At 35.6% G+C, this 72,089-nt stretch overlaps 1 long non-coding RNA gene across 1 annotated transcript; it reads left to right on the top strand.

The window, feature by feature from the left end:
* The first annotated feature begins 23,469 nt into the window (after positions 1–23,469).
* LOC146996672 (uncharacterized) lies at positions 23,470–53,972 on the top strand. The gene is made up of 2 exons (XR_015041448.1): positions 23,470–23,668; positions 53,693–53,972. It is a non-coding gene; the product is annotated as an uncharacterized LOC146996672 (long non-coding RNA).
* Positions 53,973–72,089: the final 18,117 nt, after the last annotated feature.

The raw sequence follows: 72,089 nt of genomic DNA, 5'->3' as shown, positions 1-72,089 counted from the left end.
CGAACTAAAAGGGTGGTGGATGATAATTCTCCACACCCAGAATTTGGCGACTAGGTCCCCTAAAAAACCCAGTCGCTCTTCAAAAGAGGGAATATATAAGGTATATATATCTCCTGCCTTCGTAGTGTAGTTGCGCGTATTCAGAGGTCCGTGGTTCGATTCCCGGTGAAGGCGTTGCTCATTTTTCTTCTCTCCTGCTGCCAATTAACCTAATGACTCTACAGTGGATCCCGAACCAAAAAGGGTGGTGGATGATAATTCTCCACACCCAGAATTTGGCGACTAGGTCCCCTAAAAAACCCAGTCGCTCTTCAAAAGAGGGAATATATAAGGTATATATATCTCCTGCCTTCGTAGTGTAGTTGCGCGTATTCAGAGGTCCGTGGTTCGATTCCCGGTGAAGGCGTTTCTCATTTTTTCTTCTCTCCTGCTGCCAATTAACCTAATGACTCTACAGTGGATCCCGAACTAAAAGGGTGGTGGATGATAATTCTCCACACCCAGAATTTGGCGACTAGGTCCCCTAAAAAACCCAGTCGCTCTTCAAAAGAGGGAATATATAAGGTATATATATCTCCTGCCTTCGTAGTGTAGTTGCGCGTATTCAGAGGTGCGTGGTTCGATTCCCGGTGAAGGCGTTGCTCCTTTTTCTTCTCTCCTGCTGCCAATTAACCTAATGACTCTACAGTGGATCCCGAACCAAAAGGGTGGTTGATGATAATTCTCCACACCCAGAATTTGGCGACTAGGTCCCCTAAAAAACCCAGTCGCTCTTCAAAAGAGGGAATATATAAGGTATATATATCTCCTGCCTTCGTAGTGTAGTTGCGCGTATTCAGAGGTCCGTGGTTCGATTCCCGGTGAAGGCGTTGCTCATTTTTCTTCTCTCCTGCTGCCAATTAACCTAATGACTCTACAGTGGATCCCGAACTAAAAGGGTGGTGGATGATAATTCTCCACACCCAGAATTTGGCGACTAGGTCCCCTAAAAACCCAGTCGCTCTTCAAAAGAGGGAATATATAAGGTATATATATCTCCTGCCTTCGTAGTGTAGTTGCGCGTATTCAGAGGTCCGTGGTTCGATTCCCGGTGAAGGCGTTGCTCATTTTTCTTCTCTCCTGCTGCCAATTAACCTAATGACTCTACAGTGGATCCCGAACTAAAAGGGTGGTGGATGATAATTCTCCACACCCAGAATTTGGCGACTAGGTCCCCTAAAAAACCCAGTCGCTCTTCAAAAGAGGGAATATATAAGGTATATATATCTCCTGCCTTCGTAGTGTAGTTGCGCGTATTCAGAGGTCCGTGGTTCGATTCCCGGTGAAGGCGTTGCTCATTTTTCTTCTCTCCTGCTGCCAATTAACCTAATGACTCTACAGTGGATCCCGAACTAAAAGGGTGGTGGATGATAATTCTCCACACCCAGAATTTGGCGACTAGGTCCTCTAAAAAACCCAGTCGCTCTTCAAAAGAGGGAATATATAAGGTATATATATCTCCTGCCTTCGTAGTGTAGTTGCGCGTATTCAGAGGTCCGTGGTTCGATTCCCGGTGAAGGCGTTGCTCATTTTTCTTCTCTCCTGCTGCCAATTAACCTAATGACTCTACAGTGGATCCCGAACTAAAAGGGTGGTGGATGATAATTCTCCACACCCAGAATTTGGCGACTAGGTCCCCTAAAAAACCCAGTCGCTCTTCAAAAGAGGGAATATATAAGGTATATATATCTCCTGCCTTCGTAGTGTAGTTGCGCGTATTCAGAGGTCCGTGGTTCGATTCCCGGTGAAGGCGTTGCTCATTTTTCTTCTCTCCTGCTGCCAATTAACCTAATGACTCTACAGTGGATCCCGAACTAAAAGGGTGGTGGATGATAATTCTCCACACCCAGAATTTGGCGACTAGGTCCCCTAAAAAACCCAGTCGCTCTTCAAAAGAGGGAATATATAAGGTATATATATCTCCTGCCTTCGTAGTGTAGTTGCGCGTATTCAGAGGTCCGTGGTTCGATTCCCGGTGAAGGCGTTGCTCATTTTTCTTCTCTCCTGCTGCCAATTAACCTAATGACTCTACAGTGGATCCCGAACTAAAAGGGTGGTGGATGATAATTCTCCACACCCAGAATTTGGCGACTAGGTCCCCTAAAAAACCCAGTCGCTCTTCAAAAGAGGGAATATATAAGGTATATATATCTCCTGCCTTCGTAGTGTAGTTGCGCGTATTCAGAGGTCCGTGGTTCGATTCCCGGTGAAGGCGTTGCTCATTTTTCTTCTCTCCTGCTGCCAATTAACCTAATGACTCTACAGTGGATCCCGAACCAAAAAGGGTGGTGGATGATAATTCTCCACACCCAGAATTTGGCGACTAGGTCCCCTAAAAAACCCAGTCGCTCTTCAAAAGAGGGAATATATAAGGTATATATATCTCCTGCCTTCGTAGTGTAGTTGCGCGTATTCAGAGGTCCGTGGTTCGATTCCCGGTGAAGGCGTTGCTCATTTTTCTTCTCTCCTGCTGCCAATTAACCTAATGACTCTACAGTGGATCCCGAACTAAAAGGGTGGTGGATGATAATTCTCCACACCCAGAATTTGGCGACTAGGTCCCCTAAAAAACCCAGTCGCTCTTCAAAAGAGGGAATATATAAGGTATATATATCTCCTGCCTTCGTAGTGTAGTTGCGCGTATTCAGAGGTCCGTGGTTCGATTCCCGGTGAAGGCGTTGCTCATTTTTCTTCTCTCCTGCTGCCAATTAACCTAATGACTCTACAGTGGATCCCGAACTAAAAGGGTGGTGGATGATAATTCTCCACACCCAGAATTTGGCGACTAGGTCCCCTAAAAAACCCAGTCGCTCTTCAAAAGAGGGAATATATAAGGTATATATATCTCCTGCCTTCGTAGTGTAGTTGCGCGTATTCAGAGGTCCGTGGTTCGATTCCCGGTGAAGGCGTTGCTCATTTTTCTTCTCTCCTGCTGCCAATTAACCTAATGACTCTACAGTGGATCCCGAACTAAAAGGGTGGTGGATGATAATTCTCCACACCCAGAATTTGGCGACTAGGTCCCCTAAAAAACCCAGTCGCTCTTCAAAAGAGGGAATATATAAGGTATATATATCTCCTGCCTTCGTAGTGTAGTTGCGCGTATTCAGAGGTCCGTGGTTCGATTCCCGGTGAAGGCGTTGCTCATTTTTCTTCTCTCCTGCTGCCAATTAACCTAATGACTCTACAGTGGATCCCGAACTAAAAGGGTGGTGGATGATAATTCTCCACACCCAGAATTTGGCGACTAGGTCCCCTAAAAAACCCAGTCGCTCTTCAAAAGAGGGAATATATAAGGTATATATATCTCCTGCCTTCGTAGTGTAGTTGCGCGTATTCAGAGGTCCGTGGTTCGATTCCCGGTGAAGGCGTTGCTCATTTTTCTTCTCTCCTGCTGCCAATTAACCTAATGACTCTACAGTGGATCCCGAACTAAAAGGGTGGTGGATGATAATTCTCCACACCCAGAATTTGGCGACTAGGTCCCCTAAAAAACCCAGTCGCTCTTCAAAAGAGGGAATATATAAGGTATATATATCTCCTGCCTTCGTAGTGTAGTTGCGCGTATTCAGAGGTCCGTGGTTCGATTCCCGGTGAAGGCGTTGCTCATTTTTCTTCTCTCCTGCTGCCAATTAACCTAATGACTCTACAGTGGATCCCGAACTAAAAGGGTGGTGGATGATAATTCTCCACACCCAGAATTTGGCGACTAGGTCCCCTAAAAAACCCAGTCGCTCTTCAAAAGAGGGAATATATAAGGTATATATATCTCCTGCCTTCGTAGTGTAGTTGCGCGTATTCAGAGGTCCGTGGTTCGATTCCCGGTGAAGGCGTTGCTCATTTTTCTTCTCTCCTGCTGCCAATTAACCTAATGACTCTACAGTGGATCCCGAACTAAAAGGGTGGTGGATGATAATTCTCCACACCCAGAATTTGGCGACTAGGTCCCCTAAAAAACCCAGTCGCTCTTCAAAAGAGGGAATATATAAGGTATATATATCTCCTGCCTTCGTAGTGTAGTTGCGCGTATTCAGAGGTCCGTGGTTCGATTCCCGGTGAAGGCGTTGCTCATTTTTCTTCTCTCCTGCTGCCAATTAACCTAATGACTCTACAGTGGATCCCGAACTAAAAGGGTGGTGGATGATAATTCTCCACACCCAGAATTTGGCGACTAGGTCCCCTAAAAAACCCAGTCGCTCTTCAAAAGAGGGAATATATAAGGTATATATATCTCCTGCCTTCGTAGTGTAGTTGCGCGTATTCAGAGGTCCGTGGTTCGATTCCCGGTGAAGGCGTTGCTCATTTTTCTTCTCTCCTGCTGCCAATTAACCTAATGACTCTACAGTGGATCCCGAACCTAAAAGGGTGGTTGATGATAATTCTCCACACCCAGAATTTGGCGACTAGGTCCCCTAAAAAACCCAGTCGCTCTTCAAAAGAGGGAATATATAAGGTATATATATCTCCTGCCTTCGTAGTGTAGTTGCGCGTATTCAGAGGTCCGTGGTTCGATTCCCGGTGAAGGCGTTGCTCATTTTTCTTCTCTCCTGCTGCCAATTAACCTAATGACTCTACAGTGGATCCCGAACTAAAAGGGTGGTGGATGATAATTCTCCACACCCAGAATTTGGCGACTAGGTCCCCTAAAAAACCCAGTCGCTCTTCAAAAGAGGGAATATATAAGGTATATATATCTCCTGCCTTCGTAGTGTAGTTGCGCGTATTCAGAGGTCCGTGGTTCGATTCCCGGTGAAGGCGTTGCTCATTTTTCTTCTCTCCTGCTGCCAATTAACCTAATGACTCTACAGTGGATCCCGAACTAAAAGGGTGGTGGATGATAATTCTCCACACCCAGAATTTGGCGACTAGGTCCCCTAAAAAACCCAGTCGCTCTTCAAAAGAGGGAATATATAAGGTATATATATCTCCTGCCTTCGTAGTGTAGTTGCGCGTATTCAGAGGTCCGTGGTTCGATTCCCGGTGAAGGCGTTGCTCATTTTTCTTCTCTCCTGCTGCCAATTAACCTAATGACTCTACAGTGGATCCCGAACTAAAAGGGTGGTGGATGATAATTCTGCACACCCAGAATTTGGCGACTAGGTCCCCTAAAAAACCCAGTCGCTCTTCAAAAGAGGGAATATATAAGGTATATATATCTCCTGCCTTCGTAGTGTAGTTGCGCGTATTCAGAGGTCCGTGGTTCGATTCCCGGTGAAGGCGTTGCTCATTTTTCTTCTCTCCTGCTGCCAATTAACCTAATGACTCTACAGTGGATCCCGAACTAAAAGGGTGGTGGATGATAATTCTCCACACCCAGAATTTGGCGACTAGGTCCCCTAAAAAACCCAGTCGCTCTTCAAAAGAGGGAATATATAAGGTATATATATCTCCTGCCTTCGTAGTGTAGTTGCGCGTATTCAGAGGTCCGTGGTTCGATTCCCGGTGAAGGCGTTGCTCATTTTTCTTCTCTCCTGCTGCCAATTAACCTAATGACTCTACAGTGGATCCCGAACTAAAAGGGTGGTGGATGATAATTCTCCACACCCAGAATTTGGCGACTAGGTCCCCTAAAAAACCCAGTCGCTCTTCAAAAGAGGGAATATATAAGGTATATATATCTCCTGCCTTCGTAGTGTAGTTGCGCGTATTCAGAGGTCCGTGGTTCGATTCCCGGTGAAGGCGTTGCTCATTTTTCTTTCTCCTGCTGCCAATTAACCTAATGACTCTACAGTGGATCCCGAACTAAAAGGGTGGTGGATGATAATTCTCCACACCCTGAATTTGGCGACTAGGTCCCCTAAAAAACCCAGTCGCTCTTCAAAAGAGGGAATATATAAGGTATATATATCTCCTGCCTTCGTAGTGTAGTTGCGCGTATTCAGAGGTCCGTGGTTCGATTCCCGGTGAAGGCGTTGCTCCTTTTTCTTCTCTCCTGCTGCCAATTAACCTAATGACTCTACAGTGGATCCCGAACCAAAAGGGTGGTTGATGATAATTCTCCACACCCAGAATTTGGCGACTAGGTCCCCTAAAAAACCCAGTCGCTCTTCAAAAGAGGGAATATATAAGGTATATATATCTCCTGCCTTCGTAGTGTAGTTGCGCGTATTCAGAGGTCCGTGGTTCGATTCCCGGTGAAGGCGTTGCTCATTTTTCTTCTCTCCTGCTGCCAATTAACCTAATGACTCTACAGTGGATCCCGAACTAAAAGGTGGTGGATGATAATTCTCCACACCCAGAATTTGGCGACTAGGTCACCTAAAAAACCCAGTCGCTCTTCAAAAGAGGGAATATATAAGGTATATATATCTCCTGCCTTCGTAGTGTAGTTGCGCGTATTCAGAGGTCCGTGGTTCGATTCCCGGTGAAGGCGTTGCTCATTTTTCTTCTCTCCTGCTGCCAATTAACCTAATGACTCTACAGTGGATCCCGAACTAAAAGGGTGGTGGATGATAATTCTCCACACCCAGAATTTGGCGACTAGGTCCCCTAAAAAACCCAGTCGCTCTTCAAAAGAGGGAATATATAAGGTATATATATCTCCTGCCTTCGTAGTGTAGTTGCGCGTATTCAGAGGTCCGGTTCGATTCCCGGTGAAGGCGTTGCTCATTTTTCTTCTCTCCTGCTGCCAATTAACCTAATGACTCTACAGTGGATCCCGAACTAAAAGGGTGGTGGATGATAATTCTCCACACCCAGAATTTGGCGACTAGGTCCCCTAAAAAAACCCAGTCGCTCTTCAAAAGAGGGAATATATAAGGTATATATATCTCCTGCCTTCGTAGTGTAGTTGCGCGTATTCAGAGGTCCGTGGTTCGATTCCCGGTGAAGGCGTTGCTCATTTTTCTTCTCTCCTGCTGCCAATTAACCTAATGACTCTACAGTGGATCCCGAACTAAAACGGTGGTGGATGATAATTCTCCACACCCAGAATTTGGCGACTAGGTCCCCTAAAAAACCCAGTCGCTCTTCAAAAGAGGGAATATATAAGGTATATATATCTCCTGCCTTCGTAGTGTAGTTGCGCGTATTCAGAGGTCCGTGGTTCGATTCCCGGTGAAGGCGTTGCTCATTTTTCTTCTCTCCTGCTGCCAATTAACCTAATGACTCTACAGTGGATCCCGAACTAAAAGGGTGGTGGATGATAATTCTCCACACCCAGAATTTGGCGACTAGGTCCCCTAAAAAACCCAGTCGCTCTTCAAAAGAGGGAATATATAAGGTATATATATCTCCTGCCTTCGTAGTGTAGTTGCGCGTATTCAGAGGTCCGTGGTTCGATTCCCGGTGAAGGCGTTGCTCATTTTTCTTCTCTCCTGCTGCCAATTAACCTAATGACTCTACAGTGGATCCCGAACTAAAAGGGTGGTGGATGATAATTCTCCACACCCAGAATTTGGCGACTAGGTCCCCTAAAAAACCCAGTCGCTCTTCAAAAGAGGGAATATATAAGGTATATATATCTCCTGCCTTCGTAGTGTAGTTGCGCGTATTCAGAGGTCCGTGGTTCGATTCCCGGTGAAGGCGTTGCTCATTTTTCTTCTCTCCTGCTGCCAATTAACCTAATGACTCTACAGTGGATCCCGAACCAAAAGGGTGGTGGATGATAATTCTCCACACCCAGAATTTGGCGACTAGGTCCCCTAAAAAACCCAGTCGCTCTTCAAAAGAGGGAATATATAAGGTATATATATCTCCTGCCTTCGTAGTGTAGTTGCGCGTATTCAGAGGTCCGTGGTTCGATTCCCGGTGAAGGCGTTTCTCATTTTTCTTCTCTCCTGCTGCCAATTAACCTAATGACTCTACAGTGGATCCCGAACTAAAAGGGTGGTGGATGATAATTCTCCACACCCAGAATTTGGCGACTAGGTCCCCTAAAAAACCCAGTCGCTCTTCAAAAGAGGGAATATATAAGGTATATATATCTCCTGCCTTCGTAGTGTAGTTGCGCGTATTCAGAGGTCCGTGGTTCGATTCCCGGTGAAGGCGTTGCTCATTTTTCTTCTCTCCTGCTGCCAATTAACCTAATGACTCTACAGTGGATCCCGAACTAAAAGGGTGGTGGATGATAATTCTCCACACCCAGAATTTGGCGACTAGGTCCCCTAAAAAACCCAGTCGCTCTTCAAAAGAGGGAATATATAAGGTATATATATCTCCTGCCTTCGTAGTGTAGTTGCGCGTATTCAGAGGTCCGTGGTTCGATTCCCGGTGAAGGCGTTGCTCATTTTTCTTCTCTCCTGCTGCCAATTAACCTAATGACTCTACAGTGGATCCCGAACTAAAAGGGTGGTGGATGATAATTCTCCACACCCAGAATTTGGCGACTAGGTCCCCTAAAAAACCCAGTCGCTCTTCAAAAGAGGGAATATATAAGGTATATATATCTCCTGCCTTCGTAGTGTAGTTGCGCGTATTCAGAGGTCCGTGGTTCGATTCCCGGTGAAGGCGTTGCTCATTTTTCTTCTCTCCTGCTGCCAATTAACCTAATGACTCTACAGTGGATCCCGAACTAAAAGGGTGGTGGATGATAATTCTCCACACCCAGAATTTGGCGACTAGGTCCCCTAAAAAAACCCAGTCGCTCTTCAAAAGAGGGAATATATAAGGTATATATATCTCCTCCCTTCGTAGTGTAGTTGCGCGTATTCAGAGGTCCGTGGTTCGATTCCCGGTGAAGGCGTTGCTCATTTTTCTTCTCTCCTGCTGCCAATTAACCTAATGACTCTACAGTGGATCCCGAACTAAAAGGGTGGTGGATGATAATTCTCCACACCTAGAATTTGGCGACTAGGTCCCCTAAAAAACCCAGTCGCTCTTCAAAAGAGGGAATATATAAGGTATATATATCTCCTGCCTTCGTAGTGTAGTTGCGCGTATTCAGAGGTCCATGGTTCGATTCCCGGTGAAGGCGTTGCTCATTTTTCTTCTCTCTTGCTGCCAATTAACCTAATGACTCTACAGTGGATCCCGAACTAAAAGGGTGGTGGATGATAATTCTCCACACCCAGAATTTGGCGACTAGGTCCCCTAAAAAACCCAGTCGCTCTTCAAAAGAGGGAATATATAAGGTATATATATCTCCTGCCTTAGTAGTGTAGTTGCGCGTATTCAGAGGTCCGTGGTTCGATTCCCGGTGAAGGCGTTGCTCATTTTTCTTCTCTCCTGCTGCCAATTAACCTAATGACTCTACAGTGGATCCCGAACTAAAAGGGTGGTGGATGATAATTCTCCACACCCAGAATTTGGCGACTAGGTCCCCTAAAAAACCCAGTCGCTCTTCAAAAGAGGGAATATATAAGGTATATATATATCTCCTGCCTTCGTAGTGTAGTTGCGCGTATTCAGAGGTCCGTGGTTCGATTCCCGGTGAAGGCGTTGCTCATTTTTCTTCTCTCCTGCTGCCAATTAACCTAATGACTCTACAGTGGATCCCGAACTAAAAGGGTGGTGGATGATAATTCTCCACACCCAGAATTTGGCGACTAGGTCCCCTAAAAAACCCAGTCGCTCTTCAAAAGAGGGAATATATAAGGTATATATATCTCCTGCCTTCGTAGTGTAGTTGCGCGTATTCAGAGGTCCGTGGTTCGATTCCCGGTGAAGGCGTTGCTCCTTTTTCTTCTCTCCTGCTGCCAATTAACCTAATGACTCTACAGTGGATCCCGAACCAAAAGGGTGGTTGATTAATTCTCCACACCCAGAATTTGGCGACTAGGTCCCCTAAAAAACCCAGTCGCTCTTCAAAAGAGGGAATATATAAGGTATATATATCTCCTGCCTTCGTACTGTAGTTGCGCGTATTCAGAGGTCCGTGGTTCGATTCCCGGTGAAGGCGTTGCTCATTTTTCTTCTCTCCTGCTGCCAATTAACCTAATGACTCTACAGTGGATCCCGAACTAAAAGGGTGGTGGATGATAATTCTCCACACCCAGAATTTGGCGACTAGGTCCCCTAAAAAACCCAGTCGCTCTTCAAAAGAGGGAATATATAAGGTATATATATCTCCTGCCTTCGTAGTGTAGTTGCGCGTATTCAGAGGTCCGTGGTTCGATTCCCGGTGAAGGCGTTGCTCATTTTTCTTCTCTCCTGCTGCCAATTAACCTAATGACTCTACAGTGGATCCCGAACTAAAAGGGTGGTGGATGATAATTCTCCACACCCAGAATTTGGCGACTAGGTCCCCTAAAAAACCCAGTCGCTCTTCAAAAGAGGGAATATATAAGGTATATATATCTCCTGCCTTCGTAGTGTAGTTGCGCGTATTCAGAGGTCCGTGGTTCGATTCCCGGTGAAGGCGTTGCTCATTTTTCTTCTCTCCTGCTGCCAATTAACCTAATGACTCTACAGTGGATCCCGAACTAAAAGGGTGGTGGATGATAATTCTGCCACACCCAGAATTTGGCGACTAGGTCCCCTAAAAAACCCAGTCGCTCTTCAAAAGAGGGAATATATAAGGTATATATATCTCCTGCCTTCGTAGTGTAGTTGCGCGTATTCAGAGGTCCGTGGTTCGATTCCCGGTGAAGGCGTTGCTCATTTTTCTTCTCTCCTGCTGCCAATTAACCTAATGACTCTACAGTGGATCCCGAACTAAAAGGGTGGTGGATGATAATTCTCCACACCCAGAATTTGGCGACTAGGTCCCCTAAAAAAACCCAGTCGCTCTTCAAAAGAGGGAATATATAAGGTATATATATCTCCTGCCTTCGTAGTGTAGTTGCGCGTATTCAGAGGTCCGTGGTTCGATTCCCGGTGAAGGCGTTGCTCATTTTTCTTCTCTCCTGCTGCCAATTAACCTAATGACTCTACAGTGGATCCCGAACTAAAAGGGTGGTGGATGATAATTCTCCACACCCAGAATTTGGCGACTAGGTCCCCTAAAAAACCCAGTCGCTCTTCAAAAGAGGGAATATATAAGGTATATATATCTCCTGCCTTCGTAGTGTAGTTGCGCGTATTCAGAGGTCCGTGGTTCGATTCCCGGTGAAGGCGTTGCTCATTTTTCTTTCTCCTGCTGCCAATTAACCTAATGACTCTACAGTGGATCCCGAACTAAAAGGGTGGTGGATGATAATTCTCCACACCCTGAATTTGGCGACTAGGTCCCCTAAAAAACCCAGTCGCTCTTCAAAAGAGGGAATATATAAGGTATATATATCTCCTGCCTTCGTAGTGTAGTTGCGCGTATTCAGAGGTCCGTGGTTCGATTCCCGGTGAAGGCGTTGCTCCTTTTTCTTCTCTCCTGCTGCCAATTAACCTAATGACTCTACAGTGGATCCCGAACCAAAAGGGTGGTTGATGATAATTCTCCACACCCAGAATTTGGCGACTAGGTCCCCTAAAAAACCCAGTCGCTCTTCAAAAGAGGGAATATATAAGGTATATATATCTCCTGCCTTCGTAGTGTAGTTGCGCGTATTCAGAGGTCCGTGGTTCGATTCCCGGTGAAGGCGTTGCTCATTTTTCTTCTCTCCTGCTGCCAATTAACCTAATGACTCTACAGTGGATCCCGAACTAAAAAGGTGGTGGATGATAATTCTCCACACCCAGAATTTGGCGACTAGGTCACCTAAAAAACCCAGTCGCTCTTCAAAAGAGGGAATATATAAGGTATATATATCTCCTGCCTTCGTAGTGTAGTTGCGCGTATTCAGAGGTCCGTGGTTCGATTCCCGGTGAAGGCGTTGCTCATTTTTCTTCTCTCCTGCTGCCAATTAACCTAATGACTCTACAGTGGATCCCGAACTAAAAGGGTGGTGGATGATAATTCTCCACACCCAGAATTTGGCGACTAGGTCCCCTAAAAAACCCAGTCGCTCTTCAAAAGAGGGAATATATAAGGTATATATATCTCCTGCCTTCGTAGTGTAGTTGCGCGTATTCAGAGGTCCGTGGTTCGATTCCCGGTGAAGGCGTTGCTCATTTTTCTTCTCTCCTGCTGCCAATTAACCTAATGACTCTACAGTGGATCCCGAACTAAAAGGGTGGTGGATGATAATTCTCCACACCCAGAATTTGGCGACTAGGTCCCCTAAAAAACCCAGTCGCTCTTCAAAAGAGGGAATATATAAGGTATATATATCTCCTGCCTTCGTAGTGTAGTTGCGCGTATTCAGAGGTCCGTGGTTCGATTCCCGGTGAAGGCGTTGCTCATTTTTCTTCTCTCCTGCTGCCAATTAACCTAATGACTCTACAGTGGATCCCGAACTAAAACGGTGGTGGATGATAATTCTCCACACCCAGAATTTGGCGACTAGGTCCCCTAAAAAACCCAGTCGCTCTTCAAAAGAGGGAATATATAAGGTATATATATCTCCTGCCTTCGTAGTGTAGTTGCGCGTATTCAGAGGTCCGTGGTTCGATTCCCGGTGAAGGCGTTGCTCATTTTTCTTCTCTCCTGCTGCCAATTAACCTAATGACTCTACAGTGGATCCCGAACTAAAAGGGTGGTGGATGATAATTCTCCACACCCAGAATTTGGCGACTAGGTCCCCTAAAAAACCCAGTCGCTCTTCAAAAGAGGGAATATATAAGGTATATATATCTCCTGCCTTCGTAGTGTAGTTGCGCGTATTCAGAGGTCCGTGGTTCGATTCCCGGTGAAGGCGTTGCTCATTTTTCTTCTCTCCTGCTGCCAATTAACCTAATGACTCTACAGTGGATCCCGAACTAAAAGGGTGGTGGATGATAATTCTCCACACCCAGAATTTGGCGACTAGGTCCCCTAAAAAACCCAGTCGCTCTTCAAAAGAGGGAATATATAAGGTATATATATCTCCTGCCTTCGTAGTGTAGTTGCGCGTATTCAGAGGTCCGTGGTTCGATTCCCGGTGAAGGCGTTGCTCATTTTTCTTCTCTCCTGCTGCCAATTAACCTAATGACTCTACAGTGGATCCCGAACTAAAAGGGTGGTGGATGATAATTCTCCACACCCAGAATTTGGCGACTAGGTCCCCTAAAAAACCCAGTCGCTCTTCAAAAGAGGGAATATATAAGGTATATATATCTCCTGCCTTCGTAGTGTAGTTGCGCGTATTCAGAGGTCCGTGGTTCGATTCCCGGTGAAGGCGTTGCTCATTTTTCTTCTCTCCTGCTGCCAATTAACCTAATGACTCTACAGTGGATCCCGAACTAAAAGGGTGGTGGATGATAATTCTCCACACCCAGAATTTGGCGACTAGGTCCCCTAAAAAACCCAGTCGCTCTTCAAAAGAGGGAATATATAAGGTATATATATCTCCTGCCTTCGTAGTGTAGTTGCGCGTATTCAGAGGTCCGTGGTTCGATTCCCGGTGAAGGCGTTGCTCATTTTTCTTCTCTCCTGCTGCCAATTAACCTAATGACTCTACAGTGGATCCCGAACTAAAAGGGTGGTGGATGATAATTCTCCACACCCAGAATTTGGCGACTAGGTCCCCTAAAAAACCCAGTCGCTCTTCAAAAGAGGGAATATATAAGGTATATATATCTCCTGCCTTCGTAGTGTAGTTGCGCGTATTCAGAGGTCCGTGGTTCGATTCCCGGTGAAGGCGTTGCTCCTTTTTCTTCTCTCCTGCTGCCAATTAACCTAATGACTCTACAGTGGATCCCGAACCAAAAAGGGTGGTGGATGATAATTCTCCACACCCAGAATTTGGCGACTAGGTCCCCTAAAAAACCCAGTCGCTCTTCAAAAGAGGGAATATATAAGGTATATATATCTCCTGCCTTCGTAGTGTAGTTGCGCGTATTCAGAGGTCCGTGGTTCGATTCCCGGTGAAGGCGTTGCTCATTTTTCTTCTCTCCTGCTGCCAATTAACCTAATGACTCTACAGTGGATCCCGAACTAAAAGGGTGGTGGATGATAATTCTCCACACCCAGAATTTGGCGACTAGGTCCCCTAAAAAACCCAGTCGCTCTTCAAAAGAGGGAATATATAAGGTATATATATCTCCTGCCTTCGTAGTGTAGTTGCGCGTATTCAGAGGTCCGTGGTTCGATTCCCGGTGAAGGCGTTGCTCATTTTTCTTCTCTCCTGCTGCCAATTAACCTAATGACTCTACAGTGGATCCCGAACTAAAAGGGTGGTGGATGATAATTCTCCACACCCAGAATTTGGCGACTAGGTCCCCTAAAAAACCCAGTCGCTCTTCAAAAGAGGGAATATATAAGGTATATATATCTCCTGCCTTCGTAGTGTAGTTGCGCGTATTCAGAGGTCCGTGGTTCGATTCCCGGTGAAGGCGTTGCTCATTTTTCTTCTCTCCTGCTGCCAATTAACCTAATGACTCTACAGTGGATCCCGAACTAAAAGGGTGGTGGATGATAATTCTCCACACCCAGAATTTGGCGACTAGGTCCCCTAAAAAACCCAGTCGCTCTTCAAAAGAGGGAATATATAAGGTATATATATCTCCTGCCTTCGTAGTGTAGTTGCGCGTATTCAGAGGTCCGTGGTTCGATTCCCGGTGAAGGCGTTGCTCCTTTTTCTTCTCTCCTGCTGCCAATTAACCTAATGACTCTACAGTGGATCCCGAACTAAAAGGGTGGTGGATGATAATTCTCCACACCCAGAATTTGGCGACTAGGTCCCCTAAAAAACCCAGTCGCTCTTCAAAAGAGGGAATATATAAGGTATATATATCTCCTGCCTTCGTAGTGTAGTTGCGCGTATTCAGAGGTCCGTGGTTCGATTCCCGGTGAAGGCGTTGCTCATTTTTCTTCTCTCCTGCTGCCAATTAACCTAATGACTCTACAGTGGATCCCGAACTAAAAGGGTGGTGGATGATAATTCTCCACACCCAGAATTTGGCGACTAGGTCCCCTAAAAAACCCAGTCGCTCTTCAAAAGAGGGAATATATAAGGTATATATATCTCCTGCCTTCGTAGTGTAGTTGCGCGTATTCAGAGGTCCGTGGTTCGATTCCCGGTGAAGGCGTTGCTCATTTTTCTTCTCTCCTGCTGCCAATTAACCTAATGACTCTACAGTGGATCCCGAACTAAAAGGGTGGTGGATGATAATTCTCCACACCCAGAATTTGGCGACTAGGTCCCCTAAAAAACCCAGTCGCTCTTCAAAAGAGGGAATATATAAGGTATATATATCTCCTGCCTTCGTAGTGTAGTTGCGCGTATTCAGAGGTCCGTGGTTCGATTCCCGGTGAAGGCGTTGCTCATTTTTCTTCTCTCCTGCTGCCAATTAACCTAATGACTCTACAGTGGATCCCGAACTAAAAGGGTGGTGGATGATAATTCTCCACACCCAGAATTTGGCGACTAGGTCCCCTAAAAAACCCAGTCGCTCTTCAAAAGAGGGAATATATAAGGTATATATATCTCCTGCCTTCGTAGTGTAGTTGCGCGTATTCAGAGGTCCGTGGTTCGATTCCCGGTGAAGGCGTTGCTCATTTTTCTTCTCTCCTGCTGCCAATTAACCTAATGACTCTACAGTGGATCCCGAACTAAAAGGGTGGTGGATGATAATTCTCCACACCCAGAATTTGGCGACTAGGTCCCCTAAAAAACCCAGTCGCTCTTCAAAAGAGGGAATATATAAGGTATATATATCTCCTGCCTTCGTAGTGTAGTTGCGCGTATTCAGAGGTCCGTGGTTCGATTCCCGGTGAAGGCGTTGCTCATTTTTCTTCTCTCCTGCTGCCAATTAACCTAATGACTCTACAGTGGATCCCGAACTAAAAGGGTGGTGGATGATAATTCTCCACACCCAGAATTTGGCGACTAGGTCCCCTAAAAAACCCAGTCGCTCTTCAAAAGAGGGAATATATAAGGTATATATATCTCCTGCCTTCGTAGTGTAGTTGCGCGTATTCAGAGGTCCGTGGTTCGATTCCCGGTGAAGGCGTTGCTCATTTTTCTTCTCTCCTGCTGCCAATTAACCTAATGACTCTACAGTGGATCCCGAACTAAAAGGGTGGTGGATGATAATTCTCCACACCCAGAATTTGGCGACTAGGTCCCCTAAAAAACCCAGTCGCTCTTCAAAAGAGGGAATATATAAGGTATATATATCTCCTGCCTTCGTAGTGTAGTTGCGCGTATTCAGAGGTCCGTGGTTCGATTCCCGGTGAAGGCGTTCCTCCTTTTTCTTCTCTCCTGCTGCCAATTAACCTAATGACTCTACAGTGGATCCCGAACCAAAAGGGTGGTGGATGATAATTCTCCACACCCAGAATTTGGCGACTAGGTCCCCTAAAAAACCCAGTCGCTCTTCAAAAGAGGGAATATATAAGGTATATATATCTCCTGCCTTCGTAGTGTAGTTGCGCGTATTCAGAGGTCCGTGGTTCGATTCCCGGTGAAGGCGTTGCTCATTTTTCTTCTCTCCTGCTGCCAATTAACCTAATGACTCTACAGTGGATCCCGAACTAAAAGGGTGGTGGATGATAATTCTCCACACCCAGAATTTGGCGACTAGGTCCCCTAAAAAACCCAGTCGCTCTTCAAAAGAGGGAATATATAAGGTATATATATCTCCTGCCTTCGTAGTGTAGTTGCGCGTATTCAGAGGTCCGTGGTTCGATTCCCGGTGAAGGCGTTGCTCATTTTTCTTCTCTCCTGCTGCCAATTAACCTAATGACTCTACAGTGGATCCCGAACTAAAAGGGTGGTGGATGATAATTCTCCACACCCAGAATTTGGCGACTAGGTCCCCTAAAAAACCCAGTCGCTCTTCAAAAGAGGGAATATATAAGGTATATATATCTCCTGCCTTCGTAGTGTAGTTGCGCGTATTCAGAGGTCCGTGGTTCGATTCCCGGTGAAGGCGTTGCTCATTTTTCTTCTCTCCTGCTGCCAATTAACCTAATGACTCTACAGTGGATCCCGAACTAAAAGGGTGGTGGATGATAATTCTCCACACCCAGAATTTGGCGACTAGGTCCCCTAAAAAACCCAGTCGCTCTTCAAAAGAGGGAATATATAAGGTATATATATCTCCTGCCTTCGTAGTGTAGTTGCGCGTATTCAGAGGTCCGTGGTTCGATTCCCGGTGAAGGCGTTGCTCCTTTTTCTTCTCTCCTGCTGCCAATTAACCTAATGACTCTACAGTGGATCCCGAACTAAAAGGGTGGTGGATGATAATTCTCCACACCCAGAATTTGGCGACTAGGTCCCTTAAAAAACCCAGTCGCTCTTCAAAAGAGGGAATATATAAGGTATATATATCTCCTGCCTTCGTAGTGTAGTTGCGCGTATTCAGAGGTCCGTGGTTCGATTCCCGGTGAAGGCGTTGCTCATTTTTCTTCTCTCCTGCTGCCAATTAACCTAATGACTCTACAGTGGATCCCGAACTAAAAGGGTGGTGGATGATAATTCTCCACACCCAGAATTTGGCGACTAGGTCCCCTAAAAAACCCAGTCGCTCTTCAAAAGGGGGAATATATAAGGTATATATATCTCCTGCCTTCGTAGTTTAGTTGCGCGTATTCAGAGGTCCGTGGTTCGATTCCCGGTGAAGGCGTTGCTCATTTTTCTTCTCTCCTGCTGCCAATTAACCTAATGACTCTACAGTGGATCCCGAACTAAAAGGGTGGTGGATGATAATTCTCCACACCCAGAATTTGGCGACTAGGTCCCCTAAAAAACCCAGTCGCTCTTCAAAAGGGGGAATATATAAGGTATATATATCTCCTGCCTTCGTAGTGTAGTTGCGCGTATTCAGAGGTCCGTGGTTCGATTCCCGGTGAAGGCATTGCTCATTTTTCTTCTCTCCTGCTGCCAATTAACCTAATGACTCTACAGTGGATCCCGAACTAAAAGGGTGGTGGATGATAATTCTCCACACCCAGAATTTGGCGACTAGGTCCCCTAAAAAACCCAGTCGCTCTTCAAAAGAGGGAATATATAAGGTATTTTTCCCGTCTTCTTAGCATACCTTCGTAGTGTAGTGGTTTGCACGCTAGGCGCGTATTCCAGAGGTCCGTGGCTCCCAGCGAGAGAGTTGCTCATTTATCATCTCTCCTGCTTCAAAAATATCTAATGTCTTTACAAAGTTATTAATTTTAATAACATTTCTTTTACTTTTTTTATTGCATATTTTCTGCTCGTATAATTTACGTTGTTGGTATAAATGAGAAATTTCGAAATCATATGCTGGGAAAGCTTAAGGGGAAATACACTTAAGGGGGAATATGTGAGTAAGTACATTATCAGAATATGAATGAGTTTCTTCAGAGTACCTTTTCCAAAGCATTCGGTTCATGTAAAAGTTTTATTTATAAACATTTAGTGATTATTCTATATAATGCTGATAAATTCTTAATAATAAACTTTTATTTCTTTTTACTATACTTGTATTGCTTTAAAAAATAATAAAGTTATAATTTTGTTTTTATATTCAAATTTCAGTCTAACTCCAAAAACAAATAAAAAAAATTCTTACAAAAACGGTTTTTATCTTTTATAATGGAAAAAAGGCGTTTATTTGTGTGTGAATATCTAAGGCGTTAAACGAAAACAGAAATGAAATACAGTATAGCTATGGAATATTCTATGTAGAATCTACGGGAAGCGTTCGCTATATCTTGAAATGGTTTTAATAAAAATCTAATTCAGTCTGAGTAAAATTCTGAATTACAGAATTTACAAAATTTGTGCACATTTATTAACAACCGACCATAATTATCGAAGAACTTTGCGTCATTAAATGGGACAGAAAATATTTTTCGAGATGGATTTCGTAGTTTTTAATATAATGCATTGATTTTTTGGCGATTTTAACGTAGGATAAATTGTCCTCCATAATTGTATGATGGAAAAGTAAATTTATGACATTATTTGAGGTGTGCTTGAATGCTTATATTTTCGAAACAATGAAAATTACAATCAATCTAAAAACATCATTAGGTAGATTAAAGATCACATTAACAAACACACACACACACACCACAAATTTTTTTTTTTTTTGACATCATATATTAAGTCTAGATTATCATTTAATTGGGCATTTCTTTCGTATTATACTGTACATACACAGATTTTTCATCTTTGAGTAGCACTTTTAAAAGGATTGTTCGGCTTTGAAATGATTTCTTCACCCTAATAGGCAGCGGAGGCCCATTTTGTGTTTTCCGAAAAACGATTTTTTCGCCCATTCCAAAAATTCAGCAAAACTTTTTGGAATCTAAAATTCAGGTTTGAATTTTGGAAGAAGATTAACCTCTAATGAAGTGCATTTTTGCGGAAATTTTAAAGAAAAAATAGTATAAAAATTATTTGCGTATTAAAATAATCTAGGAATAATAATAACTTTTTTTTTTAATTGTAAGATCTGAAAGAATTCAGATTTGATCATCTCACCAGAAGATTTGTTAAGGTTTTTTATGCTCTCGATGAGCATCGCAGATTAACAGTTTGCTGTTGAGCTCATTCCTGCTAACGCAATTTTTCTCTTCAGCTTTATTATTATCCATCGTTTTCTTCGCACTTACGCTAGATAAAATTCAAGAGCAAAATCACGAAACATTTAAAAACAGCATATCTTTAGAATTCAAGAGAGAGTGCTAGGGGCTGATATACATTTTTCACTATACATTATTTCTTTGAAAATTCACCGCCTAAAAGAGTTACCTTAGAAGAAAGTGTACAGTGATTTTAATGAGTCCACATAGAATCGTTTAATAAAATTGTGATGTTGAGAGGCCCCAACTTGTCAGCAATAGTAGTAGTGACTGCTATGAACTGAAAATTACACAGACTCTTAAGAAGGGTTTAACTCCCTTTTTATTTCACTTTAAAAGTCACAGTTGCGTTCACTCGACGCTCACAAACTACGCCGACCCGGCGGTTAAACAAAAATAGAAAAGTACAACTAAAAATGAATGACAGGATGAATAACTAACGAGGTCACTATCTACGAGGCTCTATAATTGTAACTATCTTAACCGCGTTCTAAGATACAGCTGAGATTCAGCCAACTTTCTGATTAAGAAGTTGAAAAATTCAACTAACTGCCGAAGTAGGCACACAGGCCGAAACGCGCGGTTCTTAAATTTCTACCTAGCAACCTTCACGCTCGTGATTCAAGAAGCACACTTACAAATCTCGTTTCCCTTCTATTTAACTCAAATTACTTCTGCTAAAAATTTGAATACTCTGCGCGTTCTACTAAAATTTACGTACTCTGGCATTGGCAATTCCAGGTGAAAGTAAAGGCTTGACAGGAGAGATAAGTGAGCTCCTCCGATAGAGTCACAAAAAGATTAAAATAAATGTTAGTTAAAATAAATATAAACCCTAAAAATATATTTAATATTTCTGATTAGATTTCTCATGATTTAAACGCTTTTTTTATTTAAATCAATCAGATTAAAAAGTACAAAAATTATTTTTAAAAAACAGCGTTTATTGCTTTTCAATCACTAGGTTTGTCACTCTAACATAAAGATTAAATTTGAAAGTTAAATATCTTACGCTTTACAGAATGGTAACACAGTGGTGCCTCGAAATAATAAGTATTCCATCTGAGGCATAGATATAGCAATAATAACGAATCGCGCATTGTGCGATAAATCCTTATTTTCTGTAATAAGTTGGCAACAGCCATGCGAATGAAAAAAAAAAAAAAAAAACATTGGCAATTACATGGAGTTTAGAATATTTATAAGCATGGCGTCACAAAAAGAAAGCCGAGGATATGTCACCAATGTTACGTCAAGACTTATAATGACCACCAGCATACGGATAAAACTACGAAACGTATTCTTTTAAATAAAATTACACTGAATTTAAATATCAAATATCAACGTTCCCAGGTTCAGAAAAGTTTCTTTAGGCATAATTTGCATAAAATACCATTCATAATTTCAGTTATCTTCCAGGTTTTGACCTGTATGCTATTGTGTTACAGTTACTAATTACACATTCTCATATACTTAAATTTTATTATTTGTAATCCTTGGGATTTTTCTATACATTACGTAGAAAATCTTTTATGTTAAGCATTAAAATTAAAAAGGGAGACTTATAAACGTTCAATGACTAATAGCCAGCATGCAGACAACGCCAGTTAGAATGTAGAAAAACTAATCAGAAGTCCCCTTATGGCAGCGGCCATGGTATGTAGTGACGTCATATCTTGATGTTTCATGGCTTCGATTTCATTGCATGGGACATACGGAGAACGTTTACTCCGTCTATTCTAACCTCCGAGGGAAATTATAGTTAATTGTTATACACTTATATTCTTGTTTCAGATCTGAATATCAGTGACACCCCAATTGGTTATTTTGTAGAGTTGCGCGCCTCCAACCTGCACGCAACCAAGAGGTGACTGTTGAAACTGGAAAATAGACAGATTCTTGCTAAGGGTTTAAGTCCCTTTTTATTCAACTTAAGAAGTTACAATTGCGTGCTCTTGACGCTCACAAACTACGCCTACCCGGCGGTAAAATAAAAATAAGACTGTGAAAAAGAAATAATAACAAGACTCTAACTACAAGGCTCTCTAAAAGTAACTAACCTCACCGCGTTTTACAATACCGCTGCTAATTCAGCAAACTTTGAATATCACGTTGAACGATTAACAATTCTCCAAGGCAAGCACACAGGCCGAAACGCGGGGTTCTTCAATTTCTGGCTAACTACCTCCGCGCTCGTGAAGTACGAACAGCACACCTCGAACTCGTTTCCTTTCTATTTAACTCAGAATACTTCCGCTGATAATTTGAATCCTTGCGCGTTCTACTAAAATTTACATACTCTGGCATTGGCAGTTCCAGGGGAAAGTAAGGCTTGACAGGAAAGATAGTTTAAACTTAAAATAAATGTTAGTTAAAATAAATATAAACCCTACAATTTTAAGGCCTACTTTTATGTTGCATAATTAAAATTACCGAAACGTGAAAAAAATATACAATAAAAAAATTAAAATCTGAATATTTTCAGATTTTATACTATGTCCAAAGGGGGCTGTTTTAATGCTTTGCGTGTTAACTTTATTTATTAAATAACATGTTCTTCGCACTTAAAACATGAAATTCAGTTCAACAGCAGTATCGCAAAACAATTTAAAAAGAGCATATCTTTAGAATTTCCGATACACATTCTCACAGAGATAGAAATTTTTTTTTTTTTTTTTTTTTTTTTGTACAGCGCCACAATTACTTGCTTTGAAATCGTTAAGTTTGTTAATCAAAAACTCGTTGAAAGTTTACAAAATATAAAATAGGTATTAAAATTTCCAAATTTGGGCTTCCAGATACCCATATTCGGGTGGGGGATTATGTTATTCAAGCTTTGATAACTCTAGGTAGCGTTTTTTTTATCGCAAGACGAGAAACATACTACATAAATGTATGCAGATTCTTCATTATTTAATTTCTTTAATTATAATACAGGGCGATAATATTTGTAGGCCACAATTCGAAAAGTGAAACGCCACAAAATGCCAAAACGAAATTAATAGCCGTTCTGGGCTAACGCCCTTTGGGCTAAAAATAATTAAATTTATTAAATACTGAATACGAAGCGTATATGTTAAAAAATAAAACAGTTTTAGGCTAAATTCCGGCTTTTAAAAAAAATCAGATAGTTGTTATTTTTTTTACCGGCACTTTCTGATTATTCGTGTTGCCACGAAAAATTTTCAACTCTGGTAACTTTATCAATTCGCGAGAAGCTATCTGTTGTTACGCTATCTTTACGCCGTATAATTTTTATTCTTTTCATAAATAATAATATTAATAATCAAAATCATTTATAAAAAAGAAATTTTATGCGAAAAAATATAAAAATTCTATGCAGGATATTTATATTTTTACAGCGGTAGAAACTGTTCAGTTAAATATAAAGCAAGCAAATGCACAAAACAGGAGAAGGTAGACGTCATCTGCTATCTCGTGTATACCACGGAAGGACAGACAGAAAATAACTCAACTACTCTTTAACTCCAACTTCTTAAACTCTAACTTCATATACTTAGTATACACTCGAAAATACCTCGAAAGCATAGCAGATACCGAATATTGCAACCGGGGGAGCAGATAATTAGAAAGCACCGGTTTATTTTAATTTACTGATTTTACATGTGCACATTGTTTTTATAAATCCAGCATAATATTTCTGACATAGACTGAGGGAAAAAGGTGTAAAATATAATTAATATTTTTTATAAATTACTAAATTACCATTAATGAAACGCTTGCTCATGATAATTTCCAATGAAAAATTAATATGTTTTCTTTTTAAGAATGGTATATAGAGTTCTAAGCAAAGCAAGAGTTCAACACGGTTGAAACTCACCAGAACAGAAAATAAAACCATGTTTCACTGTTTCATGTGCAACAATGGAAAACAGGGATTACTATGAGCAACATAAATTATAGGTTAAACACATTGCCAGAGAATTTCTTGCCAATCTCATGGCTTATCGCACAGACATATACCGTATTTGACGGGAGGTTCTGCGCACGTCGGAGTGGTGGTTGCATGGAGAGTGTGTTGCTTATTATTCAAAGGCTTTTAAAATTGTGCATATTGTTTGTGTGATGTTCAAAGTGTGAAATTCGTCTTTGTTGTGATCTCCACTTTCTGGAAATATCAAGTTTCAAGCAAGAAAGTGATTATTTAGGTATTTATAAGAGTTTTAAATTTTCGACCTTGCTGAAACGCCCACCTAGCATGGTCGGGTAAGTTTTTACTTATTTCTCTTTGAATATTGTATGCAAATTTATTCTGATTGAAGATTCTTATTCTTTATACTCGCATTTTATTATATATTTAAAAGCACAGCTCTATCATGCCTATTTTTAGAGATTTTGAACTTTGAATTTTTTGAGTGTACTAAGCCTAACGTGGAGGACTTTGTTTACGTTTCATGTGTATGTACTTCAAGAACAGGGGAAAAAAAAATCTTTTGGTGCCCCATTGTATGAAGTCTTTCAGCCCAGTGGAAGATAAATTTTGAAAGCCTTTTGGTAAACCAAATTTTTAGTCTTTTCGCCCGTTGGACGATTTGTTCATTTTTAGTGCCAGAACTTTGGTTTTTACTTTAAAAATTATTTTGAATCGTTTTAAATCATTTTTATATTGTAGAATTTATATATTAAAATTTTGAATTTTGGTGTTTTTTGAGATTTTAAAGAAAGTTTTGATTGAGATTAATGTTTATTTAAATGTTTTAGTGTTTTTATTATCTCCCTTACCGCAGTTCATATTGAATTTTATATTATTGCTCTTATTGCTTATTATTGCAAAATGAATAAAAGGGATATAGAAATATGATATAATTAAGGAATTTAATAGAATTATAGATGAACTTAAGACGAAGCGTGTGCCTAAAGATTTAATCATAGAATTGAATAATCAGGTTGAAGCCGTTATGAAATGGGCTCACACGTCTTCTCTTAAAATTTTGGAAATGGATATGATAAAGAGCAATGAGGAGACTCTCTTAGAATTTAAAGAGGAGCTTAAACAAATGATAGATGATAGATTTGATAGTAGGAAAAATAAGGAAATTGATGATCTGAATAGTACAGAAAAGAAAAAGAATAATGAAAAAAGATCTGGAGCTAATGAATTGATAATAAAGCCAGTTGATGGGAATGTAGATGTTTATGATGAACTGAATGCACAAATTCAGCCACAAGAAATTGGTGTTAAAAGTTTTAGTACTTATAGAAGGAAAAATGGAGACATGATTGTTAATTTAAAGGATAAGACTGATGTCTCTATTGTGGAGAAGGCAATTTCGTAAAATCCGAAGTTGAATACACTTATTCGGACTCGTAGAAGTAAGTTTATCAAGCCAAAAGTCATTATGTACAATATTAGCGATACAGTAGAAGAAGATTTAGTCATAAATAGACTTAGAGAATACTGTGTATGTGACAGAAAGTGTTTAAGATCCCTGTTTCGCATTAAGACTAATGAACATGGAGTTTCTCATAGGATATTTGAAGTATCTGCTAAATGTCAACAAGATATCTTAGATGGTAATAGAGTCATGATTGGTTGGAGGGCTTATACGGTGAAATTGTTTATTCAGCCTAAACGTTGTATGAATTGTCTCCGATTTGGACATACTAAGAAAAATTGTAAATTTGAAAAAGTTTGTTCTGGATGTAGTGGAAAACATGAAAGGAAGAAATGTCAAAGTGGTAAGAAGGAAAGTATTAACTGTAAGGAGGCTCTAGACAAATTTGGTCTTGATATTGAGTATGAACATGACTCTTTTTGGAGAGATTGTCCCTCACTTATAAGAGAGAAGAAATTTATTAGGGAACATTTGGATTTAGAAGCATGATTTGCATTTGCTTCTGCGGTGGGGAGATTTATAATTATTTGATTTTATTCATTTTATTCCTGTGGCTTTAGATTTACAATATTTATACTGCGTGAAATAAAGACTTTTTGAACTCTTGTGTGATTTATTTATAAAAAGAAGATTTATAGGAAAATAGATAACTGGAAGTCTCGGAAGGATTTATACCCTTGCCTCCCAGGTAAATTCAGGAAATTAATTGGTTGTTTTAATTGTACATATTGATTTTAAACTGTATATATTTGATTTTATTTTTATACATACTTTTATTTGAATGATTTTATCTTGGATCTTCTTAATTATGAAAATTTTAAATTGTAACCTCAATCATTGCAATGCTGCAGCATGCCGGCTCTCTGCAATAGATAATATTTTTGAGGACATAACTGATATTATTACCATACAAGAACCTTATTATATCGGAAACAAAATGGCATATATTAAAAAAAGTTGGAGGACCATCCATGCAGATACAGGAAGATACGCTATTGTAGTTGTGAATTCCAAGATTGAGTTTATTGTTAGGTGTGCTTCGGACATTATTGTTGTCATAGAAATTCAAGAAGAAGGAAAGAACTTTGGTGTGGTCTTGGTATATTTTTCTCCAGTGGAAAATTTGAACATTTATCTTTTGAGATTAAAAATAAGGGATGTCTGTGTTAAAGGTGAAAGAAAAATTATTTTATCAAATAGTCTTAAAAGAATAGATAGATGTTGTGTAAGAATGAGAAAGCTCATTTTTGAAATTGAAGATCGACTTGCCAATATGAATGATGTTAAGGAATTTAATGACTTGATTATGTATATGGAGAAGCAAATTGAAAGACGAATGAGGAGAGACTTAAGATGTAAAGTTCGACAACATGGAAGTATTACTTGGTGGAATCAAGAATTGGATCTTTTTAGAAGGAGGATTCGTGCTATTCAGTTGTCAGGTGAAAGATTTAGATAAAGAAACAAGAATAAGAAGAAAATTATAGTATATAAAATATGTTTGGCTTCTTATAAAAAGAAAATTAAAAAAGTTAACTGCGATTTTAAAAATAAAGTTTTTGTTCAAGATAAAGAGTATTATGAAGGGATATTTAAAGTTGCAACAAATAAAATTAGGAAACAGATTATTTTACGAGATGATGAGAATAGAGTGGCTATTGATGTTAAAGAAGAATATCGGAAAATTGTTAGAGAGACAATATTGAAACTGATGAATTAGACAATATTGATAATAACGATAATAACTTTAGTAATGACAATTTGAAAAGTGAATTAGATTTTACTTATGAAGAAATCAGGGATGTTATATTGAGTCTCAGAGATAAGGCTGCTCCAGGACTTGATGAAATTCGTGCAAGAGTCGTTAAAAGACTCTTTGTAAATTATCCTTCGTTTTTCATTATACTTTATAATAAATGTCTGTCCCTTCATGTCTTCCCTGATACTTGGAAAGTTGATAAACTAATTTTGTTGCCAAAAAATGAAGAAAAATATCGTCCTCTATGTTTGTTAAAGGTCTTTGCCAAAGTTTTGGACAAATTAATTGTTAATAGACTCTTATATGTTATTAATGGTAAACATCATCTTGCGGATAGCCAATATGGATTTAGAAAACGAAGATCTGCTAATTTGGGACTATTTAAGGTCGTTGATAAAATACGAAAATCGAAAAGTATTGAACATGTTGCTATTGTCTCATTTATGTCAAAGCTGCATTTGATTCTGTACGATGGTCCTCTGTGTTAAATAAACTGATTGTGTTGAAAATTACAACAGACTTATATTTGCTTATTAAGGATTATTTTAATAATAGAAGTGTAGTTTTTAAAGGTTTATCAGAAAATATTGATATAAATTTGCAATTGTATAAAGGATGTCCGCAGGGATCATGTAGTTCTCCCCTGTTCTGGGCCCTAATAGTAAATCCACTCCTTGTTGGTTTTAATGTTTTTAACGCAGAAATCATCTGCTACGCAGATGATATTTTGCTTCTTATCAAGGGCACCTCTTTAGAAAAAATACAAGATACCTTTACTGAAGTTGAAGAGCAGATGCTGAAATGGAGTCAACATGAACATATTCAATTTAATGTGGATAAAACTTTTGGACTCTTTTTCCCTAGAGGAGGTGCTAAGACTAGGGCACCGAAATTGAAATTTGATGGGAAGAATATTAGATTTCAGAAAAATATAAGGTATCTTGGTGTAGTTATTGATGAAAAATTGAATTTTATTGAACATTTTAAACTTATACACAGAGAAATTGATAAAATTTTACATTTTTATCGGAGTACTTTTAATGCGGAGACTTTACATAAAAAAGCACCAATATTGAAGAAAATTTTTAATTGTGTTATTTTACCAAAAATCTTTTATGGAATAGGTGCTTATTATTTATTTTTTATGGAATAGGGCCGTAGGGCAGGGAAGTTGATCCGATTAAGAGATAAATTAAATACCTTGCAGAGAAGCTGGATGCTGGCAGTAACAAGAGTCTTCAGAACTGTTTCTACAGAGGTGGTATGTATTCTCGCTGGAATTCCACCCCTCGCTTCCCAGTATAAATTTTATTATCAGAAGTTTTTACTCTTGAATAATTTGGTCGATGATATAAACATTAATTATTGTACTATTAAAAGTGATGCTTTGATGATGTTCATATTCATCCTAGTAACAGGATTTCGATTTTCTATGATTGTATTTATCTTAAATGTCAAGAGTTGGATGTTTTTACAGATGGTTCAGGGCTCGAGGGTGGTATTGGAGGAGTTTTTGTTGTTTTCTTTTACGGAATTGAAATTTATAATTGGAGATTTAAATTACGTGTTATGAATTCCGTTTACCAGGCCGAAATGTATGCAATCTTTGAAGTTTTTAATTGGATTAAAAGAACACTGAGAATTGGATATTGCATAAATATATATTCTGATGCTTTGTCTGTGCTGCAAACCCTCTCTCGGGCCCTGAAAATAGAAACTGTCTAGTGTTCGCTATAAAAAATTGGTACTTTTCCATTTCGCCGGCGCAAATCTCGACAAGCAGACTTTATTGGCAACAGCATACAGTAAACACATAAAAAATATTTAAAAAAAATGTTAGTTCTAAGAATTTTTTATTTTGAAGGCATAAACATTTTAATATCGTTAAAATTTTATAAAAAGCCAATAAATGAAGACAATAAATTTGTTAAAAAGACATTAAGAATTTACTATGCTTTCATGGTTCAACATCCTGATTCGCCGGTTCATATCACGTGACCCCAAGCGATCTCATCTCACATAAACTACTCTACAAAAATCTAATGCTCTCAGTAATTATCTACATTAATTTCAAGTTAAATCTTAATTTGGAACACAAGTTTAAATGTAAGAAATATTTCAATTCGTACGAATAGCTTACTCAGAAATTATGTAAAACTGCAGTGCTTTACTTCGCTAATGCATTGTCATTAGAATTGATGAATTTAACCTTTGACTTCACCTTTTCTATATTTTCGGCTTCGGGTAAGCGCTGTGATTGCATCCTAATTGACTTAATTACCGAAAATAGCCTTAGACATAAAACTGTACTATCTGATAAAAATCCTAAGTATATATATGCCAGTATTGAAAGAAACAATCAATCTGATAAGAAAAAGCTGCGACTTGTTTCGAAAATGGGGCGTAAAAGGTTACCAGCGAGAATATTGGCATCGGTTGTACCATTATTGGCGACTTTATCGCTTGCGCCGGCATAACGGAAAAGTACCAAAAAATTTATATTTACAACTGAAAAATATTCACAATATTAAAGTACATTGGATGAAAGCATACGCTGGTTTTGAAGGGAATGAGAGGGAATGCGATGAATTGGCAAAATCTGCGGTTACAGATGAGAATGTTATTGTTAAACATATTCCAGATTCTAAAAGAAGGGCCACCTCTGTTTTATTTAATCATATTTTACATGAGTGGAAAACTAGCTGGGAGCTTTCCAATAGAAACCATGGTTTATTAAAAAATATAAATATAGAAAAGAAAATGGAGACGTATAAAGATCTCGATGCAAACCAAATTCTAACGGGACATGGTCGGCTCCCAGCGTATTTGAAACGTTTTGGCTTACAAGATAACGAAAAATGTAATTTATGTAATGTTATTGGAGACTTGAAGCACTTTTTTGAGGATTGTGTTATTACCGGGAGAGCAAGGGATAAGTATCGAAAGCATTATCATAGTGATTTCAAGAAAAATTACAAGAATTTCGAGGAATACTCTAAAGAAATTATGAGGATTTTAAACACTTCCAAAGAAGCCATAGGGATTTTTGTATGAATGATGTATTTGTTATATGTGTATGCTTGTTTATGTGTCGTCTTATTTTTTGTTTTTTAACAGTTATTTATTATTTATTTATGTTCGTTTGTGTGAATGTATTAGGTCCAGTGATAATGTGAATTTCCCTGGTCGTATTTATTATTTCGTTTTGTTTACCTTTTACTAACCTTTTTAGTTACTCGGTTTCTGGGGCTTTTGGTTTTCCGGGGCTAGTAGTTTACGTCTTTTGTTTTTTGTTCTTTCTTTATTAGTTGTTTTGAGCACGGCCGGATCGCTGGCTCCTCGTTTGTTGTTGGATGGGCTGGCTCCCGAGAAAAGTCACATGACCAAGTTGTCTTGGTTAGGTGGGCTGGGGCTGCGCCCGTTATTACACCGTCTTTGACGGCATATAAGACGCGCTTTTTTTCCTAAATTTGGTCTCGAAAAAGTTATCTGCGTCTTATACGTGAAGGACACAGTCTTATAAGTGAAGGTAATTGCATTCAATAATTGTTTATTTGGCTTTTACGAAACGTCAGAACTAAAAGAAACCACGCTATTGAAACTTTTTTTCCTTGTGTGTGGCCGTCTAAAAAAGGGTGCGTCTTATATGCCATCAAATACGGTATTGGAATAAAAAAATTTATGCTTCAAGCGAGTAATGCGGTCCATCCGTTAGTATTACTATATCTATGATCTAAGTCAGTGGCAGTACATTGTTTTTAAATAGCCGAATCTGTGGATTAAAATAGGAAGAAAAGAAAATCTGAAAGCTTTCAGATTTTATATAATGCCATTATGCCCAAAGGGGCTTTTTTTAACGTTTTGTGTGTTACCTTTATTTATTAAATACCATGTTCTTCGCACTTAAACCATAAAATGCAAAGAAACAGCAATATCGCAAAATAATTTAAAAGGAGCATATCTTTAGAATTTTGCGATACACAGTCTCGCACACTGGAGATAATTTTTTCCCCTTTTCTGTACAGTATTGCCATTACTCACTTTCAAATCGTTCAGTTTCTTAATCAAAAATTCGTTAAAGTTTTATAAGATACTAGCCGCTACGCGGCCAGTCTTCATCTGCCTTTTAAATGTACCAGAAAAGTGCCTAAAGGGAACACCAAACATTTATTTTAAAAACTGCACAGGATTTTACTCTGCAGAACAACTTTATTATTAAAAAAAAAGTCAATAAAATATTAACAAAATTAGAATGAAATAAGCAATATCCCTTAGCACAAATATTAATTATCTTAATAAATAAATTAACCAACTTCCCGTTGCAAAATCTTAAGAATTCAAATGGTATAAAGGAAGTTAAGAACTTTGTTTCCTTAAAAAAATCACGCAAAACATTTTATATAATTAAAATTATATATAATTAACAAATAATATAAAAAATTAAAATGAAATAAGCAATAAATCTCATATTTTTAAGAAAAAATAGTCAGCAGTCCAGTATCCAAAGCAGTGAATGAAAAACTGATGTCAAAACTACATTCCTAAAGAAATGAAACTATCATCAAAAAGCAATAATCAATCGAAATTCTGCTTTGTGGATGACATAATTGAAAATATACAAACCTCTTTGCCATTAACTAATAAAGAGAGAGAGAGGGGGGGGGAAGAAAATTCTTTCTGTTTTGCTTCGCGAAAAACATGCGCGTCAGAATAAGAAGACTGCGATGTGCGTGTTGCGTGTCCAAAAATCAAAAGAAAAAATCTTATGTATACACCACATGACTTCCTTGTACGGAATATTAAATTATACGCATTTTTTCTTGCATTTTATTTAAACTTTATTAGATTGAATTAAACCTACTTCGCCGACAGCACATAAACCACAATAGAATAAATGCATTCTTTAAAATTCACTTTGTTTACCATAGCGACAGGTTTACTTAACAGTATTATATTTCATTCATATTATAACTCTGAATGCACAAAATTTATATCATTTAAAGTATTATCTAATCGTTGCCACATGTTCTATTCAAATACTATAATAAAGCTAGAACTATGTATAAAAGAAATTAAGCAAACAAAACAAAACAGAAACAGTTTTTCACAGACGATTGAGTATTTCTCCTTTAATTAATTCAGTTCTCACTCCGCGGGTGTACTCCAACTGCGCTAATGAAAATCCCCCCCCCGCGGGTCGAGCTATAGTCCAACTGCGCCAATCAAAATTTCTTCCCCCTGCTGCCTACAGGGTTGCAATTTAACTTTTCGAAGCCAATTGTAGCCAAGAGGAAAATAAAAATAAATAACTAGAATTACATATCACAAGAACAAGTAAAAAATATCTAACAAGCAGGCTAATTACTTGAATAACACTAATAAATGCGAGAGCTAACAAAGAAAATAAAGGTATTGGTAAACATACATATTAGCATTTCAAACATCTTTCATTTATTATATTAATATCATAAATTAAATAATTATAAAGCATTCCATATCAAAGTGTGTTAAAATGTGCTAAAAATATTTTTTGTTAATTAAAGTAATCATGTAAATGTTCGCAGAAATTAAATTTAGTTAAATTAAAAAAAAAGCTTAGCATGAAATCTATTATAACAACATTACTATGCATTTGGAACACTGACGTATAAATTGTAAATAAATTTAAATTATTATGCTAAGAAGGTTTTTCTAAAATTTATCTAGAAAAAAGGAATTAGATAAACAATACTGCAAATTAATATAATCAGTCAGGCCTCTCAATAAATAAAAGTTTATTTTTTTAACCAAAAATTAAAAATTGGGATGCAAAAGTTTGAGTAAGGTACTTGGAAATATCTGAACATATAATTAATTAGAAAAGTATAATTAAATTAATAACAAGCTAATTAACAGTAACATTAAGCTTAATTTCATTCAATCTAAAACAAGCAATCGATCAGGAGCTCCGCATAATTGAAGTTTTAATACTATTTTACGTGGATTTGAGTATAAAATAAAAGTTGCACTTCTGAAACAAGTAAATAATGTACTGATAGTCAACAGGAATTAAAATACAGTGGTTAAAAACATAACTACTTGTCAGAAGGTATGCAAAGTTGCCATGGCTAGAGAAATTGAATGATTATAGAAAACTCATAAAGTTAAGCGCTACAGTGTGAAAAGAAAATTCTGGAATAAACATGTTAAGAAAATTAGATGGAGAAATAATCCTTAATTTATTGATATCCATATAAATTCTATGCTTTTGGAAAAATGTTACATATAATTTGCACCGAGGTATCAATCACCGAAACCGAGTTAATTTCTTTCCTTACTTTTTCTTATTAGAGGGATTTGTAAAAAGATATGCTAAGGTAAAGATGAAAATTTTTGTAATATTTTTAAAGAATAAATTTAAAAAGTATTTTTACTTCATTAGATTTCAAGTAATTAATTTTTACAAATAATTCAGCCTGAAACTAGGTTAGAAAATAAGCTACATGCTGAAGATTAAGCTTTGCCAACGTGTTAGAAACATCTTCTGTTAACTAGAGTTGCGATGCAAGAATTTGTAAAAATTATCATTTAAATATAATTGGCATAAATGCAATACAAAGTATATAAATTCTACATGCATGAAAACTTGAGTACAGTGCAACAATATGTGAAAAAGGAATGGATTAAAAGGGAACTGAAAATCCCAGGATATGAATATAAGGGAGTTTGATTTTTTTTTGTTAATTATGAAAATTTTGCTGACGCTCATAATTATTAATTTATTAATTAAATGTGTATTAGAAATTAAATGTATGCCAAAGTACATCAGGTGGAAAACAGAATAAATATTTAAACGTTTCTAGTATTAAAATATTGAATTTGTAACAAAGTTAAATAACCTTAAAATAACTGCAATGATTAAAAATGGAAAGCTTAATTACGGGAATATATTGCAGAATTTAGAACGACTTGAGAAGTCCAATTTTTAGATTTAATGAAGAGAATTTTTTTAATTAAATTAGAACTGTTTACCTAAAATGGTAAATTTAAAAGTTAAAACCATTCTGCTATCTAAGAAAATTTGTTAATATTTATCTAGACAAGAAACTTATTTAAGGTGACCTACAAATCCGGTATTTGATACGTTGATTATGTATCAGTTTTGTGTATGTCATTAATCTATTAATTTTACTAATCAAAACTGATATATATATATATATATATATATATATCAAACTGATATATATATATATATATATATATATATATATAAATCAGCGATTAAAATCTACAACTTGGAAAGTTTTTAGTTCTTACAGAGAATAAAAAAGATCTGGATCATCATTCCTTTAAGCATCATAAAACTTTAAAATGAGTGTAAAAGAAATTTATTTTTACTTTAGCACACACCTGACTTTAAATTAATATTTGTTTTGCATGCACAATTTTTACAATATTGATAAACGAAAATAAAGGCTTGCAGTGACAATAGAATGTCCCATTAATGGCGATAAATGACTTTCTGTAGCACCCAATCTTCTTGGGAAAGAAATAGGGGACAGGAAACGTCGCGCAGCTCGTGGATTAGAAAAGTGGGGGACGAGGATTTTCGATCAAATTCGGCGCAGTTCGTACCCTACCCTACCCACTCCGCGAGAAGGCAAAAATACATAAAAACTCAAAATAACTATATTAAAAATTACGAAGTAAATCTCAAACGCTTATTTCCTCGAAAAAATTCCAGAAAGAATTAAGCATAATTTAATTGGCAATAATAAATGAATGCGTTATCTTTGTTGTTGCGAAGCTAAGTTTCTCTAGATTGGCAACAAATCCACTAGTCTCCTGTTTCAAATGTAAACATCAATGGCCGCCATTAAAAACAAGCTTAGCGGCAATTAGACAACTTAAAAATTGCTGATAATTCTAAAAATATTGCACACAGATTTACTAAAGGCATAAAATCCTTAACCGGAAGATAAAAACAACATAATTCAATCATTTTTAAAGCAAAAAATGTACAATTTACAAACATATAAGAGTGAAGAAACTGAGATCACTGAGCCGGGTAACGGAGTGGATATATATATAAATATATTTATATACGTTTGGTGCTGCCGATTGCAACCAAAATACGAGGTGCACATCTACATGTTATAGCAGTCCTATATACAAAATTTCAACGTTCTGAGGCTACTCGTTTTTGAGTTATTCGAGATACGTACGTACGTACGTACGTTCGTACAGACGCCACGAAAAGTTCTCTTCAGAATTAATTTTAAAGCAGTTTTATAATTTTTTTGAAGGAAAAGAGTATTTTATTCTGTCCATACGTACAGATATGACGCAAAAACATCGTTAAATTGCATTCGATAGCGGTCAAAATGGATATTTTCGTTGAAATATGCTTCCTGAAACTTTTTCGCGATTACAATACTTCCTTTTTACTTCGTACAAGGAAGTAAAAATCATTTCATATTTTCAACAGTCAGCAGTGTGAATGAAAAATTGTTGCACAAACCACATTTCTAAAAGAATGAAACTATTCAAAATGATGCGATAAAATCGAAAAGATAAAATAAAAAAAATTGCTTTATTTTCGACGACGATATTTTGTATCACCATGTTTTAGAACTGCGATGTTTTTTCTTTGCTTTATTTTCTCCCACGTACCAGTTTTATAAGATATGAAATAGATAATAAAATAAATTCCAAATTATCATATCCCTATTAATTCGAATTTTGAAAAAAATCTCTTCGGGGTGCACTGATGTCTAAATGCACCTATATACCACATTTCGTAGTCCTGGGTCTATTAGCTTACGCGTAAGCACGAACGAAATATACACAGACTCTTTCTTTTATTGTATGTAGAGATTAGATAATAAAAAATATGAAAGTAAAAATTATCCTTCTTTCCATCTTGCGCTCAGAAATCATTATGCGAATATCCATTTACAGTTATTAAAGGCTGAAAAACGCAGCTCTGCGACGTTATCGTCATGCGATGATTTGTAGGCAATTTATGTTTTACAACAATATTTTCGACGACGATGTTTTTAAACTGCGAAGTTTTTGAACCGCTTTATTTTCGAAGACGATATTTTGTATGACGATGTTTTAGAACTGCGATATTTTCTCTGCTTTATTTCCTCTCACGTACCAGTTTTATAAGATATGAAACAGATAATAAAATAAATTCCAAATGATCATATCCCTATTAATTGGATGATATAGGTATTTAATATATATCACCGACCGATTTTTGCGCTTCTGGACTTTTAGAAAATTGGACTGTCCAGAAGTCGGCCTTCAGCCTTCCTTGGATTTTATAAACCTGTTCAAGAGGAATGGAGATAAAACACGTTTGCCGATACTGCAAAAAGCTTAGAAAGATAGCGAAGAATAAGAGTTATTAGACAGAACATTTCAAACACAAAAACCTTTAGGCAAAATATTTCTGTAAATACCAATAAAATCGTCAAAAAATGTGCGGACAGGCATCTGTACTTTCACTTATCACGAAGTAGGTCTCTGTTTAAGATACTGATTTGATTAGGAAATAAATAAATAAATTCCTATTATGAAATTTTCTCATATCTTATCAAAACTTGAAATCGGATTAATAGAGTCTCGAAACTAAATGGTTTTGCCAAAATATAAAATTATAATAGAAGAATATTTCCTCTCGATTAGGGATGGATTGGATTATTTAATTATGTCAAAGCACACGATTGCTATCTGCCTGAAGGGAGGGATGCCTTCGTGGAGGACTTTCTAAGGGAAACTAGCTCGTATACACGTTACACATGGGGAAAGGCACGAAAACGCCAATGCAGCCAGCCGAACTACCAGTGTTCAGCGTCTTTACCGCTCGGCCGCTGGTGGGCTGATTAGAGACGAAAAAGAGCATAAGAGAAATTATTTGTTTCCAGGTAATGGATCAAGCAGATTTCATTGTATAATTTAAGTGAAAGTATGGAAGATTTTTCGATACTAAAATTAAATTTCTACTGAATATTTTTACGATTATTTTTCGACAATCTATATTATATCCCAGGAAATAATAAATACTATAAATGCAATCACACAAATTTATGAATTTATCTTCGTAATATGACGTAACATAGAGATATCGCTTATATTATTTATGAATAAGAGATTTGGAGATGAGCAAAGTATAAAACAGCAAATTTTCATTAAAGATCAGTAGGAAACGAAAATTTAAGTAAAATAAAGGACTGAACATTTCTATGACTTTTCTTTGACAATCTTTATTTAAATAAAATAAAGGACTTTTTCAATGGCAAGCAAATGAAAAATATTTTTAAATAAATTGACAATCCGAATGTAAATAAAATAAAGGACTGAACATTTCTATGACTTTTTGACAATCTGCATCGAAAAAGGAAATTTTAATGGTAAGTAAAGGAAGGATTTTTGACTTTTTTTGATAATCTGTATTACATTCCAGTAAACAATAACTACTATAAAAGCAGTTACACAAATATCTGAATTTATCTTTGTAGAGATGTCAAAAAATAGACATAGCGGCTCATATTTATGAATGAGAGAAATTTGGAAATGAGAAAAGAATAAAACTGCAAATTTTCATTAAAGATCAGCAGGAAACAAAAATTTAAAACTGATTTTAAATAAAATAAAGGACTTTCTATGACTTTTTTTTTGACAATCTGTATTTAAATAAAATAAAGGACTTTTTACGGATTTTTTAATGGTAAGTAAATAAAGGAATTTTTTCTTTATTTACTTACTATTTAAATAAAGGACTTTCTTAACTTTATTACTTTCTTATTTAAATAAGAAGACTTTTTATTCTTTATTACTTTCTTATTTAAATAAAGGACTTTCTTAACAATCTGAATTTAATAAAAGATTGAATATTTCTATGACTTTTTGATAATCTGTATTACATCCCAGGAAATAATAAATACTATAAATGCAATTACACAAATTTATCTATTTATCGTCGCAGGCATGAAAATACATAGAGGCTTATATTACTTATGAATAAGAGAAATTCGAAAACGAGGAAAAAATAAAACCGTCAATTTTCTTTAAAGATCAGTAGGAAACGAAAGTTTAAGACTGAATTTAAATAAAATAAAGGATTTTAATAGTTATAAAAGACTAATAAATTCTTTTTACGTAAGTTTGCTCTAATATAAAACTGTGTTCATCAAAATAAGAATTATTTGTAAGCAGTTTGAGTTAAAAGTGCGCATACGGATTTATAATTAATGATAAAACTGTAGTATTACACCATTCAATCATTTCTTTTTCAAGGTCAGCCTTTTTAACAGATGCGACACTAATATTTTTTGCTGTCCTAGGATCCAAGTCACATGATCCGAAACTTGTACGTAGTTAATTTAAATAAAAAGATGAACTAATTTTCATTTACATATTTACATATTTCAAGAGTGTTAATGATTTGTTAGCTAATGTAATGTTTGTGTAAATGTCAAAGCAGTTCCAGGAATTTTCCCTAAAGAAAGATTTTCCTTTTGATGTGCCATGGATGTTGCGAAATGCTGCCAATATTGCAACATCAATCCAAGTATGCTCTGCTATAAGCTCACTGTGAGGGAAATTTCTGCAATCAAAATATTTTACAGTTATTTGTGGATAATTTCTTCTCTTTTATGATGCTAGACTCTCACGTTTGTAGTGATTTGGACTATACCTGTATTGGCATTAATTCACAGACCTCTAGCTCTCTCTAACTAAATATCCTATTAGTTGAATCTTTTTAGCTATTATGGCAACTCAGAAAGGAATTGAAGAGGTTATTTTCGCACACATTTTAGGCGAATTGTGTTGTATTTATAAAAATATTTTCCCTAAAAGTTTTCTGCTGTAAATCTTCTATTTGATAACTCTTATTCTTCCCTATCTTTCCACACCGTAATTTTCAAGGCAGTAAAGCCTTTTGTAGTATCGGAAGAGGTATTTTATCCCATTCCTCTTGATCAGCTTTCTAAATCCCAGAAAGGGTTGTAAGTCGATGTTTCCATAATCCACTTTTTTAAAGTTCAAAAGCGTAGATGTCCATGGGGATTTAGTAGATTCATCAGGAGATTTAGTAGGGATATGAGTGAAAGTATACCCTTGATACCCGTTTCTTGTTCCATTTTGTTTTTCCAGGAAATTAACAGTAGATTTCTCATGTGTGTCTGGTTGCTTGTATGTTTTGTTGCAGTTCTACTGTTTGATGTGCTGCTGCAGTCAAAGGACATTTCACGCAAGTGGGTAAAGAGAAGGCATTTCATGGCCACCGTCCTGCTGTCTAGAGCAACCGACACTTTTCATGGGGTCTCATGAAAGATATTTCATATTTGAAAACTGAGTTTCAGATATGTTCTTGATAATATGCGGAGTTAATCGTAAAACTTTCTTCCACTCACTCTATTTTTAATTTGACATTATATGGAAAACCAGCAACAATCATAAATCCCTTTGAAAGACTTTCTTTAGGTTCTTTGAACGATGTTTTAAAAGTTTTATCTACTCTTTGCTGATAACAAATGGATCTCTTTTTATTGCAGCCATTCAATTACACCCAAGAGTCATTTATTTTGACAACATTTCTTCCATTTTAATCTGGATAAGTGTCCTGGGGGATTTTTTTTTAACATTAAAGATCTTACCTTTTCAACATTCATAGCTTTCTGGTTTCTTTTTGGATATGTAATTGGAAAAAATTTTCCACTTGAAGCCAAACTTTGACGTTATTTTTCTTTCTTGTTAACAATATTACCCATCGTAGCTTTAGATATGGAAAAACCATGATTTTCGCAATGGCTTTTAATAACTAGATACATATAGCGCTCCATCCATTGTTCCTTTAAGAGTGCCATCATTTTGCATGGAAACAAAACTGTCAAGTAGCAGGCGATAATTTATACATTCAGAAATATAGCTACAGTTAAAAAATTGTTTCCAAGCATTCCAATTGTTTTCATGGCAAAGCCAAATCGTTGAAAATTGTGCCAACAGCATCTGTATAACTCAGCTGCTATGCCCTTTTGAGCATTTCGTCAACAATCTCATTATCTGCTATGTGCGATTCCTATTACGAACACAGATCCATTGCATTAAACAGGTTCCGTTCTGGTGGTCAATTACATGAAACATGTTATTACATGAATATGTAGTGTTGAGTCTTGAGCAATCTTGTTGTAATGCCTCAAGGGCTACTCTTAAGTCGCAAAAATTTATCACTTCGTTAAAGTATCTTGATATCTATGAACGAAGTGTATACTCTTAACAGCTTTATTTTTTACAGAAAGTTCGCAAAGGTAATTTGGAATAATCTCTCCGTATTGTATTTTGCTGTTGTGTTATTCATGCACTTACCAGCTCCATGCCTAAAATGTGCTTTACTAGAGGATCTATATGTATCACACGCATTTCCAAAATTTTTCTCTGAACCTTTTTCTTTTCGTTAATTCTTCTTGTTTTATACTGAGTCATTTGAAAAGATTTGTATCTTTTTTATGATAAATACAAATGCAGAAGCACAAAAACATAGAAAAAGTCGTTAAATCGTACATGTATTGTTTTGTTTCAGGACATTTTTACCATTTTTTCGGCAGCTGAAAAATTCCTTTCTTGAAAAAGTCATTAGGTACCGAACAAGCGTAATGTCGCTGAACACTGGGTAGTTCGATCTGGGGTTTCGAATAAATGCGAACAGGCTGGCTGCAGGGGCGTTTTCGCAGTTTTCTTATATGTGTAACGTACATACGAGCCAGTTTCTTTTAGAAAGCTTCTCCGCGAAGGCATCTTTTGTCCTAGATCCTAGATAGTCCTAAATCGCTTTGCCATAATCAAATATACCAAACCAATCCTAGTGCTAGTTCACAGTCTCCAAAGAAATGCACTCCAGGCTGTTCGGAGAATTTTGAAGTAGCCAGAAAAGATAAAAATTAGAGGGGGAAGGGTCTGGGGAATTTGCAGTCTGACACTAAACCTTCCTGCCAATATAATCAATAAATCTTCGTCTGACATTCATCGAAATGTGGGGACGAGCATTGTCATGGTGGAAGGTACAACTTCAATAATTGGTTTATTTAGGAAGCCTTATAAGGTATATCTCCCACTTCCCTAGCGTGCCTTCGTGGTGTAACGGTAGCACGCTGTGCCGGTATTCCAGAGGTCCGTGGTTCGATTCCCGGCGAAGGCGGTTGCATATTTTTCATCTTTTCTGCTTCCAATTAAACTAATGACTCTACAAATGGCGCACGACCTAAAAGGGTTGTGGATGATGATTCTCCGCACCCAGGATTTGGCGACTAGGTCCCCTAAAACCCTAGTCGCTCTTTAAAAAAGGGAGTATATAAGGTATTTCTCCCACTTCCCTAGAGTGCCTTCGTGGTGTAACGGTAGCACGCTGGGCCGGTATTCCAGAGGTCTTTGGTTCGATTCCCGGCGAAGGCGGTTGCATATTTTTCATCTTTTCTGCTTCCAATTAAACTAATGACTCTACAAGCTTCGCCTCGATTTATGCTTTTAAAACTGCCATTTGGGATTGTACTTTTCTGAATTAATTATTTAATTTTGGGCCAATAATTAACAATATACAGATCCTTTTCAGTCCCACCGCACACAAAGCATTATGTTTTTGAGATACATCTCCCTCTCTGTGTTATTAAAAGAGATTTATTCGATTTATACCCTTATTTCAAAGGTTTCAGCCTAACAATATTTAGAGAGAAAAACTAAAATCGATAACAATAATGAGAAATAGAAGAGATTAATTAGGAGCTGAAAGCCACGAACATTTGTTGGAGAAATATATAATAATGCAAATTTTTCGAAACACTCCGCATAAAAGCTAAGTATATATATTAAATTTTATAAGTATTCCAAAGAATTCACAAGTATTCATTAATTCCCCTTTTCATTAGTCGTTAACAAGAACTATGTATTGTATATTCCGTCGTATAACGTGTACCTATAATTTCATTAATTAATAATTAGTATTTAATAATTAATTTTTAATAATTTTCAGGTATATTATAGAAAATACTTTATAACATTTTATTTATTTATTTGGAAACCTAGGGAAACCACAAGGGCTGGTTTCGTGGACCATTTGCGATCTGCAGCCACAGATTTAGAAACACTGGATTGAGAATCTAGAAAAACTATGATTCCCATCAGAAATCGTTAATCATAACGTTTTTTGGATGACTCAGTATTCAAAGTGAGAAGAAGGATTGCTATATGACAAATTGCTGGTCGACCCCAATTAAATAGCCTTCATTCTTCCATAACCACCAACGGATTCTGACCCATCTGGTACCATGTCTTATTCTTAACTAGCATTCATTAATCAAAACTAAAGAAATATTTACTTCATACGCTTAAGGCTAAGCAAGGTTAACATTCGCCAGAGCGTTTGTATAAATCATAAATATCTCTGACCAGTTATGTAAATTCAATCCATCAAAATGAAGACAATTTTCCTAAGAACGGCTCAGGTTAAAAAAAAAAAAAAAAAAAAAAAAAAAAAAAAAAAAAAAAACTGAAATTTTTCAGATTTTAAATTACGTCCAAAGGGGCGTTTTTTAACGTTTTGAGTGTTACGTTTATTTATTAAATATCATGTTCTTTGCACTTAAACCATAAAATTCAGTTCAAGAGCAATATCGCAAAATAATGTTAAATTAAGCATATCTTTAGAATTTCCGATATACACAGTCTCGCGAGCTGGAGATAAAAGTATTTTTTTTCTATATAACGTTGCCATTTCTCGCTTTTAAAGCATTGAGTTTGTAAATCAAAAATTCGTTAAAGTTTTACAAAATATAAAATCTATAATAAAACAAATTCCAAATTTGGGATTTCAGATGCCCATATTCGCAGTAGGATTTCGTCATTCAAAATTCGATGGCTCTATGTACCATTGTTTTATCACAATGCGAGAAATAGACAATAATTTATGCAGATTTTTCATTATTTAATTTCTTCAAATATAATGCAGGACTCTAACATTTTGTGGCAACAGTTTGAAAAGTGAACCGACGTTTATAGGAGTCCGACGCAAAATCGCAAAACGAAAACAATAGTCCTTCAGGAACAAAGCCCCTTTGGACTAAAAAAAAACTGAATTTTGAATCTAATTTATATTTCTGGGTTGAATCTGGCTTTGTAATTCTATTGTAACTATTGTTAAAATGTTAATCTTGAAACATTTCTCATTATTTATTCAAATTGCTTAAAATGTCATACATTATCGGGTACAATTTTTACTATTTTAAAGATTCAGTTGCTTCTAATTAGAAGAAAAGCTATTTTTGCTCTTTCAAGTGTAATATTTATTTATTAAAAGCTAAGCGAATAGTCTACATTTAATATTTGTAGACGTAAAGGAATTTACTTTTCAAGAAACAGCTTCTTTTGCTTCTTAGAATGTTTATGAAAATGAAAATAAATATAAGATGGATCACTCATGATGATGAGATCACTCAGTAATCTGAAGATGAATGTAAGAATTAATACTCAACAGCACGTAAACAATTTAGATGTAATATACGTTTAGCAATGAATTGTTAAGCATTGGCAGACAAGAAATATTTTAGATTCTTCCCGCAACTCTATCGCTTTTGTAGAAAAAAGGCTGGACCAGGCATACCTATTTCTTTCCTTGATTTTGACGGTCAAAAAATTAATTTATCGTACCTTTCTTTATGCCTCTACCGTTTTTAAAAGTGTGTATTTCTCCGATTTATTAAAAATCATTTAGTTGCTTCATATCTTCAGTAAATTCAAATATCATTTGGTAGAAACTTTAGGTTATTTTGAAGCAGGAGATGTGAGAAATGTGCAATGCTCTCTCCGGGACTCGAACCTGGACCTCTCGAATGCGCGCCGAGTGTTCTACCGTTACGCAAAGGCATGCTGGAAGGAGAGAGAAAATACCTTTAGATAGAACTTTTGTTTTTGTTTCTGCACTGGATGACTGTAGTAAATTTCTTATTTTGATGATGAGATATAATTCGTTGCTTTTCTTACGATTCATCAACTTGTGCTATGTAGTTCTCAAGGGGTGATGTTATGGAAATAATCATACATATTCATGCTGTGAATGGCTGTATAATTGTTGCATCAGACTATCTGACAGGAAGTATCTTGTATATTGTAAATGCAACTTGTATTCTGTTAGGATCAGCGGAGTAATATAATGACAAAATTCGAATAAGATTTTCCACATTCAGTGATTTTACACACTTCTAATTTTTTATCTTCTTTATTGGCTCGACAACCCAGGGTGCCAGGGTGAACCCTGCCGTTCTGTAGACGTCTCTGCTTTCGGTAACTGCTTTCCAGTTTATCATTTTCAACATAATAGATCCATCTCACAGGGTCTACCTCGAGGTCTGGTTCCCATGGGTTTTGCCAGAAAGATTTTCTCACAACACCGATATTCATGCATTCTGGCCAGATGATCAAGCCATTAAAGTCTCTGTAGTTTGAAGAATTTTACTATATCAGGTTGCCTATAAACCTTTCATAGCTGTAAATTAGATCTGATAATTTTTATAAGAAACCCAGATATTGTAATTTAACTACAATGAATCTAGGAAAATCAGTGCTTAATCTTGTTCTCTTTCTCATTTTCAGGCTGAGGAAGAGTAAAAATAATATGCACATGTGATGAAGAGTAAAAAAATATGCACATTTAATGAAGAGTAAAAACAATATGCACATTTGATGAAGAGTAAAAAAGTATGCGTATTTGATGAAGAGTAAAAAAATATGCACATTTGATGAAGGGTAAAAAAATATGCATCTTTGATGAAGAGTAAAAACAATATGCACATTTGATGAAGAGTAAAAAAATATGCACATTTAATGAAGAGTAAAAACAATATGCACATTTGATGAAGAGTAAAAAAGTATGCGTATTTGATGAAGAGTAAAAAAATATGCACATTTGATGAAGGGTAAAAAAATATGCATCTTTGATGAAGAGTAAAAACAATATGCACATTTGATGAAGAGTAAAACAAAATATGCACATGCGATGAAGAGTAATAAAAATACGCAACCTAAATATATATCCTTTTTTGGGTTTGTTTATTACTATAGTCTAGAAGCAAAAAAGAGTTAGAAATATCTTACGCAAAGATGTTTTCACCCCTCTTAGCGAAGAGAGTTGAAAATATCTTCCACGCTTATGAACGTCAGTTGTGCAACAGGTAAATCCTGAATAGAAAAGAAATGGTAATGTTATATATTTTGTTAAAATTTGGAATTTCCCATTACCTCTCATGCAACATTTCTTTATAGCAATATAAGCAATGGATTATATAGCTTACCTCTTAGGTGTTCTTATCTTATATAACGTCATCATTTTTAAATGTTAAAAAGTAAAACAATTTTGTGTGTATTATCCGAACGCAAAAACCTCTCTCCATAAAAAAATACCATGTTACACCCATGTTAATAAACAAAATATCAGATGCCAATCCTGGAATCCCAGTTGCAGGAGAAGGTTACAATGTATCTATTTTCGTGAGATGAGGGTGCATTGCGTCATCCTTCCACTCCATCACTCCTCCAATCAAGTCCACCTTATATCGGCAAACAAACCCGTCTCTTTGTAAAACGTGACCGTTTTTTAACTTATTCTTGTTGTATCTCCTTGGCTACTGTGCATGTTGAAGAATAGTTTCTCTGCCCTCGTACATTCTGGCACTTCGTTCATTCCAATGAACGTACAGCTGTGACCCAGTTCACACGCGGCGAAAAGGAGCGGCTAATTAAGAAAATACGCCTTTCTTCTTTAATTGGCACCAGCGAAGACTGCGATGATTATGGCTGGGCAGTGATTATTTCATCTCACACATTGCATTGGCGATGGAACGACGTGATAGACCGATTCTTTTCATGTTATTCGTAATTTCCACCTTCTATACACTTTTCCTTTTATTTTGAATTGTAAATAAAACCCATAGCTTCGGAGATGCTATTCAAACATGTTACTAATGTTTAAAAAAATTGGGGTGGTGTTTTTTTTTTAACACAGAACCTTGCTTTCAATTGGTTCTAAGCTACTTTCTTCTCTTTTTCTTAATACTTCATAGTGCAAGTACTCATAATACGCTTGAAAATTTTCGCGTCAGCTATAGCAGAATAGAGAAGAAAAGTAAGAAAAATGACCATTGTATAAAGTGCCGAGAAAGGGAGAAATAGGTAGACATGTTAAATACTGAAATAAAAATTAGTTGTAGAACGCGTGGGTCAAGGTGAAGTTAAATGATTAACGTTCGATTTTATATTAAAAAAAAAAAAAAAATCTGAAATGTTTCAGATTTTAAATTACGTCCAAAGGGGCGTTTTTTAACATTTTGTGTGTTACCTTTCTTTATTAAATATCATGTTCCTCGCACTTAAACCATAAGATCCAGTGCAACAGCAATATCGCAAAATAGTTTTAAAACGAGCATATCTTTAGAATTTCCGATACAGAGACTCACGCGCTGGAGATAAAAATGTTTTTTCTGCACAACGTTGCCATTGCTCGCTTTGAAATCCTTGAGTTTGTTAATCAAAAATTCGTCAAAGTTTTAAAAAATAGGAAATCGATCATAAAACAAATTTCAAATTTGGTCTTCCACATGCTCATATTCGTTGGAGGATTACGTTATTCAAAATTCGATGACTCTATGTACCGTTATTTTATGACAATGTGAGAAATATACATACATTTAGGCAGATTTTCATTATTTAATTTCTTCAAATATAATGCAGGACTCTAACATTTTATGGCAACAGTTTGAAAAGTGAACCGACATTTATCCGTCCGACGAAAAATGCCAAAACGAAACTAATAGTCCTGCGGGATTCAAATCCCTTTGGACTAAAAATCTGAAAGGTTTCGGATTTTAAATTATGTGCAAAGGGCCTTTTTTTAACGTTTTGTGTATTACCTTTATCTATTAAATATCACGTTCCTTGTACTTAAACCATAAAATTCAGTTCAATAGCAATGAACAATAGCAAAAAATCTGAAAGGTTTCAGATTTTAAATTACGTCCAAAGGGGCGTTTTTTTAACGTTTTGTATGTTACCTCTATTTATTAAATATCACGTTCCTTGTACTTAAACCATAAAATTCAGTTCAATAGCAATGTCGCAAAATAATTTTAAAATGAGCATATCTTTAGGATTTCCGATACACAGTTCCGCGCGCTGGAGATAAAAATGTTTTTTCTCCCGTAGAGTGTTGCCATTGCTCGCTTTTAAATCGTTGAGTTTGTTAATAAAAATTTCATATTTTTTTCATCGTTTCATCATTCATTCGTTTTTATTTCATCTTTATTTCATCTTTATTTTATTCAAACTTAGAAATATATTTTTTATTAACAAACTCTAGGATCTAGCAGTGGCAACAGCTTTCGAAATAAAGCAGGTTTTCATCTCCAGCTTGGGAGACTGTTGCCACTCGGAAAAATGAGCGCGAAAATGATAGTTCTTCCAAGTTTTTAATTAATATCTCTGATTTTAGCTACATTTTTTTGGAAAAAAGTGGGCGTCGGTATTTTCTAGGACCCAGAAAAGAATTGTAAAATGTTTGGTGACGAGAGCTACAGTAGTGACTGAATTATTAGCGGACAACCAAACACACAGACTTTATATATATAAATATATACTTTTACTTCTGCTAAATGAATAAAAAACGGTGATGGAAGTAGAGGTGCTGTCTCATATAGAACATTTCAACGTTCTACCGCTAACCGTTTTTTGAGTTATTCGAGATACATATTACGTACGTACGTGCAGACAGACGTTACGAAAACGAACATTTTGAATCCATTTTACAACCCATTTTGGAATAAAGAGTCTTTTATTCTGTCCGTAGGTACAGACGTCACGAAGAAAAATAGTCACTATGAATTCGGGAACGCTGAATTTGGATATTTCCGATGAAGCTGCATTTGTTATCAGAATCATTTGCATGAGAATTTGTTAAGATTTGGCTATGAATTTATTCTGATTTCAAACACTGTTATTTGACACATATTCAATCACGCTGAATATGAAACATTTAATAGTTCTTATTTGAAATGAGAAATTTTGGATTGATGACCGAGATTTGAATTAGAAAATGTAGACAAGTTCATATTAACATTAAAGGAGCAGGTTTTTGTAGTTCGTGGAAAGATACTGAATTTAAATTAGCTTCTTGCTTTACAACTTTATTTCAAGAAGACATTTAGTTCTTAAAGATTCTTTTAAATTTTATTGCTGAAAAGTGCTAAAAGAAGATGACTTAGGCTTTATTTTCTGAAATATTGAATCTAAACCTAGTTTTCCAGTTAGAAATTTCTTAAAATGTCATAGATCATTTTATAAGGTCATAAAATTTTCCCATAAATCCATCACATCCCTTTCAGTCATTATCGTTAATTAAATCCCATAAATTGATTATTTGTTATTAAATCGTACTTATTCGTTAATTAAATTTTGTAAATTGATGATTTTATGCATAAATAATTGTCCATCATATGATCTTTTTTAATTTATTAAATCTCATAAATAGATAATTTTATGTAATATTACTGCAAAAGGGGCAAGATAGGAAATGTCTTTAAAGACATTTCCTATCTTGCCCCTATACCTCTAACATTTATTATTTAAACGAGCACATTTATTCCGAGTAAAACAATGATTTTTATAGGAATAAGGTATAAGAAACAATAAACATGGGAACAAGGTATAGGAAATATTTTTAAAGACATTTCCTATACTTTATTCCTTTAAAGACATTACTCTAAATACAAAAATATTTTTTTCATATAGTTCCTGAAGAATAAAATATTCAATTAGAAAAATGTTCATTAATGCTTTAAAAAGTTAAATGCACTATATTCAATTCCTCATCCTGAAATATTTAAGATAATATTAAAATCATTTGTTTCATAAGGCGAGTATAATGACAAGTATTGCTTTTCCTTATTAAAAAAATTAACCTTTAACAGTCATAATGTTTGTTTTGCAGTAAAAAATTTAAAGATCTAAATTTGTTTGCTTTTTTTTAAACTTTTGCTATGGTATTGGTATATTTGATTATGGCAAGGCTCATGTGGGCTGTCGGCCTAAGGAGAGGGATGCCTTTTGTGGAGAACTGTCTGAGGAAAACTGGCTCGTATTTTACACGTTACACCAGAGAAAAAATTCAAAAACACCCATGCAGCCAGACCGTTTGCCGGGATTCGGACTCCGGACCGAACTACCAGTATTGAGTGATTTTACCGCTCGGCCTCTGGTCGGCCAGTAAACATTCGGAATCTCTAAAAATAATAATTTGACTGGGGCTCAAATCGCGACAAACGGACTGACTGTATGGGCGCTTTCGTGTTTTTGCCCTGAGTAATGTGCCACAAGCCAGTTACCATTAGAATGAATGTCCTCCACAAAGGCATCCCTCTCCTTAAGCAGACAGCCCGCCTGTGCTTTGCCATAATCATATGAACCAACCAAACCAAACCTCCGCCTAGTCAAATATCCCTCGAGGGCCTTGCAATAATAAAATAAGTTAACCAAACCAACTTTCCGCCTAGGCAGATAGCCCTTGAGTGCCCTGCAATAATAAAATAAATCAGAAAAACCAACCTTCCGCCTAGGCAGGTAATCTTCGTTGTACTTTGCCATAATCCCAGAGCAAAATCGAAAAATGACATCCAGTCGCTCGTATTTCTCTTTTCCCATACAGCTTGCAAGGTATTCTTATCTTTTTAATTTTAATTTGTTCTTATAATTATGTAAGAAAAAATGAAACTAATGGTTATTTAATTTTTTTAAAGATGGGAGCTAGATCAAATAAGGAAGTTAAATCGTGCACAAGGTCACACGTGACTGTGTTTCGAATCAGGGTGGAAGCAGCTAGCAAATGATTTGTTTTTTGCTTTTATACCGAAAATCCCCACTTTTTCCTTGAAGCAATAACATATTTTTAGATTTTCTGATTTCACTAAGCAAAAATGAAATAACTGACGTAAACTGAATTATCAGCTCTACTAAAAGTCGAGAATCAAAACTATTTTTATTTAGTTTGACAAAATTTTGTTCTGGATTAAGATATTAAGCAGAAAAGCTTCGTTAAAACTTCATTTAAAATCAATCGATATTATCGATTAATTTTAAATGAACTTAATCGATATTATCGATCGACATATCGATCACCAATCACTATCCCGATTTGGCTTCACTCTAATCTTTAAATTATTAAATTGATTCATTAACTATGAGCTAGATCTTCAAATTCATTTTCGTTTTCACCCAGTGAAATTTATAATTATGCTCATACGACTTGCCACGTTCGGTAAGATATGAGACCCAGCATTAATGTAAACTTTTTGCCGAATAATTTGTCTTCTCTGCTATCTGGATAGCCATTACCGATTCTAATTCGGTTCTTTTGCTTGTTACATCGTTAATAAAATAGTTGTTTAAAGAATTTTTAACTTGTTAAAAATCATTGTTTCACTCGGAATAAATGTGCTTGTTTAAGTAATAAATGTTATATAATATGACGAAAATACAAAATAGCTCTCTCTATATATATAGTTATTAAATTACTGTTTTCCAATAAGAAACAAAAAAATATGCATTAAAATATGTAAAATAAATGTAAAAATAAAAATTTTAATGCACTAAATTTGATAGATTAGGTTTTGCAAATTAGTAAACATTAAATGTATGATTTAACGCACGTCGATTAAAATTTAGAAAACTGAATAATGGAAATACAGAGAATAATAATATTAATTTAAAGAAATAAGGACTGGTTTAGTTCGTAACTAAAGAGACAGCTCAGCCCTTATTAATCTTCCTTCATTTAATAATTAAAACTTTTAAATCAGTCTATATTTCTGATGGAAGCTGAGGTGGTGGAAAAATGCCTATTCTATGTGTAAATTTTTTTTAAATTAATGCAAATTGAGCGGAAATAAAGAAGTTTTTTACCACTTAATTTACATTATTTTTTAATTATTTATAATTTGTAATTTTAATTATTTATAATTATATATAAAAATATTATTTATAATTTTATGATTTTAATTATTTATAATTATATATAAAAATATAATTTATAATTTTATAATTTTAATTATTTATAATTATATATAAAAATATAATTTATACTTTTATAATTTTAATTATTTATAATTATATATAAAAAACATTATTTATAATTTTATAATTTTAATTATTTATAATTATGTATAAAATATTATTTATAATTTTATAATTTTAATTATTTATAATTATATATAAAAATATTATTTATAATTTTATAATTTTAATTATTTATAATTATATATAAAAATATTATTTATAATTTTATACTTTTTAATTATTTATAATTATATATAAAAATATTATTTATAATTTTATAATTTTAATTATTTATAATTGTATATATATATATATATATATATACAAAAAATAGGAAGAGGAATACAATTAAAATCTGTTTTAACGTCTTTAAGAGGAGATAGGTCGGATTCAATTAAATCCCTCCTCCTAGGAAAACTACTACGTTTCTGTTCATCCAAAATTAGCTGATGAACCATCTTAAATTAGTTAATTATAACAGTTCATCCAAAAACTCTGAACGCCTCCCCAACGCCGCAACTCTCCTTTCAAATGAAATAAAAATACACAAAACGAATCCAACTGAAATAAATTCAATGATCAAAAAAGCAAAAGTAAAAGGTACATAATTTACTAACATTAAAATTTAAATTAAAACTTAATTACTAATTCAGAAGTTAAACAACAAAAATCAGCGTTATATTTTCAAATTTTCACAGGACTAGTTTCGATGGTTTTATCGAACCACCATCCTCAGCTACAAAAGCGCAAATGAACGGGAGAGGATATGATGATTAGATAAGATAAAAAAGCCTGGAAAGAAAACGGGCTAGTGGCGCCATCTGTTGATGAAACCAGAACTAAAACATAATTTCTTTAAAGACCGAAGGCAAAGATGGATTGGAATTAGGATCGTTAACTAGAACAGAAAGATTTTTTTGAATGTGAAATGCCTCTAGAAAATCCAGTTCTCCAATGGAAGATGTTTTTTGAATAATTTTGGCAGCAGAAAAATTGAAAGTGTGAATTTCGGACCTACAATGTTGAGCAACAGAAGACCTCTGTGTTTCTTTTTTTCTAACAGATGCCTCATGTTCCTTGATGCGAAATTTTAAGGCTCTCTTAGTTTGGCCAATGTAAATTAAACCACACTGGCAAGGAATCCTATAAATACCCCAGGAATTCATATCCGGAATGGGGTGCTTGAGTATGGAACTCGTAATTTTATTGATGGGAGAATAAACGACCCGAAAGTTAAATTTCTTCAAAATACGTGCCACTTTATAGCTAATTGATTGAAAGAAGGGAATGATAACGGAATTTTTATAATCTCCTGAAACAAGAGTGTGCCTTTTAGTGTGTTGAGATGAGAATTTTTTAAATGCTTGATTAATAATGTTGGGTGGAAAGCCCCTGTCAATAGCTATTGCTTTTAAATAATTTAGTTCTTCATTAAAGGATAGTTTGGAGGAGCAAACTTGAAGAGCACAGAAAACATAGGAATAAAATGAAGCTAACTTTTGTTTAGTCGTATGACATGATTTAAAGTGTGGTGGAAGGCAAACCGATGAAGGTTTACTGTAAACCGTAGTACTGAAGTTGGATGTGTTACGTGTGACCAGAATGTCGAGAAACGGAAGAGAATTGCAAGTCTCAAGTTCAAAAGTGAATTGAACGTAATTATTTACAAAATATATTAAAAATTAACAGAGAACAATAATTTTACCACTGGAAGTACAAAAGAATAAAGGACAGCAATTCAAAAGGAAAAGTAGACGCTAGTGGCTGCTTGTTTGGCGCCAATAGAAATTTTGAAATCTGCTAAAACGTGAATTTATAGAATTTATAGTAACTGACTTTCTATTTTTACAATTGGAAAACATTATAGTAGTGCAAGTAAGAGAAGGAAAAAGAAAAAATTGTTAGAAAGGAATAAAATTTCCATATCAGGGATTTATCATAACGACTTAGAAAAGAGTAAGCCCTCTGTTAATAAAAGTATAGTCAAGAACAATGTACAGTAATACATATATATAAACACAAATGGGAAAATTTGGGATTTAACTGGTTTTAAATTTCATTTCTTTCAAATCTCTGTGACTTAGGTTCTAAATTTCTTACCGTTTTATCTATCATAGATTAACGTGTCAGCAGAATATTACGCGAAAATAATATTGAGATATTTTTGTTTTAAAACATTTTGTGATACTATTATATACTACATATCTTATGCCTTTATAATATATGCCTTTTGTTCCCCTTGGTGATCTTTATGTGATAATTGTTGAAGGATTTTAAATGTCTTTTCTGGCTCGCTTTGAATTGTTGGCTAAAAATACATTAGAATAAATTAATTTTTTCGCCTTTAATATCATTCAGTGATGTTCTTTAGTAATTTTCTATATCTTTGTTGCATATTGTAAGCCGAAAGAAGCTTCACGCAAGTAATTTATAAATTTTAAAGTACTAAAATTGTATTTTCAAAGAGTTTTATTTCTTAAGAATCATAATTTAATAATATAACAGAAGATTTATTAAACTAAAAATACTTTTCATGTTTTATTTTTGCAAATAATGTTATGAATTTTCTGTCAATACAGCAGTTGGACACTACTTTCCAGAATACGAATTCTGTAAGATACTGCAAATATGATTCTACTTTTGTAAAAAATTATATTTTTCAGTACTTTTCAGGATAATTTGCATAGCAATGCTCGTCAGTTAATCTGTTAATATCGGAAAGTTTTTCTAAACTGATATTTCATTTTTAGTTACATATAAATGCAGGGCAAGCACTAATCTTTTTGCCCCCCCCCCGGTGAAAATTCTGCCGCCCGGTTCCTTTCTCAATTTCAAAACATTTGCAGGCCCTAAATTCTGTCAAGCGGTGTTATTGTACCGGCCAATGCAATATTTCGTTTTTAAATTTGTATATGATTTTGGAATATTATCTCAGATATTAAATATCTAAGTTAGTTTTTGTGTTTAGGGTATCAGATGTTTTTGTATTTTATTTTTCAGAAGGAGCCACCCAGACGGTACAGTGGTTAAGGAAGTCGACTGCGACACCAGGGGTCCTTGTCCGAATCCCGGAGAAGGTATGGTTCTAATTGTCTGTCATTTCATAGGAGGCAAAAAGGGCCCACCTATTAGGTGCCTCCATAACAAAGTGACCACCACTTCTGTCCTTAGATGTGGCCAAGCCGAAGTCGACTGAGGGCCCTCCGATGGCGGTGGGGAATTCAGAATATATATAAAACTTTTATTTAATGTAACTATAAGGCTGCATAAAGAATTAGATTTCGTAATTTTTAAAAAATTAGTCATTTAACTCTAAAAAAGCCAAAATCTGAGTATTTGTGTCATTTAAAACATTTTTCTAAAACGTATCTATTTACAACCAACTGTTGCGTAGCTAAAGACTGCATATGCATTTCTGTGGATATAGTATATGAGAATCATTGTCTTTTACTACAAAAATGTAAATAGGATTCAATTATTTTCAGAGATTCCGACACACAACAGACAGTATTTGATTTTTTTCATTGTAATCTATTGCTTGATTACAACTACTGATGATTGCTTACATATTGCATGTAAAAATTGGAATTTAACTAAATTTTAAATTCGCTCACTTTGTTTTCTTGACCCCCCCCCCCAAAAAAAAATAATGAAAGGTTTCAGATTTTAAATTAAGTCCAAAGGGGCGTTTGTTTAGCATTTTTTGTGTTACCTTTATTTATTAAATATCATGTTCTTCGCACTTAAACCATAAAATTCAGTTCAATAGCAATATCGCAGAATAATTTTAAATTGAGCATATCTTTAGAATTTCCGATACACAGTCTCGCGCGCTGGAGATAAAAGTGTTTTTTCTGTGCAACGTTGCCATTGCTCGCTTTGGAAACCCTGAGTTTGTTAATCAAAAATTCGTTAAAGTTTTACAAAATATGAAATCGATAATAAAACAAATTCCAAATTTCAAATTTGGGCTTCCAGATGCCCATATTCGCAGTAGGATTACGCCATTCAAAATTGGATGGCTCTAGGTACCGCTGTTTTATCACAATGTGAGAAAAAGACATACATTTATGCAGATTCGTCATTGTTTAATTTCTTCAAATATAATGCAGTACTCTAACATTGGGTGGCAACAGTTTGAAAAGTGAAACGGACTTTCAGAGTGATTCGACGCGAAATCGCAAAACAAAAACAATAGTCCCTCAGTTTCAAAGCCTCTTTGGACCATAAAGGTACCCCGGTTTTAAATTTAGGCAAACCTCAAACATAAATTTGACATTATTTTCGCAAAAACTGTGACTGCACAGAAATTTTTGATATATTTATCCAAGTTTCGAGTTATGCTTGATGATTTTAAGACTAATTATTTTACTTAACATTAATGAAATTTTCGTCCTTATTTTAATTAACAAGATTTCAAAAATCACTTTCTTTTTGAAAAACGTGAATTAAAACTTGAATTTTGAAGCGAAAAATAGACGTGAAATAACGATTTGTAGCAGCTAAAATCCATTCAGTTTTTGTTCCGTTCAATAGTAATGCCTTTCTTTTTTTAATCATACTCTTTTTCACCTTTAGATGTTACATCATAAAACTTTTGAAAGTAAAAATAATAATGCTGTTCTTCCCCCCCCCCCCGCCAATCTACGTAGGTTCATTTGTTCTGCTGTCTAATTGCAGTCTGCGTATATCATCCTGTGTAATTTTCGCTTTTTATTCCTCGCTTTTTTTTTAGTCTCTCAAAAAGAATAAGTCTGCGTATCGAAGGCTTTCATTTGCATTCGTAAATGGTCATTCACGCACGGTTGCAGTTAAGAAGATGACACCGGAAGCTGCTATCCTCTGATTGCAGCGAGATGCGCCCCACAGCTCTAGTAATGATTGCCACTGATGTGGAAGAAATAGGAAGGTAAAACAAAAATTCCAAGAATCCAAAACTCTTCGCCTTTTAGTATTGTTGCCATTCTGTAATGGATACAAAATAAAATTAGATTTCGTTTGAAACCAAATATTTCCGTTGCACGTTTTATGGTTTAGTAAAGGTACCCTGAAATTTATTATAGGATTATTATTAAGAAAAATGCGCCGATGGAAAAGCGAAATGGATTCTGAGAAAAAGAAACAAGATCTACCGAAAATTTCAGTTTCGTGTTTTTAAAGGTTTTTTTTGTAATTGTGTGTTACGATTCGAAGGTTCTATGATTTCAGTAGCACATTTTAGTGGAGCATTTTTTAAGAAACAGATAATTGTACTCAAAATGTGCCGAGATATGCAAAAGTAGTTCATAAAAAGCATATAATCTACAATCTGTTTTCGCATTTATGACGAAATAAGAATATTTATTTTCCTATATTCCGCGAGAATAAATAAAAACACTACCTAACGCCGATATGAAACTTTCTCAACTTTTTTTTCCCCCGAGATTCATATCATCAGTGTGTATATAAATTATCTTTTATTAAGAAATATTGGATAAATATTGGAAATTAACATCATTAATAGACTAAAAAAAAGATAGGATTTTTACAAATTAATCCTTAATAAGAAAAAAGAAATTTCATTTCATAATTAAAATTATAATTGATGAAATGTAAAATTCAATATCACTATTTGAAAATATCCATGCTGTAAAAGCTTTCATTTTGTATATAAGCCTCACAAGCATAAATTAAATTTGTAGGAGAAAGAGGGACAGATTGTTCGTTGCTTTTCATTATATTGTAGGGGTTTATTTTAATTTTATAATAGTAATTTTTATCTTTGAACAAGCCTTTCCTTTCTCGTTTCCCACCTACTATTACCCGTCAGAATGAGTTTTTAGGATTACATTTTATGTAAATGAGGTAGAAACAAGTATGGTATGAGGTATGTGCCTACATACGAAGCACTTTTTTTTAAATACATAAAATTTTAATTAAACACACATGTTTTTGAGTAAGATGGGATATAAAACTATGAATTTAAATGGGATTTTATAGAACTTTTCATTAATTTTTTAAATATAGGCAATATTTAGTAAAATTTTAGTGAAAATTTTCATTTACGCTAGATCTCCTATAATAGATTCTAATGAATATACTTCAATAATCTTTACACAGTATATAAATAACATACTTACCTGTGTTCTGTAGCAAAAGATTTACTGTACTTATAAAATTTTTTGAAATATTCAAAACTTGGTACAAAAACTCAAAATTAAAACAAAAAAATTCTCTTTTCTTCAAAATACTGCCAATAAAATCAATAAATAAATACAAAGAGGTCAAATTTTGCTACAGAACACATCTAAAGATGAATAAAACATTTTGGCAAAATTTCATTTCAATATTCTAAGTACATATTGAGAAATGAACGTAATCGCAATCAAAAGTAACGAAAAACACAATTTCTCAGACAATGCATTTAAAGATTTTAATACAGCACAAAAAATTTTGTAGCCACTTTAGACCTTTAAAACTTGCCGAATTTGTATATTAGGCTCTCTTTTACTTCATTCTTAACTAATTTTGACATTCTTTTAGCATTTTTCTGGATAACTTTGTTGGTTGTAGAGATTGGCTTTTTGATTTCTGAATTCGCTGTTTGTCTATTCCCATGTAGCTTTCAAGCATAATTGGATTAATTTCTATTTCTATATACCTGAAAATAGGTAAATGTCCTAAATATCTTGAATTAAATAATAATACAGCAATATGTGCACCTAAAAGCAATGTTTTCAGTTGGTCAAAAGTTTCTTTAGGTAAAGTAGACCTCCAAAGGTTATTAAAACACTCATTATTGTTTTGAGTCTTCCCATGTAGTCATTTTATCAGCAAAGTGTCACACAGTGAAAGATGTGTTGCTTTTACAGCTTTTATATTGTTTAATAATTAGAAAATAGTTGTTTAAATTTATTGTTTACATTTTTACAACCATCTAAATGACAACTTCCGGCATCCAAAAATTCACTTCCGTTTAATTTTTTATACTGTAACTTTGCTTCTAGTTATCGTAAAATAAAGCATTTTTGGAAACCTAAATGTATGGCCTATAAAATGAATAAATAAAAACATTTTCGAGAATTTTCACCAAAACGACGAATTTAGGGTAGGCACATACCTTAAACTGAAATCTAGGTCACTTCACTAGAACAGCCTAGTACAGTGTGTTCTGCCTTCGGACACGCTGTTGCTAAAGGTCTAATCTTACTACTATTCGGCCATATTGTTAGGTGCCTGCTAGTGCCCGCCGGTGATCTTAAATAACAGCCAACTTTATCAGTTAAATTTGTGCAGTTTCGGCTGGTTTTTAGTTTAGTTACTATTAGATTAGTTTCTTATTTTCTATGTTGAGTTAAAGCCCAAGAGGAGGCCCAAGAGTGTCGTCAGTGCATTATTTTGAGTTGTAATAAAGGGTAAATTGAATCCTTCATTGGACTTGTTATTACCTAGAACTCTTCGAAAAACCGCTACACAGCTCTTCAATGTTCTAGCCCTCAAGGACTTCGATGGATTCGAGAGAAGTCAAAATGGATATATCCGTTGAAATATGAAACGAGAAAGTACTTCCACAGTTTACTTTATTTTACGTATTATTTACACTGTTTTGCTTTATTTATTTGCGTATTATTTTGCTTTTTAGTACTTTACTTTTTAGTATTTTTAGTACTGCTGTTTAGTATTTGCCTTATTTTAGATTAATATTATTTTTACTGTTTTATCAGTCCCTCTGTTGATTGCTCATACATTGCACTGTACTCATTTATTGTTCACGTTGTGGATGCCTTTTGTAACCATCTATCCATAACTCTGTATATTTAACTGAAATTGTTCTCCTTACGCATCACCCTTCTCCCATCACTGCACTATTGTCGCGTCCAGCATTTGTTTACACCGCTTGAGCACAGTGGACCAAGTTAATTCCGTCAGCGGGCCTATCTGGCCGATATGCTAACAACCCCAGTGGATCGGCTGCCTCGCTGTCGGGGAAAAGAAAGAAAGTACTTCCACAGTACTTCCTTTACTTCGTACCAGGAAGTAAAAAGAAATACTTCTGTTTTATTATTAACATTATTAAATATTTTATGGCATTATACTAACTGGACCTAGTGAAATCACATTTCTCTTCTGTTATCTCTAATAACTATTTTAAACAGATGACATGTAAGTGGTTGGAATAATAAATTAGCATTGAACAATCTTGTGGTTGCATAAGAATTAATTTTTTTTTTACAATTGATAGGTATACTATATTTATAATTAAATATAGAACTATATTTATAATAAAAAAATATACTCTTGCAAATGGTTTTCAACATTTTTTGCTCAATGCATCCCTTTTTTCCATTGCTAGAAAACTACTTCCCCCTCTCTTTCTCAAATTTGAAATATATATGTTACGGTGAAACACCGAAATCTGGAGAATGTCGACTTTCACCGGTGAATGTCAACATTCACATAGTCTCTTGGTGTATGTCCGAAATATTTTCCAAATACTCTTATTTCTGACTTACACCGGTCAATGTCGACATTCACCATGTGCTAATGGTGAGTGTTGAACATACAACAATATTATATTTTCTTCTCCGTAATTCAGTCGCGAATAAACGCACTTGAAACTTGAAATAAGAACTTAAGAACATGAGAACCTAAAACACACAATACATTCAAAATGAGAAAGGAAAATAATAGAAGTTAAAAACTTACTTAATTATATAGTACTTTCTAAATGAGAAAATAAAATAACAGTAATAAAAAACTTACTAAATTATGTGATTCAAATCTTATTTATTGCAACAACTTAAATTATTATGGCACTTTATGACCTCTCTTTTCGACTTTCACCAGAGAATACATGTGATTGTCGACATACACCGGTGAGGGTCCGAATATACAAGAATGTAGTGCAATATTCGATCTTTCACCGACGTATTTGGTGAATGTTGACATTCTCCGGTGAAAGTCGACATTCTCCAATTTCGGTCTTCCACAGTAACATATATATATGCATTTATTTTGAGTTAGATAATATTATAACGGCACAGCAGGAAGCAGGTAGAGTCGAGTTGATCGTATTCTCCTGCTCCTGGAACTATAGATGTGTACCGTGTATACGAGCCAGTTTCCCTAAGAAAGCCCTCCACGAAGGCATCCCTCCCTTTAGGAAGGTAGCCCTCATGTGCTTAGCCATAACTGAAGAATCCAATCCAATCCTGGAACTATGAAATTTTTCCCTACGGAAGTATACTTCCCTAAATGTAAACTGCTCTATACTGACGTAAGTGTAAAATCGAATTACTTTAGAATTTCCGTATTTCATACATCCTATTTTGCAAAGCTAATAGAATAATCCTTTATTGGTAAATGAAAACGCCAAATAGTCTACACAATAATTAATCTTTCATAGCAGGACATAATGAATGATGATAAAAAAGACCATTGATGACAAGCCTAAAATTCTAACACTAAAAGGTGTAGGAAAGAAGCAAAATGCGTAGAAAATATTTAAATTAAAATTTTAATAACGTTATGTATTCAGGATGAATAGGCATCATTGAAGAAAAATTCCATCACCAATAAAAAGAATTGCAGACACATAAATAAATTGAAAATATTTTTGAAGTGATGAAAGGTGAAGGTGAAATATTTTAGTTCAAAATGGTTAAATGTTACTTGAGGTCGATTTAATTTGCATGCAAACAAATATAATTACGTCATATAGAAGTTGTAGAACTGATGACGTAGTATCATATCTAACATTATCACAGAATCTGATCAAAATAGTTAAAGCATGCTTATCTTAATGTGAAATCTTTAACATTTTCCAATCAAAATGCAAAAAGAAAGTGAACAAAATTTGAGGTGGACACTGTATGACTTCCTTGTACAGCGTATTAAATTATACATATTTTTTGTTGCACTTCATTTAAGGGGTATCAGAAACCCCTATACCGACAATGTTAAATTGGCCATTTTCGATGTACCTTTTCTCAAAATCTGCTGTAGATACAAGCTTGAAATTTTTTCTGTAATTAAAGTATACCTATCTGATTATACTGAAATGAGCTTTTGAAACATTTTGAATTTTAGAGTAAATTACAGAATATTTTGTTGGGCATAGTAAAATTTAGCACTTTTCTCACACAGAAAAATTAAAAAAAAAATTTTCGAAGTTTATTACAAAAAGCTCATTTCAGTAAATATTAGGAAACCTAATAAAAAAGCCATAAAAAGTTTAGATACCTGCGAGCAGTAGTTCCTGAGAAAACGTACATCGAATATATATTAAAAAAAAAAAAAAAATACGCGTTTTTATGTAAAAATCATCATTGATCAAAGCAGTAGATGACAAATTAAAACTAGATTTTTTTACAGTTCTAATTTTCATAGAGATTCAAGAATGGTATTTTTAGAAAGATAAAAGTGAAGAGAATTTGAAAATGCAAAAATCCGAAACCACAATTTTTGGAAGATTTTGGGGTTCCAACACCCTCTAGTTTCTCGATTTATTTTAAATTAAATAAGCGATTCTTCAAAGCAAGTTGAAAAGGACATTAAAAGTTGCAAGCATTTTAAAAATTGTCAATTTTTCTCGCACGGAATCAAATTTCTTATAATTTTATTTTTTTGTGACGAGTATGAGACTTTCCAAGGTATAAGTATAGGTATAAGTATGTGTGTGTGTGTGTGTGTGGTTATGGCAAAGCCTCGAGGGCTATCTGCCTAAGGGGAGATATGCCTTCGTGGAGGAGTTTCTAAGGGAAACTGGCTCGTATACACGTTACACATGGGGAAAACCACGAAAACACCCATGCAGCCAGCTCGTTCACGGGATTCGAACCTCGGACCAAACTACCAGTGTTCAGCGACTTTACCGCTCGGCCGCATGTGGGCCAGTATAGGTATAAGACTGCACCAAAAATTATATTTCGTTATTTATTAAAAATTAATTTGTTTTTAAAATCTGACATTTCCAAAAGAGGAATATATTCCTCATTTAAAACGCTTCTGCTACTGGAAGTATATGACTATGACAATGATTGCGAAAATACAGGTCGGATATGGAAAGGGTGGGGCATATATATATGTATATGTATACTTCTGACACTTCCGATTGCAACAAAAAAGGGAGATGCACAACTAGATGTTATAGCAGTCCCATATGTAAAATTTCAACATTCTACGACTAATCGTTTTTGAGTTACGCGAGATACATACATATGTACGTACGCGTATACGTTCAGACATCAAAACAAATACCTTTTGAATCTATTTTACCCTCCGTTTTGCAAAAAAATAGTCCTTGATTTCGTCCGCATGAACGGATTTTACGCAAAACAAAATTAGTCCAAATTTATTCGGGAACGGTGAGAGTGGTTATTTCCTTTAAGACATGAGACCCGAAATTTTTAAAAATTACAGTACTTCCTTTATTTCGTAGAAGGAAGTAATAAAACACAGGCAACTTCTTATTGGGATAGCATTTATAAATTGATCTGGTTTCGAATTCATATGTATAATTTATTACTCTGTTCAGATTTTAAAGCATCAGATTTCGGGGAAATTAGGATGGCGTTTATTCATAAATTAAAAATTTTATGCCTTTAAGATAATCTTCTGCTGGTATGATGACAAAGTTTATGAAACAGGCATGGTTAGATTTCTCCCAACGTACAAACACACCATTAAAATTGCTATATCATGAAGGCAGTCACAAATGTCAATTCTAAATGATAGGTATCGTATACTGTGATATGTGAATGATTAGCATTCCAGAACATGCAAAACGAAAGTATGAACAACGCCCATCTACGTTGTATATAAATGTTGGTCTCTCATTTGGAAATTGGTTACAGCCGAAAACATCGCGGACGATAACGTCGCGGAGAAAACAACGCAAAGCGAAAACGTCGTGCTACAAAACATCGTGGGAGAAAACATCGCAGTTCTAAAACATCGTCGTCGAAAATAAAGCGGTTCAAAAACTTCGCAATTTAAAAACATCGTCGTCGAAAATATCGTGGTAAAAAATAAAGTATCTGCAAATCATCGCTTGACGATAACATCGCAGACATGCTTTTTTCATACATGCTTTTCGCAAACATGCGTTAATAACTGTAAATGGATATTCCCATAATGATTTGTGAGCGCAAAATGGAAAGAAGGATAATTTTTACTTTCATACTTTTTATTAACTAATACAGTTTTTTTCTGAAAAAGTAAGAAGGAAACTTAAGCATAGCAAATTAATGCAACTTATAGCAATTAATAGAATTTTAAACCGACATAGTTAACTAACAAAGGCCATTAATAAATAATTTTTTATAAAGTTTTACTGGTAATTTTTCGTGAAAAGTATAATCTATAAGTTGCATTTAATTTTCTATGCTTAAGTTTCCTTCTTACTTTTTCAGAAAAAAATTATTAGTTAATAAAAAATGTGAAAGTAAAAATTATCCTTCTTTACATTTTGCGCTCACAAATTTTTATGGGAATATTCATTTACAGTTATTAAAGCATGTATGGAAAAAGCATGTCTGCGATGTTATCGTCATGCGATGATTTGTAGATACTTTATTTTTTACCACGATATTTTCGACGACAATGTTTTTAAACTGCAAAGTTTTTGAACCGCTTTATTTTCGACGACGATGTTTTGTATCACGATGTTTTAGGACTGCGATGCTTTCTCTTTGCGATGATTTCTCCCACGATGTTTTGTAGCACGATGTTTTCGCCTTGCGTTGTTTTCTCCGCGACGTTTTCGTCCGCGATGTTTTTGCCGCGATGTTATCGGCGGACACCTTGGAAATTGCAATTGAACATTGGTTGTTTGTGTAAAAATCGCATTCTGCCTCGTGTTGGAAGGAGACATTTTTACCATCCGGTGTCATCATTCGACAGCGGTAGGATCGTGGCCGATCCTGATTTATGGTTTATTATTCAGCCACACTGCTGGTCGCGTTGGCCTACATTCCAGGACTATCAAGTAAATATAGAATCGAAGGACATAGGAGGGCTACAATAAATATCATTTCATTGGTTCCGGGCCTGTAAGCTCCGACAGACGAGGCATGTTGTTCTCTCGGCTTTGCGGAATGGTAAAGCCATGTCGATTTATTAGAGCCGTGTCGGTTTATGGAGGCAATAAGAAGAACGGATTTTGCCAGCTTGCGTTTGTAATCATCATACGGACCTAGCACCTGGCGTGATGGCTTGGAGTGCCCCTGAATACACATCCCGATCACCTCTTGTTCGTTTAGCGGCTATGTGGACTGTCACCGTTACATCTCTCAGGTGGTAAGACCTCAGTAGCTGTGCCCTATCATCAAGGCTATCTTTCCATAAGATAATGCACGGCCACAAATTGTCCGTGCTATCTAGACCTTCTTCGATATATATATATAGAAAGAGAGAACGGAGGACGTGGGCACTATCCCTTTATCAAACGGTTAATTAGTATAGCACCACGTCCACCACTATCTATAGCACCCCTTCAAAATACATAATGCCACCTGAAAGGTATTCAACGTGCACGACAAGACATACAATATAATGTTACAGAGTTACAGATTAATATTCAAGATACATTACTGGTACATTACTGATACAAACATGACAGATGCTGAACTGATAAAAGGCTGATATAATACTAATATTAACACTGATTAATACTGCTACAGTACTGATACATTGATATAACACTGAATATTATCACTGATTAAATGGGAATGATTTTGCATAAGTCGGTAAATAAATCCACGAAATAATACGTTACAGAGACTGAAAATATTGCGAATTAAAATATCACAAATGAATGTTCTACTGTTACATTTCTTGTACTATTGTACTATCTATAGCACCCCTTCAAAATACATAATGCCCCCTGAAAGGTAATCAACGTGCACGACAAGACGTACAATATAACATGTTACAGAGTTACAGATTAATATTCAAGATACATTACTGGTATATTACTGATGCAAATATGACAGATGCAGAACTGATTAAAGGCTGATATAATACTGGTACTGATATTAACACTGATTAATACTGCTACATTACTGATACATTGATATAAAACTGAATATTAATAATGATGAAAGGGGAATGATTTTGCACAAGTCGGTAAATAAATCCACGAAATTATACGTTACAGAGATCCCCCCCAAAAAAATGAGAATTAAAATAATCATAGATCAATGTTCTACTGTTACATTACTTGTACATTACTGATGAAATATAACTGATACACTACTGATACTGATACAAGGCTGATATATTAGTGATACAATACTTTACTGATTGTAAGACTGTTTTTATTGCTCATACGATATATGCATGAGCAAATATGCATATACAATACTAGTATTAATACTCATACAATACTTAACTGATATTAATACTCATACAATACGTTACTGATATTGATACTCATACAATACTTTTATTGGTATTAATACTCATTCAATACTGATTAATAGTGATTAATTGTAAATGGGAAATACTGATACTGATACAATACTTTACTCAATTACGACTGGTACATTACTGATACAAATGTGGATATACAATATTTAACTGTTACAATACTGATACAATACTTTACTGGTATTAATACTGACACAATACTGATTAGTACCGATACTATACTTTGCTGGTGTAAGACTATTGTATTGTTGATACAAATTTGCATATAATCCATACGGAGCATACGTTCATGGCAGCAGGAGAATTTACGCTGTCTGACATAAGTTCATGCCCAGCGCAGACAGTTGGTTCATTAAATTGACAACCTTTGTAATCAGATATCTCTGCTTTATGATAAATTTCCAGAAGGCCTGCCTGTTGGTACTTGGCAGTTGAATATGAAGATCAGATGTCAATGGACAAGTGGTCAGGTAATGCTCTGGGGATCCAATATCTCCGCAGCAGCAGAATGCTGAGCCCGCGTTTTGCAAAATATTGCGGAAATGGACTCTTCGATATAGAGACTGTTTAACTCTTGCTCTGTCCGTCACGGTCACAAAATCTCTGACTCATTGAGAACAACTGGTTATGGATTGCTGAGAGGCTGGCGTGCCACATTCGGCTACTCGCCGCGGTTGATGAACGCTGACACGGAGTTGCAGCCCCATGGTATGAGCTACTCGTATCTGTGTCCTCGAAGCTCATTTCGATTGGATGCCCAGCCTGATTACAGCCCATTGTTGCTGGCAAAGATGGCAGCTCTGTGTATTGAATTCTGGACGCTATTATCCCAAACTACTTGCACATTTAATCATATCATCTTCCCATTATATTGTATACTCCCTCCCATTATAATTCTAGTATATCCACAATAAGTAAGATCCTTCTTGGTAAAGCAACTTTACTAGGCATCAGTGAAAAATTATATTTCTTACGAGCTCTTTCCAAATATGCAATCGACCGTAGAAATGGCCAAGAAACTGATACCACGCTAATAATTAATTAAATCAAATGAAACTATTCGAAATAAAAATGCTCTGTACTTTTATTAATAATTCCATAAAAAGACTATTTGCTTAACATTAAGACGTGTATTTGTTCATAATTTGAAAACAACAACAACAAATTTTAGGCTTCCCTGCCCCGTGAACTAAATCACACTACAGGTCTACTCCCCCTTTGGGCACGTCGTGGAGGTTCAACCTCCACTATTACCCTCCAGAGGAGCAGCGCACCACCTGGAATTCACCAGGCAGCACCGGTCGTCTAATGCTTCTACCAGTAGCATGGGCGAGCCCGTCGCAGTGGGCCGTTACCCAGCAAACCGGGGAGAACCAAGCCCTCCGGCTACAGTTCCACACCGCTCAGGACATGCCAGTCCCCGAGGCCGGCCAATAAATGACCTTTCCCAGGGGCTTCAGAACCACCAAGTTCATAAATTTTATTCCCCGTGGCCGAGACTGCCTAGGTACAGATCCTAGCCAGTAGCTTCGCAGAGTTCTCTACGTCGACCCCCGGGGGGAACATAATTTGAAAACAGTAGGTTCATATCCATATTACATGTGAGATAATTACGAAAACTGCCTCGAAACCAGCCTTTCACCGAGAATGGAATCCGGGACGAATCCTCAGTGTTAAGTAGTCATAATCAACCTGACCACTGGTGGGTCCACTAGATTCATACAGTCAATGTAATCATGTAGATAAAGACATATTAATAAAAATTATGAATACTCTTACATTAAAATAAAAGCCTCTTTTATTACTATTAAAAATAAAGGTAAAAATTACGCTTTGAAACCTAAAGATAAATTAAAAATGTTATAACTTAAAAAGTAATGGTGGATGTCTAAAAGCTGTAACTATATCGGAAACGTTCATTTAAGTTCACTTAAGTTCAGTAAAAGTTAATTTAAGTTCATTAGGTTAAACCTTTTGCAGATGACTTTGGGTTGTAGAAGATTAGACTAGAGTTGCAGTGATTAGATTATTTTAAAGCAGAACATGTGAAAAATGTGCAATGCCTTCGACGGGACTCGAAACTGGACCTCTTGAATAAGTGCCGAGTGTTCAACCAAGTACACCACGAAGGCATGCTGGAAGAAGGAAGAAAATGTCTAAAAAATGTCTGAAAAAGGGGGAGTATATATATAAGTATAACTCCCCCTTTTAACCGACGACTGGGCGTTAGTGAACCAAATCTCAAAATCCTGGTGATATAGAATTATCGTCCACCATATTTCAGTTAGGACTGTAGAGGAATTGGGTTATTTTGAAGCAGGAGATGGGAAAAATGTGCAGTTCCGACAATCGCAGGGACTCGAACCTGGACCTCTCGAATACGCTCCGAGTGTGCTACCGTCAAACCACGAAGACATGCTGGAAGAAGGGAGAAAATACCTTAAAAAGTTTATTCTATTCTTTCGAATATGGGGGAGTCCACCAGCTGCCGAGCTGTAAAATCGCTGAACACTGGTAGTTCGGTCCGAGAATCAGTCTATATCTCTGATGGAATCTAAGGTGGTAGAAAAAATGCCTAGTCTAGCTGCAAATTTTTTTTTTAAATAATGTAAATTAAGCGGAAATAAATTAGTTTCTTTCCACTTAATTTACATTATTTTTAATTATTTATAATTTGTAATTTTAATTATTTATAATTATATATAAAATATTATTTATAATTTTATAATTTTAATTATTTATAGACCCGCCAGCGGCAGAGCGGTAAAGTCGCTGAACACTGGTAGTTTGGTCCGAGGTTCGAATCCCGCGAACGGGCTGGCTGCATGGGTATTTTCGTGGTTTTCCCCATGTGTAACGTGTATACGAGCCAGTTTCCCTTAGAAAGTCCACCACGAAGGCATCCCTCCCCTTAGGCAGATAGCCCTAGTGTGCTTTGCCATATTCTCAATACACCAATACACACCGAATTTGAGGGAATATATATATTTAAAACTATGCATTGTTTCCTAAGTGGAAGAACATAATATTTTCATTTTCAAAAATAAGGAGAATAAATAAATTACGAAAACAAATTAATCTTAGTTTAAAAAAATTCAGTGAAATGATGTATTTCTTAAAAATTATTTTGCCACCGTATTTGTGAATAATTTAAATTCTGTATTAACGTGCGATACCAAGTTTAACGTCTCGTTGCAATGCAAGAAGGTAAACATGTTCGTGTTTCTACAAACAATTAAACACTATTTTTTGAATTTCTTTTGAATGTCTTTTTGCTGTTTGAGAAAAATAATGAAATCGCGCAGCAAATTATGCGTCTAAAACAAGTATCCATATTCAAAATCCTTCCGATTTATTTTTATAGTTAAAAAAATGATAATAGCTATACGTAAAACAATCTTAGTAAAATACAAGAACGAAATCTACATGCTACGATAAAATAAGAAATCTGACAGCTGGATACAGATTTATTGCCTTGAATTGTAAAAAAAAGTAGGGTTGCCTTTTTCATTTATTTTAAACTATTCTTCTGTTTGTGTGTGTATGTTGTCAATGCTTTTTAACTTAAAGGATCTGACATAACTTTCAATAGAAATATATTGTTTCGTACTCAAGGATGCTTTCATGTAACTTCAATGCTGTCACTGTATGGATTCGTAGAAGTTTGAATTGTTAACTATGATGCTGTTTTACATATATGCAAAAAAGAAGAAGATTAACATTGCTGATAGTGAAGCTTTCTAAGAGTTAAATCCTGCACTAGTTTCTTATAAGGCTGAATTAAGTATTTAATTATAAAATTTAAAAAAAAAATCTGAAAGGTTTCAGATTTTAAATTACGTCCAAAGGGACGTTTTCTTAATGTTTCGTGTGTTACCTTTATTTATTAAATATCATGTTCTTTGCACTTAAACCATAAAATTCAGTTCAACAGCAATATCGCAAAATAGTTTTAAATTGAGCATATTTTAGAATTTCCGATACACATTCTCAAGAGCTGGAGATAAAAATGTTTTTTCTATATAACGTTGCCATTGCTCGCTTTGAAATCCTCCAGTTTGTTAATAAAAAATTCGTTAAAGTTTTACAAAATATGAAATCGATCATAAAACAAATTCCATATTTCAAATTTGGTCCTCCACATGCCCATATTCGTAGGAGAATTACGTCATTCAAAATTCGATGGCTCTATGTACCGTTGTTTTATTACAACGCGAGAAATATACATACATTTATGCAGATTTTTCATTATTTTATTTCTTCAAATACAATGCAGGTCTCTAACATTTTGTGGCAACAGTTTGAAAGGTGAAATGGACATTTATAATGAACTAATGCAAAATCGCAAAACCAAAATAATAGTCCTTCAGGGACAAAGCCCCTCTGGACTAACAAATAACGTATTTATTTTTTTTTTTTTTTTTTTTTATTTTTTTATTTTTTTAAAGTCAGTTCCAACTTAGGTCAACAAAGACAAATTTTATTTTAGTTACTTTTTATTAACTTTATTAAAATTTTTCGTTTCTAATTAATGAAGCTGATGGTGCCTATAATTTCTCATTCTATCTATGTCTTGTAATGCCTTTTGCGTCTATTCGCTATAAACGGCGAATCATTTTTTATATTGTTGCTACCAAATATTACAGTCCTGTAATATATTTAAAGAAACTAATTAATGAAGAGTCTGCATTAATGTACGTATGTTTCTCCCATTGTGATAAAACGACGGTACCTAGAGCTATTAAATTTTGAATAATGTACGTCTCCACCCATACATGAGCATCTAAAACCCCAAATTTCAAATTCGTTTTATCATCTATTTCATATTTTGTAAAGCGTTTATGAGTTTTTTAAGAAACTCAATGATTTCAAAGCGAGCAATGGCAACACTGTGATAGAGCAATGGAGATAAAAGCGATGTGATCAAAGCGAGCAATGGAGATTAAAAAAAAAAACTTTTTTTATCTCCAGCGCACGAGACTGCGTATCGGGAATTCTAAAGATATGCTGTTTTAAATATTTTGCGATATTGCTGTTGAATTGAATTTCATGGTTTAAGTTCCAAGAACATGATATTTAATAAAGGTAACACACAAAACGTTAAAAAAAACTGCCGTTTGGGCATAGTATAAATGAAAGGCTTTCAGATTTTTTTTTTCTTTTTTTTACATCTTGAAAAATAAAATTTAAATGATTAGTGTATTATTGCACTGAATAATATTTATTAGCATTGATAAGCATGAATGCAAAGCTAATATAATTTTTGCTTGACCATTTTTTCCTTTATTTACGGCATCTTCGGCTATAATTTTATTATTTTTACTTTATTGTCTAGTTTTGGTCATTTCAATCGATTTTTGTTTTGGCCGACTGGCCGTGAAGGCTGGTAATTCGTAAGGAGTTCGGTTGAAGAACGCTGCATAGGGTTTTCGTGTTTTCCCTTATATGTAACGTAAATGTTAGCCAGTTTCCTTAGAATATCTTAATCTAAGGAAGGTAGTCTTGTAGAGACATTAGGATTTTTTTTTGAAGCATGAAAGATGTGAAAAATGAGGAACGCCTTCTCCAGAAATCGAACCACGGTCCTCTGGAATACGCGCCAAGCATGTAGACCACTACACCACGAAGGCACGCTAAGAAGGCGGGGAGAAATACCTTGGATACTCCCCTTTTAAAGGGCGACTGGGGTTTCAGGGGACCCAATCGCCAAATCCTGGGTGTGGAGAATCCTCATCCACCACCCTGTTTTAGTTCGGGCGCCACTGTAGAAACATTAGGTATTTTTTGGAAGCAGGAGATGTAAAACTGAGCAATGCCTTCTCGGGAATCGAACCACAGAACTCTGGAACACCAGCCCAGCGTGCAGTCCACCACACCACCGAGGCACGCTAAGGAGGCGGGAGAAATACCTTATAGCCTTTGCGTGAATTGTCATAATCAATTAATCAATTAACCAAACATTTTAATTTTTAAAGATCAATTCACTTAAATCAAAATTTTTAATATCAGTACGTTACTTCTTACAGCATGAAAAGAGTAATTAAAAGTGTGAAACGCTGGTAGTTTGTTCCAAGTGCCTTGCCAGGCGATTCTACAGGCTACTTGAAAGAGATTTCTGTTGTTTCTCTACATGAAGGCAAGTCCTTGGTTTTCCCTATGCGTATCGTGAATAAAAACCTGCTTTCCTTTGACTGTTCTCCATGAAATCAGCAATAATGCAATATAATCCAAATAATGCAATCTAGTCCTACCGCAGATGTCAATAAATAATTCTTACTTTATTAATAAATTACGGATTAATAATTTCTTCTTAGAATATCCTCGAAAAAGCATTTTCGCGCTCAGGAAAGTAATCCTTTAGTGATCTGCATACTTAATGAACCAGCCAAATGTAATAAAAGCTTAGAAAAATTAAAAATCATATTACCTAAATATGAATACGTTTTATTTTTTCAGTGTGTTTTATTTTCGATTAGAGCAGCAAAACTTTAACAGCAGGGTGCCGTTATATTTTTCCGATATCCAGTATATAACTGAAGAGCAATTCTTTGATTATTGTGGTTTAAATTACTTTTCGTTGCCATTAAATGAATAAAAAATTGATTAGATTCGTGAATTTTTCCATTAATATTCCATCATCTTTCAAAATCGCTATTTAAGTGTTTATTATACAGATAATTTTTCCGAAACCTCAGCTCAATTCTCTAAGCTTTTAGAGTGGCCAGTGTTGCCATTCTTCTGAATATAAATTTCAAAACCAATCTCTGGAGTACAAAACAATTTTTCGGGTGTGTCCGGTCGCAAACAAACACTCCCGCTCGCATTAGCCGAGATTGTAAATGCAAAACCTGTCATTTCCAAGATTCTGCAGCTTCGGGCATTGAAATTACTTCCACAAAACAAATGCTCGCTTGCCGCCATATCGCCAGGTGGCACTGATTATCGAGAATACGAAGAAGAATATCATCTCTAGGGCGCGAAATGGTGT

Source organism: Stegodyphus dumicola, chromosome 6 (genome assembly GCF_044657685.1).
Source record: "Stegodyphus dumicola isolate Sdum_Otavi_A_Nest chromosome 6, ASM4465768v1".
NCBI classification, from domain to species: Eukaryota; Metazoa; Arthropoda; class Arachnida; order Araneae; family Eresidae; genus Stegodyphus; species Stegodyphus dumicola.
This window is presented reverse-complemented; position numbering and strand designations above follow the sequence as displayed.